The 72,089-nt window shown below is 39.3% G+C and overlaps 2 protein-coding genes across 4 annotated transcripts in view; both read left to right on the forward strand.

Moving 5' to 3' along the window:
• Nucleotides 1-6,765: 6,765 nt before the first annotated feature.
• On the forward strand, nucleotides 6,766-40,617 carry LOC141514017 (angiotensin-converting enzyme-like). The gene is made up of 25 exons (XM_074224439.1): nucleotides 6,766-7,020; nucleotides 8,074-8,241; nucleotides 8,368-8,461; nucleotides 9,856-9,999; nucleotides 11,573-11,764; nucleotides 12,200-12,297; nucleotides 12,999-13,171; nucleotides 13,567-13,790; nucleotides 14,386-14,530; nucleotides 15,942-16,040; nucleotides 16,306-16,428; nucleotides 17,171-17,382; nucleotides 18,054-18,190; nucleotides 20,427-20,585; nucleotides 20,776-20,863; nucleotides 27,895-28,038; nucleotides 28,222-28,413; nucleotides 29,207-29,304; nucleotides 29,663-29,835; nucleotides 32,092-32,315; nucleotides 32,733-32,877; nucleotides 33,193-33,291; nucleotides 37,492-37,614; nucleotides 38,184-38,371; nucleotides 39,234-40,617. Exons 1-25 carry the CDS (start codon nucleotides 6,766-6,768, stop codon nucleotides 39,437-39,439), a joined length of 3,903 nt encoding a protein of 1,300 aa, XP_074080540.1. The 3' UTR covers nucleotides 39,440-40,617.
• Nucleotides 40,618-60,929: 20,312 nt separating this feature from the next.
• The window catches only part of LOC141514018 (angiotensin-converting enzyme-like), a 23,155-nt gene continuing 11,995 nt past the window's right edge, over nucleotides 60,930-72,089 (forward strand). For 2 of the 3 annotated variants that reach the window (XM_074224440.1, XM_074224441.1), the window contains exons 1-9: nucleotides 60,930-61,079; nucleotides 61,576-61,748; nucleotides 62,692-62,850; nucleotides 63,432-63,519; nucleotides 64,275-64,418; nucleotides 67,158-67,349; nucleotides 68,648-68,745; nucleotides 69,258-69,430; nucleotides 71,520-71,743. In XM_074224440.1, the coding sequence (XP_074080541.1) occupies nucleotides 60,977-61,079; nucleotides 61,576-61,748; nucleotides 62,692-62,850; nucleotides 63,432-63,519; nucleotides 64,275-64,418; nucleotides 67,158-67,349; nucleotides 68,648-68,745; nucleotides 69,258-69,430; nucleotides 71,520-71,743 (1,354 nt within the window). In that variant the 5' untranslated portion in view covers nucleotides 60,930-60,976. The other variant, XM_074224442.1, reaches the window with a different exon arrangement.

Here is a 72,089-nt window from a genome sequence, read left to right on the forward strand (position 1 = left end):
CTAAAATCTAATGAAGGAAGGCAAAATGAAAAGAAGTTGAACAGTTGGCTTATATGGAATATAAGCTCAGACCTAGGGAGGAGACAAAAGGACTCTTTGGTCCTTATTCCTAAAAGTTTTACCTCTCAATGCAGCCCAAGATCACATTAGCCTTTTGGGCTACCATGTCATAATACTGATTCATTTTGAGCCCACTAAAACACCCAGATCTTTTTCAGACAAAATTTTTTTTAGGTTGTTTTTTTTTGCAAGGCAAATGGGGTTAAGTGGCTTGCCCAAGGCCACACAGCTAGGTAATTATTACATGTCTGGGACCGGATTTGAACCCAGGTACTCCTGACTCCAGGGCTGGTGCTTTATCCACTATGCCACCTAGCCACCCTTTTTCAGACAAAATTGCTGTCTAACTCTTCCTCCCTTCTATCTGTATTTATAAAGCTGGGTTTTCAAATTCAAGTATAGAACTTTATATTATCCTGACTTTCAACTAATTAGCTGCAGTCCGATGTTCTAACCTGTCAAAAAATTTGGATGGTCAGTCATCTGTCATCTATAATCAAATTTTATTTCATCTGCAAATTTGATAAACATGCCAGCTATACACTTATCCACTTCATTGATTAAAAATCTAAATCTTTTTTTTTTTTTTTTTTTTACTGGATATCCTTATCTTACTCAGGCTAGAAATGCAATAGTCCAATGCAGGCTCCATGAAAATATGTGTCAACACAGACACTTAAACCTGCTCCATTTTTTCAAACTCCTTACTCCCTCACTCCTTAGGCAGGCTGATAGCCCCCTTACTCCTGGAGGCTCAGCAAATTGGTTACCACATTGCAGACTACTGATCACCTTTAACTCAGAACTTTTAAACTCAAGAGATCTACCAGCCTCAGTCTTCCCAGCAGCAAGAACTAAAGGAATGTACCACCATGTCCAATCATTGATAAAAATAAAAAGTTAAAAACAAAAGCAGAAACACAAGAGGTACATTCAACTGAGACCTCCTGCCAAACTGACATTGAACTATTAATACCTCTTAATTAATAACTCTTCTAAATTAATAACTCTTCTTGATCTAGTCATTCAACCAATTCCAAACCCAAATATTTATGTTTAGTCCATACCTCTCCATCTATTCTACTAGAATGTTTACTATAAATGATTGCTAATAGATTAAGTGATAAATTGATTGATAAATGGTTGCAAATAGTGAACTTAATTCAAATGCTGTCTAGCTATGTGACCCTGGACAAGTCACTCTTATCTCTTTGGTCCCTTCTTCCTCTGAATCTATATTTAGCAGATACTTTTAAAACCTAGATAAACTGTATCAATAGATTTTTCTCATCTGACAATTTTGTAACCATGTCAAAAAAGGAAATATGATTGGTCTAGCAGAACTTGTCCTTGATGAAACTGTTCTGTGTAATCACTGCTTCCTTTTCTAGATATTCACTGGCCATCTCTTTATTATTTGTTCTAGAATTTTCCCACTTTTGATTCTAGCTTCTGATATAAACTATGAGAAGATTGGGCCCTTTACTTTTCTTAGACTCAGTTTCCTCATTTGTAAAATGGAGACAATATTTACCTAGAGTACTCCTCAAAGAGGGAGTGTCACGTGGATCAAATAGGAGTAATATGCAAAATACTTTATAAGTCTTAAAGCTCTATATCAAGGTCAGTTATTATCATTATTTAAGATTACTTAATTTGGGGGGGCAGCTAGGCAGCACAGTGGATAGAGCACCGGCCCTGGAATCAGGAGTACCTGAATTCAAATCCAACCTCAGACACTTAATAATTACCTAGCTGTGTGGCCTTGGGCAAGCCACTTAACCTCATTTGCCTTGCAAAAAACTAAAAAATAAAAGTTTACTTAATTTTTCTGATTTGACAGTTGGAGAAAATATGGCTCTGTTCATAAATATGAGAAAACTAGGATTAGAGTCAGAATCTAGGTCTTCTGACTCCCAGGCATGCCTTCCTTCTATTATGATACACTACAACTTGGGCATCCATTTCAAGAATAATAAATACATTCCTAATGGCAATGAGATGCATCATGTGATTATAGTGGAGAGTGGAATCTGAGGAACTGAATTCAAATGCCTCCTCAAATACTCTCTAGCTATGTGATCCTAGACAAGTCACTTCTTTCTCAGTTTCTTTTTCTGTAAAATGAGAGACTGGTACTTAGAGACCTTGTCATTCCCTTCATCCTCTATATCTATAAAACCAAGGTTCATTAAAACTAAAAAAACAGGGGCAACTATTTAGTGCAGTGGATAGAGCACCAGCCCTGGAATCAGGAGAACCTAAGTCAAATCTGGCCTCAGGTACATAGTAATTACATGGCTGTATGATCTTGGGCAAGTCACTTAATGCCATTGCCTTACAACAAACAAACAAACAAAACTAAAAAAACCAACTGCATGAGTACAGAATGAGGGAAATGTGGCTCAATTGCAACCCTGGTGAAAAATATTTGGACATTTTAGATGATCACAGGTTTAAATATCTGCTGGCTAATCAATAAGCAATTATTAAGTGGCTAAGCTTTGCCAGACACCAAGATAGGTTCTGGGAATATAAAGACAAAGAAAAAAGAGAATATCCAGACTCTCAAGAAGCTTGTGATAGGGGAAATAGGTAGATAGAAGGATGGATAGATGAGGTGTGTGTGTGTGTGTGTGTGTGTGTGTACATACATATAATATGTACATGTATATATGTATATATGAATTACATGTCTATAAGTAATTTACATTATAATGTTTATTATATACATGTGTTAGAGTGGTTTGCTCGTTCCTTTTTCAACTCATATTACAGATGAGGAAACTGATTCAAACAGGGTTAAATGACTTGCTTGGGGTTACATAGCTAGTAAATCTCTGAGGCCAAATTTAAACTCATAAAGAGTCTTCTTGAATACAGGTTTGCACCACTTAGCTATCCAAATTCAAATGTAGGCTACATTAATAGAGTATGCATGCAAATCATGGAGGGAAAATCATCTAGTCATACTCTGCCCTGATCAGTCTATAAGCAGAATATACTACTTAACATTCTCTAGTGGTTCTCTGTTGCCTCTAGTATAAAATACAAGCTACTCTGATTGGAATTTAAAGTCCTTCATGATCTGGCTTCACTCTACTATCATGGGGGTGGGGAGTTGTTCACAGACCAAATGATTTTCTTCCATCCCTGCCCAGTGGATAAAATCACAGAAAGCAAAGGAAGAGATGAAGTGTTAATGTATTAAATGAAGTGCAAAGATGGCAGTATTCCATTGACTGTCCAAAGATTGGTCATGCCTGGATGGTTCTTAAAAAGAAAGCTTGCCAGCTCTGAGAAACACTTAAAGACAGTACTTTACTTCTGGAGTAAAGTTCCTGCCCCTCTGCCAAAGGGTAGAAGTGACAGGGAGGGGTCTTATCTCTTCCCCTTTTAATCTATCACAGTATCTTACTAATTGACCGATAGGAAACAGAAAGGCAGATAGACAAACAAACAAAAATGGTCAAGGAATGAAGATCTTTTTTCAAGAAGAAAGAACTATGGATCCCAGAGAGAATTAGCATTGGCAATTAAGAGATGAGTCTCAGAAGGTGCAGATCCAAGGAACCCTAAGCTAAATTATATATCTGAGCAGGAAATAATGCAGGTGGAGGAGGAATCAAGATAAAACTTGAGTTGGAAGTGGTACTAGAATTGAGTGGTGAAGAATGCTAAGGATTCTGAGATGAAGAAAAAAGAAAGTACTTTTCAAATATGGAGCACAGTTTGGGAACAAAAACTGGAGATAGAATGTCATGTATGGATAAATGGCAAATAAGTCAAATTGGCTGGAAAATCAAATGTGTGAAGGGGAGTTCTGGAAAATAGGTCTGGAAAGGTAGACTAGAGAAGATTTAAGAAAGGCTTTGCAAGTAACACTTATAAACAGTCATTTTAAAATCCCTTTCAGATCCCTGATTCAAGTATGCATTTTGATACTTTTTTCTTGTGTTGTTTTCTATGTGCATCTTTACTTCCCCTCCTGCCTTTTTTCTGCTTTGCATGATTTCCTATAGGCTTTTCTACATTGCTATATAATCCAACTGTTTGTCATTCTTAAGCCATTATATCAACATACTAGAATCTTTAGCTTTTCACCATTTAGAAAGTCCTTTGTAGCACTAGATTCTATGAACTGCAAAGCATTTAGTGTGTTTCCAAGTTTTCCTTAAAACAAATAAACATTTGTATAGGCAGATCTTTTAAAATTATTTTTATTTCTTTGGAATAGATTCCTGTAGGTTCAAAAGCTTTGGTTACTTTATGACTCTTGTGGCTCATTGCCAAAAAGAAAGATCCAACCAATTTGCAATACTGCCAACAGCACACGTGTTAGTTATACCTATTTGACTCCGTGTGTTATTATAATTTTTTATTTATTTTTTAGCAATTTGATGGATACAAGCTACTTCACAATTTGTTTCCATTTGCTTTTCTTTTATTATTAAGGTTGGCTTTTTTTTCACATTTTTTTTACAATATCAGAAATTGAATTTTTCCTTTTTTCCTAGCAAGATTGGGCCCTAGTCCTTCATCTGTCATTGTGACTCACCTCAACCTCTACATCCCCCTATGATGCCTGAAACCCAGTTCAACTTCCTGACCCCTAAGCCTCAACAGTAGCAAATCAATATTGAAGGTTTGAGGAAGGGCAAAAGAGGAAACCATTAAGTGTTCATTCTCTAGTGGGCAGTTCCCTGCTCCCAATCCTCCTGGAGTTCAGAAAGGACTAGGAAACTTTGGGGCAGAAAGTAAGAGGGAAGCCAGAAGGAAGGAAACATGTTTGGCCTATATTCTTTCCCCATCATTTCCCAAATGAATTGAGACTGTTGTTCAATGATCACTTAAAAAAGTATTAACTATATGGCAGGCACTGTGCTGTGGGGGGAGGAAGAGAGGAAAGAGGAAGGGAGGGAGGGAAAGAGAGAGGAGAGAGAGAGAGAGAGAGAGAGAGAGAGAGAGAGAGAGAGTCATAGAGAGTAAAACAGGGTCCCTACCCCTAAAAAGCTTATCTGGGAAAATGAAGGGGAAGAAGCTTTATGAATTTTCCATTTCAAGAAAGGATACTTTACGGATACTGTACAAAAGAAATGTCCTTTGTTAGACTATGTATATTGATTTTTAGTTTAAAACATAAACATAAGACAAAAATAACTTGACATAGTGGATAGAGGGTCTTCTTTGGAGTCTAGAAGTCAAATCCTTCTACTCCTGACACTGGCCCTATGATTCTGGCCAAGTCACTTAATCTCTTAATATCCTGAGTCAGCTCTCAGTCTATAAATTGCAAATCAGTTACTGTTCTGAATTGGTAGAGGAAATTTCTTCACAGGGAATTGTCTACATCAATGAAATCACAGGTCCAAATCCATCCTCCTCCCCACACTTTCTGCTCCTCTCACCCCTATAGACAACATGGACAAATAAATGGAACATAAATCAAGACTAGCATAATGGAAAGTGCACTGGATTGGAAAGAAGATCTAGGCTAGAATTACAAAACTACTGCTTATAGAGAACCTTGACCAAGTCATTTCCCTTCCCAGGCTCAGTTTCCTAATGTGAACCCTGAGAAAGGTAGCTATTCTCAGCTCCTAAAATGCCCAACCCAACTGAAGTGCTTATAACTCTCCAAGAGCTCATCAGAACATGTGAGTGAGAGACTACTATGGCTGGGCTACAAAGAAAGTAACAGGAAGATTTCCTGGAAGAACTGACCATAAACTGGGCCTTGAAGGATTTGGGTCACTTGAATTCAACAAAGGTATTGATAGTGATGTTTGCCCTTCATTCTGAATGGAAACCATGACATCAGGGAAGTGATGCCATGATAAGGACATGAACTGAATTTTGAGTGAGGGGTGCTGTGCTCAGTCACTTTCTCCTCCAGATTCATCGGGATTCAGAGGCAAGATGTGGATCAGGATGACTGTGGATATGGTCTTGGATCAGTGAGCCAATCAGGGTGAAGTGACTTGCCCAAGGTCACACAGCTAGTAAGTGTCAAGCATCTGAAGGCTGGATTCAATCTCCTCTCCTCCTGACTCCAAGGACAGTGCTCTATCCACTGCACAACCAAGCAGCTCCAAGGGGGAAGAGGATAGAGTGCTGGTCTTGGAATCAGAAGAATCTGAGCTCAAATCTGGCCTCAGACACTTAACACTTTCCAGCCGTGTGATCTTGGGCAAGTCTCTTCACCCTGGTTGCTTCTCATCCATGGTTATCTCCAGTCATTCTGCTCCACATCTGGCCTCTGGACCCAGATGACTCTAGAGGAGATCTGTCATTACACGTTGTCTCGGAGGTTCTTCCCACTCCCCAGCCCTTCTACTCTGGAATAGAGAAATACAAGCAGTCAAACAGGTTCAGAGAAGAGAGTGTCTGTGGGCCAGTGTCTCATCTACGTCTAGATCTCACCTAGCATCCCGCCCCTCCCCTGATCCTTGCCTCCTCTCTCTCCTGGCCCTAGGCCCTGTGCAGGGGCGGGGCAGGAAAGGGGTCAGGCCTCCGCCGGGCCCCCTCATCCCGCCCTCCCTTGCTCTTCCCAAATCCAGCCGCGGCCGAGGGGGACTTTGGAGCCGGGTAGGAAGAGAGCAGGGCGGAGAGCTTGGCGGCCGGCTTTATAATCCGCCCAGTCACGGGAGAGGCCAGAGGGGCAGGAGCTCCAGCGCCGTCCGAAGCAGCGCGGCGGCTCGGACCATGGTCTTCCCGGCCCGGGGCTGCCCGGGGCGGCTCGTGCGGACGCTCGCCCCGCTGCTGCTGAGCGCTCTGCTTCTGCCGCCCGGCCAGGCCCTGCCCTCCGGGCTGCTGCCCGGGGACTTCGGCCCCGACGAGGCCGGGGCGAGAATCTTTGCCGACTCCTACAACTCTTCGGCGGAGACCGTCCTGTACCAGAGCACCGCTGCCAGCTGGGCATACAACGTCAACATCACCACCGAGAATGCCAAGCGGCAGGTGAAGGCTCGGGGCAGGGGAAGCAGAAGAGGGGAGAGGGTCCGCAGGAGGAGCCTGGGAGAGGGTCCGAGCAGCCCATCGCCGGACCGCACGCGGCGCTTTCGTGGGCCTGGGGCCCGGGCCCGGGTCCTATCCCGGGAGAGGATCCCAGGTTGCGTGCCCCCGCATGGCACACTCGGCCACCCTTGGGCTCCGGGCTCATCCCCGCCGGGCGCTTCTCGCGCAGGCTGCGAGCCTGTCCCTGGACCGGCCCGCTCGCTCCTCCCTGCCCTCCTGAACTCCCGGACCCGGGGCTCAGGGCCTGCAGAAGATAGCGGCCGGCAGGGAGAGCGAACCGAGGGGCTGGGAACCTCTAAGGAGTTGTCCAGGCATCCCGAGAGGGAACAGGGCAGGCGGTCCCCCCCCCCCCCCCCCCCCCCCGTGGAGTTCATCCTGCTTTTGCCAAGAGGAAGACCCGGGGAGTCTTCTGTCTTTCCCACTGACAGTCTCTCACTACTCAACTGTCTCTGTCTCAGCCTCTGTCCATCCCCCTACCTCTACCCCCTCCTCTCTTTTCTCCCTCCTTCTCTCCTCTTCCTCCTGCTCACATCTCCCTCTGCAACTTTCTTTTCCTCTTTCTCGTGCAGTGTATAGAGTGCTGGGTTTGGTATCAAAAAGCCTGGGTTCAAATGTTCTGTCTTGACGGGTCTTAAAGCATAAACTCCCTAAGGGTATTTTGCAAATCTTTAATTTGTTGAATCTCAGTTTCCTTATCTATCAAATGAGAATGTATTAGACAAGATCCCTTCCAGCTCTAAATCTGTGATCCTTGATCCCACCCTTCTCAGATCAGAACTAGTATACTGTTCTTAAACCTAGAAATCCTGGGATACCTTAATCCATTTCTTTCCTGGAGTGTTAGGCCAGGAAAATGTAACAGTCTCTACTAGGGAGTTGAACCAGGTTGACCTCTCAGGATTTTTAAAAACTTCTCTGTAGATTCCCCCCCCACACACACACACTATCCAACCCTTCTCCTCCATCCTCCATCCTTGGCCCTCCTACTCACTACAGGAGGAAGCAGACCTCCAGTCTCAGGAGTTTGATGAGGCGTGGGGTGTGAAGGCCAAAGCACTCTACGACTCCGTCTGGAAGAACTTCACTGATCCCATTCTTCAGAAAATCATCAGTTCTGTGCGGACCCTGGGCCCAGCCAATCTGCCCTTACCCCAGCGTCAGAAGGTGAGTATAGATAGAATGTAAAGATTGGGGAGAGGGGGGATCTTATGGGGTTGTGTGTGCCTTCTGATGGGAGGGGGAAAGAAATACTAGTCTGACTTATCAACTCCCTTCCCCCATCCTTGCCAGTACAATACCTTGCTGAGCAAAATGACCAGCATATATTCTTCAGCCAAGGTCTGCTTTCCCAACAAGACTGCCACCTGCTGGGCCCTGGAACCAGGTACCTGCTCCCCTCTGAGGACCCCCTCCCCCCAGCTGTAGTCTTGGCAGAGCCAACAGGAAAACTTAACTCCCTTGGGGCTACTTTCTCTGTGTGAGAACGGATGGTAATGGTAGGATGTATGGTCCTGAAGGGTGGAGACAGACACACGTCCAGTGGTCCTAAGAGGTTGTGGGCTAGGGGAGATATCGGTATGGGTAGTCATTAGTTCATCCCCTTTTCCATTCATCTCAGGCAGACTAACTCATCTTCCCTCCCACCTCTTTGTATGTCCTCCCCCCTCCTTTATATGTTCTCACCCATCTTTCCCGATCTTTCCCAGGGTCATCACAGTGGATGAATCCTTGTTTTCCCTCTCCAAGTTTTTGGCCCCTCAAATTCCCTTCCTTTAATAATTCCTATAGATTTGTCCCCATGGGGGCAGCTAGGTGGTGCAGTGGATGGAGTACTAGCTCTGGAGTCAGGAGGACCTGAGCTCAAACCAACCTCAGACACCTAATAATTACCTAGCTGTGTGACCTTGGGCAAGTCACTTAATCCCATTACTTTGCAAAAAAAAGATCTGTCCCCTTGATTTATTCACTTATCCTGATTAACCTTTTCCTTCCCCCTTAAATCAGTGTCCCTGCCATGGCATATCGCTTTCCATTTTCATAGTTATCCATATTCTCTGTCTCCTACATACTATATTTATATTTGCAATCTGATTTCTGAATAAATAATAAATCATTTCTAGCAACTATTACAGATTACACAGCCACAACAGTCCAATATAGGAAATGCAAATAAAATCTTCCTCCTTCCCCACCCCACCCCCATCTGTGATTTCATCAGTATAGAAGGAACTCCCTGTGAAGAGATTTTGCCAATAAGGATTGTCAATTTAGGGTCTTGGGAGGTACCTCCTAATGATTTATCAAAGTTTGCACAGATAATGTGTCTGGCATTATTGGAACCCAGATTTATTAGACTCTGAAGCCAGATCTCTATTCACCAAACCATGGAGCCTCTCATTCCTACTTTGCAGTTGAGGAAACTGAGGGCCAGAGAGGTGCAGCTTTGCCAGGATCACATACCTAGTGTTGGAGGGTTTCCAGTGTGCTTCAAGTCAGTTTCATACAGTGTCTACCTGCCTTTCTGTATGTTTTCTCTGTCTTTTGTTTCTTTGTTGCCCATCCTAAAGCAAAATTTAAGTTCCCCCAAGCATAGGAACCAAGTCTTTGTAGCCTGCTTTGTGTAGCATTCTTACAGCACCATTTGTACTTGGAAATATGTCAGTAGCAAAGGGGCTAGAAGAGATGTCAGCCCCATTACCTAAACTGGGGCTGCTAAGATGCTCTGAGCATTCAACCGTATTGGAGCAGCCTGTACCATCCAAATTATTTGTGTTTCAGAGCTTACAGAAATCATGGCCTCATCAAGAAGTTACTCTAAGCTGCTGTTTGCCTGGGAGGGCTGGCATAACGCTGTAGGGATTCCTCTGAAACCTGAATATCAAGCCTATGTCAATATCAGCAATGAAGCCTATAAGTTGGATGGTGAGTGTGTACTTTCCATCTTTCATAAGGTCCTCCTCTTCTTCACTCTTGTCTTCAATCCTCAAAGTAATGAACCTCTGGTAACCCTTGTGAAGTTATTTTTTGTCTCCTTCTACCATTAGGATCAGTGCCCCTGCTATGGCATATCTCTTGAGATGGTAGAGACAAAGAATTGTAATAAGTTACTCTTTGCCTCCTGGAGTTTACTCTCTAAAAAGGGATAACACACAAATACATGTAAAATAGTTAGATATAATACATATTCTGATGGTGAAATGAAAACTCTTAAATATTGTGATTCCTAAAGAAATCACTCAACTTCTTGCCCAGTTTAAATTTTTTTTCTTTTTTAATTAGCAGTGTATGTGTGAAGAAAGCTTTCTGTCTTTCTAACTGTAAAGAGAAATTGGTCCTCCCAGATCATGCTTATGTCATCCCATGAACCAATTCAGGGATAGAACCTCCCCTTTAGTCACCATCTGCTCCTCCCCTTTGCACCTGAAACTGGAGGTAATCTAAGACAGAGGATTTAAACAAAGGCCTCTGTTGCAGATTAAAATGTAATTGGGACTATCAAACAAAATACTGAACAAAAAAGAAATACAATAAAACATTGTTACATTTTAACAACTAAGTCAATATGTGGCTGCAAAGATCCTTGGGTATGGATTAACAGTTTCAGATTCTATTTCATTTGACATCTGTATTTTAAAGCACACACATATCTTAAACAACTCGACCTGCCTATAAAGAAAGAAATAATGCTTTTAACCCAAGATCCTTTCCAGATCTAAAATTCTATGATTCTGTCTATACTTGCACCATCTTCTATAGAATTCTCTTCCCCTTTTAGGAAGCTTATAAAACAAAAACTATTAATAAACTCACAATTATAAAATCTCTCATTATAATTTATAATAAAAGAAACTTATAATGTTTGACAAGAAGTACATCTTTGTATTCTGTAGATTCAAGTTAATCCTTCTCGTTTGCACTTAGGATATACAATTATAGGCATGAGTAGAAATCAGAAGCAAATAAAACCAAACCCATCCTTATCAAGATGAAATCTATTTTAAAGTATTATTTAAATGGGCAAGTAACTTAAAAAGCCAGAAAACTCTGTATTTAAGTATCTGTCCTTTAGCATAGAAAAATGAGAAGAAAAAAATGAAAAAGTAATTTACCATGATTTGGATTTATTAATAATGAGGTAGGTCCCTCACTCTTGTCACTTTTGTTCATTCTGCCCCTGATAGACAAAAGTTCTGGCCACCCTGGCTTAACACCCTTCTCCTACACCTCTGCTATTAGCAGAATCATTGTCCACCTCAAATTAGATGAGAAAATATCTGCAAAAAGAGTTTAGTGTCTAGAATATACTAGACTGTATATAAATACCTATTCCCTTCTTCCCTTTTTCCCTTTCTCCTTCCCTAGTCTCCCTCATGGAAACTAAAAACAATGAAACCATGAAAATATGAGGATTATGCATGTATCACCTGAGGTGGGGGTGGGTGGGAGTATCACCTGAGGCTGGAAGACCCTTGGACTGGAATTACTTTCTTGGCAGGCTTTGAGGACACAGGGGCATACTGGCGTTCTTGGTATGACTCACCTACATTCGTGCAAGACCTAGAACGACTGTATCAACAGTTGGAGCCACTGTACCTGAATCTGCATGCCTTTGTGCGGCGTGGCTTATACCGCCGTTATGGAGACAAGTACATCAATCTCCAGGGTCCCATCCCTGCTCATCTACTGGGTAAGGACCAGCTGCTTCCCACCTTCCATGTGGAATGTGGCCGGAAAAGATTTGGGTAGAGGAGAAAGAATGACATAGGCAGGCTGTCAAGGGTGGGCACAGTAGTTCTGGTGGGCAACTTCCATATAGTGTCCTCAGGATATTAAGGAAGGACCCAGCCCTATTCAGATAGGAAACTAGTATTTTCTATCTGAATACAGATTATCTTCCTGCCAGGTTGGAGAAACCTAGAATCTTCAGGGGAATATGGGTTTAGTCCCCAGATTCTGAGTTCCCTTCCATCTTCCAATTCCAACATGTCAGTTTACTCCACTCCCCTTCCCTGTACTCAGGATAGTCCTAACTTGGACAGCCATGATGCTTGCTGATCACAGGTAATATTGCCTACCCCTGGTAATGGGATGCAAGATTTTTTCTCTTTGCTTGTTTCTGCAGGAAATATGTGGGCACAGAGTTGGGAAAACGTCTATGACTTGGTGGTTCCCTTCCCAAACAAGCCCAACCTAGATGTCACCAGTACCATGGTACAGAAGGTAGGCATGCTTCTGAGAGATTGGAAGATGCTTGTCCTCTGGCTGACTCAGTTCAGTTCTTCCCAAACTGAGTGATCTAGGAGAGTATCTCCAGAGAGCTCTGTGGTCATGTGGGCAACAGGGCCAGGGTAAAAAGAGCAATTACTAAATGGGCAGAGGGGCAGGCCTGGGGGTAAGGTCTAAGGACAGAGAAATGGAGTTAGTTCAGAACAAATAAAAGAAAACAGGTAAGGGTTGTGAGGTCCTTCCTTAACTGGAGACCTAGGGAACAAAGTTCTTCTTGGTAAAATGCGGACAAGATTCTCATTTTGTAAACCCTGAGATTGGATTATTAGAGGTCTCTGCCCTCAGTGAGCATAGCTCCCCCACCTTTTTCTCCCTTTTCCAATTTGAGGATAGAAGAAAGCCTATGTTATTAGTGAATGTCTATTTGTCCAATAAATAAATTGGCCCTTTTGTTAGGGAAGCTGTAGTTGCAACAGAACTGAGCCCTGCCCTGTCCTTTGCTTCACTGCAGATACTCCTTAGGCTACCTCTTGATTGATGGAGACCCAGTTTTGTTATGGGAGTTGAAATCATGAAGGGAGATTAGAGAAAAGGATGGAGAGAAATCAGATTCTCTTTCTGTTCTGGGAATAGAAGTAGGAAATGCTGCTCCTGACCCCTGACTTTTGTTGCTCTCTCATCACCACCACCCTCAGGGCTGGAATGCCACATATATGTTCCAAGTCGCAGAAGAATTCTTCACATCCCTGGGATTACTGCCTATGCCACCTGAGTTCTGGGCGGAGTCCATGCTGGAGAAGCCCAATGATGGACGAGAGGTGGTCTGCCATGCCTCTGCCTGGGACTTCTACAACAGGAAAGATTTTAGGTGCACTTCCTCTCACAGTGTGGAGGGTTTCTTTGGCATTTGAGAGAAGTAAGAAGATCCCCTGGATGGATATACTAACCACCTCCTTCCTCCTGGGGTTAAATGCATAAAATTTAAATGCAAATTTAAATTTTTAAATTTAAATGCAAAACTCAATCTTTGAAATAGAACAGCTATTATAATATTTAAAATTCACGGGCCTCCTAAACATCTATCTATGGATCTTTGAGGGCCTATAGATCTCAGATTAAGAAGCCCATGGGCTAGAGGAATATTACATTTCATTTTTCTCTTTTTGATAAGTTTGTGGTCCTTATGTGGACCTCCCTTGTCAGCTTTGTTACCCAGTTCTTTCCTAACTAGCCTCTGCCATTATCTCCCTTCCTCTACCCCAGGATTAAGCAGTGCACGAGAGTGACCATGGACCAATTGTTCACTGTACATCATGAGATGGGCCATGTGCAATATTACCTACAATACAAAGATCTGCATGTTTCCCTGCGAGGTGGTGCGAACCCTGGCTTCCACGAGGCCATCGGGGATGTACTAGCCCTATCTGTCTCCACACCTGCTCATCTACACAAAATTGGCCTGCTGGAAAGTGTTACTAATGACAATGGTATGGGGGCAAACAGGGCAAACAGGATGACCAGAGTTCTCCATTCCTCCTTCTTCAATTATTCTGGCAACTGTTTTTCCTGCTTTCTCTACCCTACCCTCTACTCAAACCCCACCCACCCACCTTTATTCTCTTGCTATTACTAGCTTCAGAGGTCCTGGCAGGAAAAATAAATCTCGGAGAGAGCCAGATGTGAGCCTAGGAGAGGGAAGGACAATGGTCATCACATAGAACAGCCAAAGAGAGGGCTAGAATTGGAAAAAATGACCTAAAAAGGGGCACAGTAAAAAAGAACATTAAAGTTGGAATCTAAAGACCAACTCTGTCACTTAGGACCTATGTGACTTTGGGCAAATCATCTAATCTTTCTGATCCTTTTTGTTATTTATAAAATGTAACAATTAGATGGTGCCTAAAATCCTTTATAATAAATACTAGGATCCTTTCTCTACACTCTTCTCCTACTTCTTGAACTCAAATTCCTTCTCCTTTTCCCAAATCTCTTAACTCTTCCCTCCCTGGAAATCAACTACCTAGGATAAATCCTGTTCTTTTCTCCCTTCTCATCCTCACTTATCCTACAACTGTCTTTCAGAAAGTGACATCAATTACCTATTAAAGATGGCCCTGGAAAAGATTGCCTTCTTGCCCTTTGGCTACTTGGTGGATCAGTGGCGTTGGAGGGTCTTCAGTGGGCTCACAACTCCATCTCAGTACAACCAGGACTGGTGGTACCTTCGGTAAGCAAACACCTAGGGGAAATGATATATCTTTGCTGGGGAAGAAGCAAAGAAAAAGACACTCTAGGTAGCCAAGAAACCACCAATTTACCCCAATTGGTGCCCTTCCAGTGTCACCTCCCACCATGCTTCTTCCTTCTTATCTCTCTCCACCAGAAAACCTTTAATTTCTCATTGACATTGGCATAGTATATTAACTATAACTATAATTAATATAGTTATAGCATATTATAGTATACTATATATAGTATAGTGTATATATTTAACATAGTATATTAACAATTCAGGCCTGGATTCAAATTCTTCCTCTGTTTATCAGGTGTGGGACCCTAAACAGGTGACTGATTCAGTCTCTAAGTCTCAGTTTCTTCATCAACAAAATAAAAATATTCCTGACGTGAAGGGTAGTTGTGTGGTTCAAGGGAAGTAACCTATGCAAAGCCCTTGGCAGACTTTAAAGGTTTCTACACACTGTCCCAAAAGTCTTAGTTCTGTTTTAAGCCACTTAAGGCTTTTTGTTTGTTTCTTTGTTTTGCAAGGCAATGGAGTCAAGTGACTTGCCCAAGGTCACATAGCTAGGCAATTCTAAAGTGTCTGAGTTCAGTTTGAACTCAAGGCCTCCTTACTCCAGGATCAAGGCTCTATCCATGGCACCACCTAGCTGTCCTATTTAAGACTTTAAAGTGGAAGGCTATTAAAGTTTAAAGCTGCATTAAGACTTCTAGGACAATGCTGCTTAAAAATCAATCATTTGTTAGTAACCTAACCCCATCCTTCCATGATAGTAACTTATTTACAGAATGAAAGGGTTGATGCAGGTAACTTATTCCTTTAAATCCCATGATTTAGATTTACAGAGCTCTTTCTTCAAATTAGCACTGTGAGGTAGGTAACTTATTATCAGCACCCCCAATTTACAAAAAAGCAAACTAGCTCAGAGTTCAAATAACTGGCCTTTGGCTACATAGTAAAGTGTTAGAATTCAGTCTTCAGGCTGTTTCTATTATTATCATACTACCTCATTCAACCTTGTTTTTTTGCTACAAAAGCCAAAAAGTAATAATAATAAATAGCAGTAAATCATTTATCATACAGTGCTCTGAGGTTTGCAGAGTGCTTCACAAATATCTCATTGAATACTTATAACAACCCTGAGAGGGAGGTACTATTATTATACCCATTTTTCTCTTGAAGAAACTGAGGCAAAAGGAAGTGAGGTGACTTGCTCAGGGTCACACCATTAAGTATCTAAGGTCATATTTATTTGAAATTTTATCTTCCTGAATCCAGGATCAGTGTTCTGTGCACACTGGCATCACCTACCTGCCTTATACTAAGATTACCTCTGTTCAGACCTGTGTCTAAACTTCAATGCTCTTGGGTAATATCATTTTTTTTTCAAATCTTCTAGGACCAAATACCAGGGCATCTGCCCTCCCATTGCCCGAAATGAAACTCACTTCGATGCTGGGGCAAAGTACCATGTTCCAGCTATCACACCATACATCAGGTACAGCAATCTGGCTCCATCCTCTACCCCTCACCTCTCCTATTCCTATCATGTTTTCTAGATAATTGAGTTCCCATTGAACCCACTTCAGGGCTAAGATCTGGGAGGTTACAGAGACTAGGAACTGACCCCAGAATTCAAGAGGAGGGACACTGAGGGTCATGTTCTTCCTCTATTTCCCTGGGCTCTCCCTGAACCCTACTGTCTTAGTCTGTGACAGAGAGGGCTTGGGTTCTTCCAGTGACTCCAAGAAATGTGTCCACAGGTATTTTGTGAGTTTTGTCCTTCAGTTCCAGTTTCACAAAGCCCTGTGTGCCGAAGCAGGCTACACTGGTCCCCTGCACTACTGTGACATCTACCAGTCTAAACCGGCTGGTGACAAACTCAGGTAGGTTTTGAGGGGTGAAAGTCATGAAAAGGAAGAGGGAGAATAAAATGGATAGCATGGTACTCTATACAAGTGGAAAGAGGAAGGGCAGAACATGTTCTATATGTGGAGAGCCTACCTCTCTAGGCTGTAACCTATTAAGAACCATAAATAAACTGGCATAACCACTGTAGAAGGAAGGGAAGGGAAGAGAATAGGCATTAAGCTTATATTAATTATATATATATATATATTATTTAGAATTACATCAATTATTAATTTGTATTATATTATTATATGTTATATTTTAATATTGTTATTCTAAGAAAATAGTGTATATAAGGTTCTAGGCACTTTTCTAAGCCTGTTACAAATACAATCTCATTTGATTCTCAGTAACAATCCAGTGAGATAAGTGCTATTATTATCATCATCTTTATTTTACAATTGAGGAAATTGAGATAAATAGAAGTTGTGATTTGCTAGGGTCACACAGTTATTAGGTCAGATTTCAACTGAGAATTTTCTAGCTCCAGGCTCAGAACTCTGTCTGCTATATTATTTGGCTATACAGCTAGTGCTGAACAGATAATAGTTAATTTGTCTTCTCAGTTCTCTTAAATTAAAAAGCCCATAAATTTCTGTCTTTCTCTTGGTCTGACTCACGCAAGAATAACCAGAAATATAGAAAACCTCAATTTGAGAGACAAGGCAGATGAATTATGTTGGAGATCTTTCTTGAGTCCCTTGTGTCCATTTACAGGGAAGTGTTGCAAGCAGGAGCATCTCAGCCCTGGCAGGAAGTACTTAAGAAGCTGACAGGTTCAGAGACCATGGATGCAGGACCACTTCTTGAATACTTCAAGCCTCTCATCAGTTGGCTACAGGAACAAAACCAGATCAACAGCGAAGTCCTGGGCTGGCCTGATTTTGAGTGGCGTCCACCAGTGCCAGACAGTTATCCAGAGGGCATCGGTAATGTCTGCAGGAGAAAACAGAGCCAGATTATGAATTCCTTGTGCTAAAGTTCACTTCATTGTTAGCAAAAGTCTTTTGCTGGTCTGAATGGGGATGAGGTCTCCCATGGCATACATTTCAGACAACTCTTGAGTCCCTCAGAAGTGAATGGAATTGGAAAACTCCTTACCAGTTTCTTAGACCTTGGAGTTACTTCATTAGCTCTAAAATCTTTTCAGATTCCAAGCTGATCCATAGATTCTGAATTCTTAATGCCTAGATTCTGAGAAGTTGAACTATGAACTATGTTCTGATTGGCTGGGATGTTGGGTTGCTTGGCTCTGCTGATCATGGGTCAAGGTTGGGTGCTTCACTCCCATTCTTTTATTGTGAGCTTTTCAGTTTGGGGAAAAACTCCAAATCTAGGTGAGAGTCAGGCTTGGGAAAAAGGGAATTATTAAAGGAAAAGGAGGGAAAGGGGAAGCAATTAATTCATCGAATGGTCATTTATTATTTATTATGCTAGCAGGCACCCATGCTAAGCACAGTGGTTTCAAAGACAAAGAGGAAAGGAAAAGGAAAGAAACAGGATGAGAAAAGACAGGCAAAGGAAGAGTCTGGGGGTTGAAGAAGACTGAAGAGGAGTAATTTGAACCAGGATTGTGTCTTTCTCCTCTTCCTTTTAACAGACAAGTTGACTGATGAAGTAGAGGCTGAGAAATTCCTTGAGGAATATGAACGATTGGGGCAAGTCTTAACGACTGAATACGTAGAGGCCTCCTGGACTTACAACACAAACATCACTGATGAAAATAGCAAGATTATGGTAAAGCCTGCACAGACTCCTCTCCTAGCCCCATCTCTGGGGCTGCCTCCTCTCTATTCTTGAGCTATATCATGAATTTGTCTAAGGAAAAAGTCTTATTCCTTCCTTCATAGTTCCTCTTGCCCTCTTCCCCACTTCCCTTTCTGTCTTTACCACCTAGAATGCCTAAGAAACAGGAAAGGAAGCTGCTTGGTAAGGTGGAGGAGAGGTTTAGTAGTTGGGCTTCTCATTCTTATCCTGGTTTCATAATAAGGATAAATAGAGCTACAGTAGAACATTATAGTAGAACTAATTCAAAGTAAAGAGTAATGGGGCGGCTAGGTGGCGTAGTGGCTAAAGCACCGGCCCTGGAGTCAGGAGTACCTGGGTTCAAATCGGGTCTCAGACACTTAATAATTACCTACCTGTGTGGCCTTGGGCAAGCCACTTAACCCCATTTACCTTGCAAAAAAGTAAAGAGCATTAGAAGAAGATCAGAATTCACAATTTTAAATTACAGAATTTTGTTTTTTTAAAAAACAAATGCAATTTTGTTTAAGTCAGAGTAAATGATTTTCCTTTCAATGGGTAGAACTTGGGTCAACCCACCCTCTTTCCTCACCCTCCTTCTAGTACTGATCCAGCAGCAGGATAGGTCCCAGCTATCCAGGGGTATGGTGCTGGTAAATGCTTACCAACTCTCCAAAGGAAACAAAGAAAAATTTCTTACAACATACTTTTAAGATCAACAATGAAAAACAGATCAAACCTGATTTATAGCATTTGCCAATCTCCAAAGTAAAAATGCTCACATCAAAAACTTAACAATTTGGGGAGGTATTAGTTGGCTCCAGCACACTCCTTTTTAGTTGTTTTTTTTGGTTAGGTTTTTGCAAGGCAAATGGGGTTAAGTGGCTTGCCCAAGGCCACACACCTAGGTAATTATTAAATGTCTGAGACCGGATTTGAACCCAGGTACTCCTGACTCCAGGGCCGGTGCTTTATCCACTAGCGCCACCTAGCCGCCCCCTCAGCACACTCCTACTACCATTCAAGGACTATTACTTGATATTATTTGATGGTTATTATTTATATGAAAATGATGATATCAAGCTGGATTTAAATTATGGTTTTATTTAAGCAAATTTAAAATGTATAGAAATGGTTTGCTTGCCAGTGTTTATTTTCCTGGCCCAGATTGTATAGGGGTAGATTCTAGCCCAAAGAACCAAATGTTAATTACATTTAAAAATCCTGACTCTGTCGATGTTAACTTTTTTTTTAACATTGCATTTGCCCAGTTGTGACATCCTAGAGACTTCCTGTGTGCTCTTGGGCAGGTCATTTTCCCTCCTGGTTTCACTTTCCTCTTTCAGTTTCCATTGCAAAACTTTAAGATGATTCCCAAGATCCTGAGCAAGATCCAAGAGACTGATACCACATTGGACTAGACAATCTTTCTAGATGTTTCTAGCTCCGCCACAAATGATTTATATGTTTTCTGAAATTCCAAGTTTTTATAAATTAGAAGAGATAGTAAGGTCCTGTGGATTAAGTTTTGACTTCAAAGCCAGGAGTATATATAGTATATCCAGATTCAAAACCTGCTTCTGCTTCCTGCTAACTGTGTAATCCTTAATTTCCTAGTGCTCTAAGAAAACAAATTGCAGAGAAAGTGCTGGGCTAAGTTGGCAGAGAATTCCCTATGTCAATGAAATCACAGGTGCAGTCCTTATTCATAGGAGCAGATTTAGGGCTGGAAGAAACTTTAGAGGTTTATCTAATGTAAATTCCATAAATTTCAAGGTCACAAGCCTAATGAATAAAAGAATCAAAATTCATAACTAAGCTCTCCAGACACTCCATCCTGTGTCCTCTCCAATCTACCATTAGCTTTGAACAAATGAAGGTAGCAAATTTGCTAACATGCTCCTTCAGGTGCTGATCCTAAGCCTCTACCCTCAGGTTCCATCTATAGACTTTGATAGGAGATAGTCTTTCTATTGGAAGGCACATATTTGGGGTCTATGTATGGAGAACACAGTTCTCTGCCCTAGGATCTGCTTTCAGCAGTGTAACTAGAGTATATAAACAATGCAATTCAATGAAAAACCTTTGGTTTGCTGTGGTCATTTCCTTGCTTCCCCAAGAGAGGTTGGGACCAGAGAAGGGAATGAATTGTAGAACCTGAGACTTCTTTGCTTTTTGTGTATTTGGTCATTGGGAAAGCTCAATCCTTATGATTCTGCCCTCCTAGTTGAAAAAGAGCCTGGAGTTGTCTTCTCACTCACTACAATATGGCACTCGTGCCCGTCAGTTTGACACCAACAATTTCCAGAAGTCATCAGTGAAACGGCTCTTGGCAAAGATTCAAAATCTAGACCGGGCAGCCCTGCCTCCTACGGATTTGGATAAGGTATGATTATGACTGAGGATTAGGGGACCCCCATTGATTGAGAATACAAGATTAGGAGGGAGGAAAAGTTGCCTAGGGAGATAACTGAAAAGGGTTAAAGGTCTCTAGAGAGAAAGAGGCAGTGCCTGTGGCACTTTCTAGGCATTACCAATTCCCCACTCCCCACCCTCGACCTTGCTGCTTTTTCTAGTACAATAAGATACTGACGGAGATGGAATCAGCTTACAGTAAAGCTAAAGTGTGCCAAGAAAGTGGTTCCTGTCTACCGCTGGACCCTGGTGAGTATGGATATGTGTTTCTTAAGGAAACGGGTGGAGGAGGTGAGGAGGAGCAGGTAAAACTAGCTATGTTGGAGATAAGAGCCATGAGGCCCCTTCTCTTTTTCTTCTCATCAGGTCCCGAAGTTTGGTGTGGATGTAGATTGTTATCTTCTACTCTAGTTTTGTATAGTAGAAAGTGTGCTAGACTTGAATTGGGGTTACAGCTCTGAGCTGGAGGACCTTGGGCAAGTCATTTGAACCTGTTAGCTTTAAAGTGAGGATAAGGATCCTTACACTAAGTTGTCAAGAGGAAAGTGTTTTGTAAACTCTAAAGCATTTCCTTGAGATCTTCATCCCTGATCCTTTCCCTGACTCCTTCACTAAAACCAGTCTATCTCACCCTTTGCCTTATTTCATCATTAATTCAAACTATTTCTTTATTTCTACCCTCAGTATTCAGATATTCTAGGTATATTAATACTTCATTGGCTGTTCCTGCAGAGAATCCATCTCATTTGTATTTGACTCAGCCCATCTCTCTCCCTTTCACTTCCACACATGGCTTCTACTCTCTGTGACTCACAGCTCTTTCTTTTCCATTCTCCTTCAATGCCTGCTTCCATTCTAGTAGAAAAAGCACACCAATTCTCAGAAATTCTTGTAATTGAACTTTTTTTTTTTAAGAAAGATTTTGGGGCAGCTAGGTGGCATAGTGGATAAAGCACCAGCCTTGGAGTCAGGAATACCTGGGTTCAAATCCGGTCTCAGACACTTAATAATTACCTAGCTGTGTGGCCTTGGGAAAGCCACTTAACCCCATTTGCCTTGACAAAAACTAAAAAAAAAAAAAAAAAGATTTTATTTATTTTGAATTTTACAATTTTCCCCTTAATCTTGCTTCCCTCTCCCCACCCCCCACAGAACATAATCTGTTAGTCTTTACATTGTTTCCATGCTATACATTGATCTAAGTTAAATGTGATAAGAAAGAAATCATTTCCTTAAGGAAGAAAAGATAACTTTTTTTAAAAAATAAAAGTTAATAGTCTTTGGTCTTTGTTTAAACTCCACAGTTCTTTCTCTGGATACAGATGGTATTCTCCATTGCAGAAACCCCAAAATTGTACCTGATTGTTGCACTGATGGAATGAGGGAGTCCATCAAGGTTGACCATCACCCCCATGTTGCTGTTAGAGTGTACAGTATTTTTCTGCTTTTGCTCATCTCACTCAGCCTCAGTTCATACAAATCCTTCCAGGCTTCCCTGAATTTCCATCCCTCGTGTTTTGTACAATTGATGTTTTTATCCTTTTTCATATTCTCTTAAGGGTAAAGACCTAGTAGTGGTATTGCTGGACCAAAGGATATGCATATTTTTGTTGCCCTTTGGGCTTAGTTCCAAATTTCTCTCCATAAAGGCTGGATGAGTTCACAGCTCCACCAACAATGTAATTGTGTCCTAGATTTCCCACAACCCTTCCAACAATGATCATTGTCCTTTATGGTCATAATGGCCAGTCTGAGAGGTGTGAGGTGGTACCTTAGAGATGATTTAATTTGCATTTCTCTAGTAAGTAGTGATTTAGAGCAATTTTTCATATGACTATGGATCCCTTTGATCTCATCTGTAAATTACCTTTGTATATGCTTTGACCATTTGTCAATTGGGGAATGGCTTGGTTTTTTTTTTTTTTAATTTGACTCATTTCTCTATATATTTTAGAGATGAGTCCTTTGTCAGAAATACTAGTTGTAAAAATTGTTTCCCAAGTTACTACATTTCTTTTGATCTTGGTTACAAACTATTCCTTGATCTCTTAGTTTGCTTCTAAAATTGTTTTTTATGTCTAAGTCCTGTATCCATTTTGATCTTTTCTTGTTATAGGATGTGAGGTGTTGGTCTAATCTAAGTTTCTTCCATACTAACTTCCACATTTTCCAACAGTTTTTATCAAAGAGAGAGGTTTTATCCTTAATAGCTGAACTCTTTGTTTAACAAACAGCAGATTACTATAATCATTTCCTGCTATTGCACCTAGTCTATTCCACTGATCCATGACTCTATTTCTTAGCCAATACCAGATATTTTTGATGTCCGATGTTTTATAATATAATTTTAAAATTGGTAGGCCTAAGCCACCTTTGTAATTGAACTCTTAATAATAATAGTTAGTATTTACAAAGTACTATTACAACCATTATCTCCTTTAATCATCACCACAACCTTGGGAGGTTAGTGCTATTATTTACCCCCATTTTACAGATGATAAAATTATGATTTGTCCAGAGTCATATAGCTAGTTAGTATTTGAAATTAGATTTGAACTCAGTACTTCCTGACTCTAAACATCACTATCCACTACACTACCCAACTCTTTTCTTAGTATTCCAAATAACAAAAGCCTTTCCTATCCACCTTTCATTACAAACCCAATCAAATCCTCTTCTTCCAAGAGACTTCCATAGACTGGTAGACTTTTTTTTTTTACAAGGGCAATGGGGTTAAGTGACTTACCCAAGATCATACAGCTAAGTAATTATTAAGTGTCTGAAGTCAGATTTGAACTCAGGTTCTCCTGAATCCAGGGCCAGTGTTCTTCCCACTGTGCCACCTAGTCGCCCCTGGACTGGTAGATTAAAGAGACATTGCTCTCTGTTCAATCCTTGTCCACAGTGACTTTTACTGCCCAGTTTCTTCAAGAGAATAACAGTGAAGAGGAATGGGGATTGGGGAGGAAGAGGGGAGGAAAACAAACATGTCCTCTTCTTCTCCCTCCCCAGCCTGAATGAGGCTAGGCATGTAAGTGTATGTTTGTGTATGGGAGAAGATATACATATATTCACAGGATAGAATTTATGAAAAGGAGGGTAGCATCTAGAAATCATGAATCAATAATTCTGTTATATTTGCCTCATGCCTCATTTTAAGTGTTTTATTTTATCTGGGTTATCAAAAGTATGTGGAAAAACCTGGAGAAGGAAGATGATTAAAGAATAGAAACTGGGTCCCATGGGGGAAAGCTTATTGGTATAATAAAAATAGCTCACCTACATTTAAAAAGTTTACAAAACACTTAAAAAGCTTGTGACATAGGAAGGAAGGAAACAAGCAGTTATTCAACATCTAGTCTGTTCTAGGTACTTGATCCTCTCAGAAACTTGGAGGTTGTTGTTATTATGATCTCAATTTTATAATTGGGAAAATTGAGGCAGATATCGGTTAAGTGATTTTAAGAAAATTAAACATTCACTTTTTAAAAAATTTTGAGTTTCAAATTCTTTCCCTCCCTTCCACCCTTTCTCTATCTCTTGAGAAAGCAAGCAATGTATTATCAATTATACATTTAAGGTAATGCAAAATATATGTTATTAAAGAAACAGACAAAAAAAGTTAAAACCTATGCTTTAATCTGCACTCAGAGTTCATCAGTTCTCTTTCTGAAGGTACATAATATTTTTCATGAGCCCTTTGAAATTGTCTTGGATCATTTTCTTGATTGCAGTAGTCTATTACAGTTGTTCATCTTTACAATATTGTTGTTACTGTGCTTGTTATTCTTTTGGTTCAGTTCACTTTATATCAATTCAGATAAGTTTTCTTAATTTTTTCCTGAACTGTTCATAATTTATTTTTTTAATATTTCCATAGCCCTTTATTACATATAATTTTTATTACATGATCTGTAAAAGATGCATTTATTTCTGCCTTTTTGTATTTGATTGTGAGGTATTTATATCCTAAAACATAGTCAATTTTTGTGTAGGTGTCATGTACTGACAAAAAAAAGGTATAATCCTTTCTATCCCTATTCGTTTTTCTCCAGAAATTTATCATATCTAACTTTGCTAAAAATTCTGTTCACCATCTTGACTACTTTCTTGTTTATTTTATGATTAGATTTATCTAGTCCTGAAAGAAGGACCTTGAGATCTCCCATTAGTATAGTTTTGCTGTCTATTTCTTCCTGTAATTTACTTAGCTTCTCTAAGAATTGGGATGGTATACAATTTGCTGCAGATATGTTTAGTATTAATATTACTTTCATTGTCTATTGTTCCTTTTAGCAAGATGTAGTTTTCTTTCATCTATTTGCTTTTGCATTATCTAAGATCAGGATTGATACCCCCTGTATTTTTTTATTTCAGTTGAAACATAATATATTCTGCTCCAGCCTTGTACCTTTACCCTGTGTATCTTTCTGCTCCAAATGTCTTTCTTACACACAACATATTGTAGTATTGTGGTTTCTAATCCACTCTACTTTCCACTTTCATTTAATGGGAGAGTTCATCCCATTCACATTCACAGTTATGATTACTAACTGCATATTTCTGTATATGTCCTTCCATTCTCTTTTCCTCTCTCCTTTCACCTTGTCCTTTATTTCCAGTAATTGCTTTTTTTTAACTTTTTATTTTTATTTTTCTAACTACTTGTCATGAAAGCCTTTCAATCTTCATCTATCTGCATATTCATAAGTTACATATTTTTTCATCCCCTAGCTCCCCAGCGGGGGACAGTTTGGTAAAAGTTGTATATGTCTATTGTTTGCTTTTGAGCACTTCTATCAGCCCTCCTCCCTTTTCTTTCCCCTTTCCCCTCCTATTAAACTATAAGATAAGATCAATTTTTATGGTTCTTCATGCGATGTAATTTGCCCCATTCTGCTTCCCTCTTTTCTCTTCTAGTACAATCCTTTTTTTTATCTTTTTTTTAGATCATCACACCCTCTGTCTATGTATACCTCTTCTCCCTAATAGAGATACAGTTCACAAATATCTTCTTCTGAGTTAAAAATGTAAACAGCTTATCCTTATTGAATAACATAGCTTTTTTTCCTTTTCCTATTTACCTTTTCTGCTTTTCTTGAGTCTTGTATTTGAAGATTGAATTTTCTCTTCAGCTTTGATATTTTCATCAAGAATATCTCCTACTTCATTGAATATCCATCTTTTCTCCTGAAGCTTTTACTCAATTTTGCTATATAGTTGACTCTTTTTTAGGGAGTGGGGGTTTTGCAAGACATTGGGATTAAGTGACTTAGCCAAGGTCACACACTGCATAACCTAACTGCCTCTGGATAGTTGACTCTTGATTGTAAACCAAGTTCCTTTGTCTTCCAGAATATCATATTCCAAGTCCTCCAATACTTTAATGTAGAAGCTGCAGAGTTCTGTGTATTCTGGATTGTGACTCCTTGATAATTGAATTGTTTCTTTTGGTTACCTGTAGTATTTTCTCCTTGACCTGATAATTATGGAATTAGACTATAATATTCCTTGTAGTTTTCATTTTGGAATCTCTTTCAGGAGGTGATTGGTGAAGTCTTTCAATGACTAACTATTTTACCCTCTGGTTATAGGGTATCAAAATGACTTTCCTTCATAATTTCTTGAAAGTTGGTTTCTAGGCTCTTTTTTGATCATGGCTTTCAGATGGTCCAATAATTCTTATCTCTTCTGGCTCTATTTGCTTTTCCAATGAGATTTTTTACATTTTATTTTATTTTTTTTTCATTCTCTGGATTTTGTTTGACTGATGCTTGATTTCATTAGTCATTAGTTTTCCTTGTCCAAGTAAAATTCAGAAATTATTTCCTTCAGTTCACTTTTATAGTTCCTTTTTCATTTGACCAATTCCACTTTTTAAGGCATTTTTCTCCTCTTTGACTTTTCATACCTCTTTCCATTTGGACTACTCTGTTTTTAGTGTTTTTAAAGGTGTGTGTGTGTGTGTGTGTGTGTGTATGGGTATACGTGTCTTTATCAAACTGTTGACTAGTTTTTTTATGGTTTTTTGTTTTCATCACTCATTTCTGTTCCCAATTTTTCCTTTACCTCTCTTAATTGACTTTCAAAATCCTTTTTGAAGGGGTGGCTAGGTGTCACAGTGAATAGAGCACTGGCCCTGGAGTCAAGAGTACCTGAGTTCAAATCCAGCCTCAGACACTTAATAATTACCTAGCTGTGTGGCCTTGAGCAAGCCACTTAACTCCATTTGCCTTGCAAAAACCTAAAAAAAAAATATCCTTCTTGAGCTCTTCTATAGTTTGTGACAAATTCACATTTTTCTTGGAGGCTATTATTGCCCCATTTTTATATTTAAAAAACTGAGGCAAACAGAGTTTAAGCGACTTGCTGAAGAGGACTCAGTAAATGTTAAATGTCTTCCTAGCTATATTGCCTCAGTGTTCTCACCATTACAGCACTTAGCTGTCCAAGTCATTGACTTAAATTTGAGAGGTAAAGGTAAAGGTAGGAGTAAGACCAAGGCCTTATGGGAATTTCTCAGGTTTGGAGTCATAGTTTGTTTTTGAGCACTTCTATCAGCCCTCCTCCCTTTTCTTTCCCCTTTCCCCTCCTATTAAACTATAGCATAAGACAAATTTTTGTTTCTTCATGTGATGTAATTTGCCCCATTCTGTTTCCCTCTTTTCTCTTCTTCTGACTCTATGTTTTTCCCAATGAGATTATTTTTACATTTTCTTTTATTTTTTTCATTCTTTGGATTTTGTTTGACTGATTCTTGATTTCGCTAGTCATTAGTTTGTAGGAAATGTGATTAGGAACCAACAAGAGTAGAAGAAAAGGATTGCTGAAGATCTGAGGAAGGGAAAGGGGACCCAGCTAAAGACTTTCAGCATAAATTGAGTGAAATCAGTGTGGTTTTGCAACTTCTACTAACAATCAGCTCAAACAGTATCATCTTATCTTCAATTGTTATTTTAGGTTTTCCAATCACCTTCACATCTATTGTATTTGAATTCTCAGTGCTAGGAGGTAACCTGAGCAGATATCCTTATTTTACAAATGAGAAAAATCTCAGAAATGAAATATTTGACCTGAGATAATGTGCTAAATTAAAGAAGAGTTGGGGCAAAACTCCATTGTGCCATACTGCCTCTTCAATCCATTCCTATATTAACCTATTAAGGGCCATTCCAACTCTAGGATGTGTGTGTGTGTGTGTGTGTGTGTGTGTGTGTGTGTGTGTGTGTGTGTGTGTATGCACTTGGGTACCTCATGTTCAATTTATATTAAACACTCAGATTTGACGAACTTGATGGCCTCATCTCGGGACTATGACAACCTGCTATGGGCATGGAAGGGTTGGAGGGATATGGCAGGACGAGCTATCCTTCCCCACTTCCAGGAGTATGTGGAGCTTAGCAACAAAGCTGCTCAGCTCAATGGTGAGTATCCCTGCCCCATGCCTGATATCATTCCTACTTGGGAAGCCATAGATCTTAGGGGTTAGCCCCTGAGACCCTGAGGGCCTCTGAGGGAAGGAATAGGGACTTGGAGATAGGTCCTATGAATAAGATGAGCTGGGGAGCAGATCCTAGGTGATCAAGGGATTCTCGCATGTATCCCAGGCTTTGCTGATTCTGGAGCCTCTTGGAGAGCCAGTTATGAAACACCTTCCCTGGAGCAGGATCTGGAGCAACTCTACCAACAACTGCAGCCACTCTACCTGAACCTTCATGCCTATGTCCGTCGAGCTCTATATCGTCACTATGGAGCTAATCACATCAACCTTCAAGGGCCCATTCCTGCTCATCTGTTAGGTGAGAAAGAGACAAAAGATGGGGGTCAAAGTCCAGCAGCAGGGAGGAGAGGATGAAAGCTTGGACCTGGGAGATATGGAGTTAGTACTAGGTAATGAAGAAAAGGCAGAATGGAACCAGAGAGATGTGAGGAGCCTCTGAGGATACCAGGACAAACATTAGAATAGATGGTGGAGGAAAGTGAGAATAGGTGGCAGGGAGAAGAGAAGCTGCCAAGGAGATAGGAGAATTGGAAAACTTGAGTCTATGAGTTATATTATCAAGGCCTCTGTATCCCTAGTGACCTGATTCACCTTCAGGTCAGCCCTCCCTTCTTGAGTATTATAGTGATGGCTTTATTGGAAGCACAGATGGGGGAGGGGCAACATAAATTTTTTTCTATCGAATCAGCACACAGCTAATGAGTGTGGGAGACAGAGAACAAAAGGCCTGATTTATGTCTAACATTTTTCTTTTTCTTTTTAGATTTTTAATTGGTTTTACTTTCACTATTTATGAGGTTTTTAACTATTATCTATTCCATTTGTTTTTCACTTCATCTTCATTTCTGAATTATCCCAGAGCCCTCTTTTATCAAGAGCCATCCTCTGTAACATCCAAAGATGAAAGAGTAAAAAAATCCCTACACATCAGCTATGTTGACAGTATTCAATATTCCACATCCATAATCCTATACCTTTGTAAAGAAGGAAGAGAGCCAGCACTCTTTCTGAATTTATTCCAGGATGGTTCTTTCGCCTTGAGTGGTGAAAGGCATCTGTATTTAACCTCTTTCTCTCTCTTTTCTTTCCAGGCAACATGTGGGCTCAGACCTGGTCCAACATCTATGAATTGGTGGTGCCATATCCTTCTGCCCACCAGGTGGATGCCACTCCAGCTATGATAAACCAGGTCAGTGATCTGTCAACTTGATCTCTGCTCCTTACACAGCTCTTCTCCACCCTCTCACTCCCAATCTTGTGCCTTCTGATGTTTCTCTACTCTCAAATTCAAGGTCCTCAATGAGGGGAATCCAGTGGGGATGAAAGGTTTCTGGTGCTTAGAGAGGTCCTTTCCCACACTGGGTCCCTTCCACTACCCTGCACCCTAAACTTTGTCCCTTCTGTATTAGTAGTGTCCTGTGACCATGGGTAAATCACTTCCCTTCACTGGGACTCAGTTTATTTGAGAAATTGAACTTTGAAAACCACCAAAGTACCTTTCAGCTCTCCAGCTATGATCCTTTGATTCTTTGGACTTTTGATTTCAGGGTTGGACCGTCCGGAGAATGTTTGAAGAGGCAGATAAATTCTTCCAGTCCCTGGGTCTTATTCCCCTGCCCCCTGAGTTCTGGGAAAAGTCAATGCTGGAGAAGCCAAACGATGGACGAGAAGTTGTATGCCATGCTTCAGCCTGGGATTTTTATAATGGCAAAGACTTCAGGTGGGACAGAAAGGGATGATATCCTTTCAGATTCATTTGGAGAAGGGGAAAGGAAGTGATGATATTCCCTCCCTCCCCCTGCCCTTAATCAAAAATAAGGAGAAAATCTGTCTGGCTAGTTCTGAAAGTTAGGACACCATGTTGATGGTTTGATCAGTTCAGGTATAAGTATTAGTTAAATTCTTACTGTGCTCCAGTGTTAAGCACTTCACAAGTATCTCATTTGATTTTCACAATATCCCTGCGAGGTAAGTACTCTTATGATTCTCATTTTATAGTCGAAGAAATGGAGACGAGCAGAGTTAGTCAAGGAGTTAGTCAATATCTGAGTCTGGATTTGAATTCAGGTCTTTCTAACTCTTAAGTCCTTCTGACTCTGCTGTGCCAATAATTTGTATTACTCCATTCCAGGGCTACAAATTACATTTCTTCCATTAAAAAGTATGGTGCTGGAACAAAGTAAGATGAGCTGGGGAGCAGATGCTAGGTGATCAATAGATTCTCACATGTATCCTAGGCAAATACACAATAGCAGTACATGCCATTTCAGGAGAGCAGAAACTTGTGGTTAGTCTCTTGAACACACCACTACAAAGACATCAGGACTGTAGCCCCAAAGAAATGGAGTAGGGTAGATGAGGAATACTGTATGCTATTTAATATATGGAATTTCAGAGTTGGAAGGGACTTTAAATGTCACTTATAGTACAACTCTCTCATTTTTGCTGAGGTCACACAGGTAATAAGCAGCAAAGTCATTGTGATAGGATCAATATCTAACAGGATTTCCCTTCCAACAGGAGTTAGGCTACTTTTTTTCCTTGAAGTTAACCCTCCCCTTCTCCCCACCCCATTTGATAGGCATTAAGGAAGCTGTGACAAGGGAGAAGCTGCTTGATCCTTCTCCTACCTCCACTTTATCAGCTCCTCTTCCTCTCAATCGAGTTCCAGGAATAGCTTTTTAAAGGGAAACTAGCTTAACCCATGCTGGGATGGAGCAAGGAAGAACCTTGGCAACTGGGTAATGCAGTGGATAGAGTACTAAATCTAGAGTCAGGAACGCCTGAATTCTAATGAAACCTCAGCTAGCTGTATGGCCCTCACTTAATCTGCCTCCATGTCCTCTATATGGGTAGCATAATAATACCTATTTGGTAGGCTTCTTGAGGGGATCAAATGAAATAATATTTAAATTCCTTTCTTATCACGAGTAGGATTTAAACCCTTGGGTCTAATCCAAAACTTGCTGTTTGCTTTCCTTTTAATTTCACCTTTCTGATAATTTTTGTGGCTCAATTCTTTTAAGAGGGATAGAACAGGGCTCATTGTGCACCCTTAGGGAATCAGGAGAGAAGGTAGATAAAATCTTAACTCCATGTACCAAGTTGTTTATGCTCTCCCCTAAGGATAGTAGCAAAGGAGAAATAGACCTTGTCATATGAAACAAGAGGGATTCAAAGAATGAAAAAGGGAGCTCAGTAAGAGAATAGAAAACAATCTTCTGACTTGGATGGCTTAAACAGTGGTGTCAGCCTACAAGTAGAGCCTCAACCAAATTAAAATGTAATAAAGAAATATTTAAATAAAATGATAATAGAACATAGATAATATTAATGTTCTAAATCAGGATGCATATAGTCAAGAGATAATTATATACAATTTATTTTAATTTAAATTTTGAATTAAACTCCTATTTTGAGTTTAATATCTCTAACACAGAGGCAGTTAATTCATTCCACTTCCACAGAAGCCTCTTATAAAACCTCATCTAGGCACTATGAAGGGAGACAAAGGAAGGCTGTGATGCTGCTAATCTTTTCAGGGTTCAGTGAGATCAGAGGACATACTCATACCAAACAATTGAACAATATCACAGATGATATTGCATTTCATCTAATACCAAGGCCTTTATAGAAAGAGCAGATGGCAAATGTAGTGAGAGCAGTTAGGGAACTAAGTAATCTCTTCAGATGGTTCTACTTCCAGAATTCTCACTTTTGTAGTCTTATTTTCTTCCTTGATCTCTTTTTTAAAATTTTATTTTTTTCAATTACACATACAGGTAGTTTTCAACATTCTTGCTTTCTAATCATAATCATCATCATAATCTGGTATAACAGTAGAGAGGAGAAAGCCCTTTCCATGTATAGACTAAGAAATACTTTGTTGGTCTGTCCATTCCTCTTCCCTATCCCCATGCCTAAAGATCTCATTCTCCTATCTCCCCACCCCTTTTCTTTCTCTTTTTGCACATAGAATCAAACAATGCACAGTGGTGAATATGGAGGACCTCATCGTCATTCACCATGAGATGGGTCATGTGCAGTATTTCATGCAATACAAAGACCAACCTTTGACCTTCCGAGAGGGTGCCAACCCAGGTTTCCATGAGGCCATCGGAGATGTGCTGGCACTATCTGTCTCCACCCCCAAGCACTTACACAGTATTGGCCTGCTGGATAATGAGGGCGGGGACCATGGTAAGCTAAGGGGTGGGAACCCAAAGATGGAAGGAAAACTCAAAGATGGGCAGCAAAAGATTAAGGAGAGACTTGGAGGCCAGGGTGCAGGGGTGGAAACAAATATCAGATGAAAATAGGGAGCAGAATTGTCAAGAATTAACTAAGATCAGAAGCTGCTTATTCAGTAAGGAGTGAAAGGAGATAGCTTTCAAAGTCTTCTTTGGGAAATGTACATTTTTAATATAAAAAAATCCCACTAAACAAATGTGGCAATTGATGGTGTATAAGTCGAGCCATGTGTGTTATGTAGAAGCTCAAACCCTTCAGGAAACAGTGACACAATTTCCAGTTCTGTTGGGAAGGAGGCCATTAAGAATAAATTGGAGAAATTAGAAAGGGAAGGGGAGAGCTGATTACTTGTATCCTCTTTGCCAGAGAGTGACATCAACTATCTTATGAGTGTTGCACTGGATAAGATTGCCTTCATTCCTTTTGGTTACCTTATTGACCAATGGCGCTGGCGGGTGTTCGATGGGAGCATCAACAAGAAAGAATACAATCAGGAATGGTGGAACCTCAGGTCTGCATGAGCAAGTTGGTACTTATGTGTGTAGGGGCTATGAGATGAGATCAAGGTTCAGAGTCAGAACCTTTGGAATCAGCTACCCCTGGAGTCTGGGACTTGGGCAGCCTTGTGTCAGGACCCAGGGGCAATCTCAGGTGGTAGGTGTGGGATCTCCCCTTCTAAGCCAGTAGTGCCACTCAACTTTCAAATACATATATATATATATATATATATATATGTATGTATACTTTTCTCATAAACTCACACACCTTATTTACCAAGACAACAGGATGGCATCCACTCCCCACAACTCTTTTCTCTTTTTCACAGGCTAAAGTACCAGGGTCTGTGTCCACCAGTACCCAGGACACAAGAAGACTTTGACCCAGGTGCCAAGTACCACATACCTGGAAATGTGCCCTATCTCAGGTAAAGAAAGAAAGGACCCAGGTCTGCCTGGGAACAGAAGGGTGCTATTAACAGGAGTTATTGGGGAGAAGTTAATGCATATGAGTGTGTGTAAAAAGAGATGACAATGCTCAAACAATCAACAAGCATGAATTACATACCTACTGTATGCTGAGCACTGTGATAGGTGCTAAAAATACAAAGGTGAGACAGTTTTTTTCAATAAGAAATTTATATTTACTAGGGGGGGTAAAACAATACTTTGGAGAGCAGCCACCAGAAAAAGTAAGCTTGGTCTAGGTTAGGGTATCTTTTTTAGGTTTTTGCAAGACAAACAGGGTTAAGTGGCTTGCCCAAGGCCACACAGCTAGGTAATTATTAAGTGTCTGAGACCAAATTTGAACCCAGGTACTCCTGACTCCAGGGCCGGTGCTTTATCCACTATGCCACCTAGCCACCCTATAGGTTAGGGGATCTTAACATTTTTTTTTTTATATCATGTAAAACCTTAAAAAACCTATGGCTCTTTATCAGAAGATTTTAAACTACAGACTAAAAATACTTAGCATTACAAAGGAAGTCAATTATATTGAAACAGCAAAGCATTAAATACCAAATTTGTAGGCTTTCTCATTCCACCCCTGACAGTTGATCTGTGGAACCATAGATTGGCATAGTGATGGTAATATTGATTGAATTATTGTTTCCATTTCCCCCTGCTCTCTGCTCTTCTGGGTAGAACCAGACCACATATCCCACCCAACACAATGGTCTTCAGGGATGCTATATCTGTTCCCCTGGTTGTGATGGACCAGGACTGGGGTCTGATTTGAAAATCCTTGATTGCTGGTGTTTGTGCTGACCTGAAATTACCCTGCTCAGAGCATTGGCAGGTTGGGGGTCCAATTTCAAGATCTGGAACTGGTTTCCTTGGCATAACTCCTTTTCTTCAGTTCTGCCAACTGCCAGACCTTCACACCCCTAGCTGGCATTCCTGAAAGGACTCCCTCCCCATTTCTTCGGGCTTCTGGCTGTCTTCTTTTTGTGCAGTTCTGGACCAAATAAAGGGGTTTGCTTCTGTTTTACTTTTGGTTTTGATTTCCTTTATCAATGGATTTTATTTTAAATATATTCTGGCTGAATGCTAGGGCTTTTCTACATTCACATTCTCATCTTAACTGGAAGTCTTTGGTTATAAGCTTGTGTTTTTATTCTATGAGATATAAAGGGAGGGGGGCTTTGATTTACCCTCTAGCTTACTAGATGTAATAACAGAATTCTTGGAGTGATATATATTAACAAGGTGATGACTGCTGGGAAAATTCCTTTTATGAGGTGTGAACAGGTCCTTGAATGGATTAAAAGGAACAGCTTCATTGCTCAACAAAACAATTAGTCCTGTATGCTTGGGGACTTAAATTAGCTAAGAGCTGGGGACTTGAAGTCTTAGGAGTACTTGATAGAGATCCTGAAAGAAATTGGGGGAAGGAGTTCTTTTCTGTCCCTCCTCCATTAGGCATAGTATGTAGCAATGGAAAAAAACACCTGATTCAACAGTTCTAGAATTTTTCTGATTTGAGAGAATTCAAGGTGAAGCAGACACATTCCAGATAGATATGGATACCAAAAGGGTGTTAACTCAAGGAAGAAAGCAGCTTCAAAAACTGAGACCTCTGGCAGCAAAGAGAGTCATTTATGGAAATGGACAGACCCTGAAAATTCAGTTGAGCAACTTATCTATATAGCAGAGATGTTCCAAGTGATAGGAAGTTCCAAAGAAAGACATGATGATTCTGTGAAGAAAGACTTTACAAGCCTTGCAGAGTCAGGAGATGTGAGTTGCCAAATGCCAAACATTGCTGTCTCACTACCATTCATTGTACTGTAAATTTGGTCCTACTTTTGCCATGCTTGCTGTATGTGTATGTAGGAGAGTGTGCCCTAGGTTTGTGAGGACAATGTTTTATAGATTTTTTTAAAAACTATACTATTTTATCAAAGTCTTAGAGTTAATTATATGTACTGGTTTACTATGTACATCAATGGGGGATTGTGCATATATGCTCTTCTCTCCTCTTAAGAGTCTACTTAGTCCCTGAAGTTTATTTTGAGTTATGTGTTAATCCTGTTTTATTTGTTATTTTATTCTGTTATTTGTTATTTGTTCTGTTAATTTTTTTCTGCTTCTGAAGTTTTGTATTCCAATTCTGTCATTCTCCTTTTCAGAGGAACTACTGTTTTATAACATGTCTGCCTTGTGTTCTAAGTTCTCTAAGCCCCGGTTAGACTTGATGTGACTTAAGAGATCTAGATTCTATTGTTATTTCTTTGAGATTTTTATTTAATTCTTTGTATGTTCTGAATCATTCCAGAAGTTCAAAGGATTGGATTCGTCCTTTGTTGCAAAGTGCTTTTACACTGAAGTGACTATTTTTTTCAAATGTTTGTAGATTTAACCTCCCCATATATGTATTTTCCATCTTTCTAAATCACTCTGCTGATTATTCTATGGTATTATTGCAGTAAATTGGTTATTTTCACCAATTGTTTCCCTTCTGTAGGCTCAATATTGCTGTATCTATCTCTTAGTACTTGTTACCTGTTACCTGTTCTCTTAGACTACTGTGACCCTCAGGAGGTGACAGTGTCAAGTGGTCACCAACTCTAGTAGGGTCTATTCTTTAACATTCCTAGACCTAATTTTTTTCAGTAGTCACTTCCTCTCTGAGGCTTTGCTTGGCATCTACAATAACCCTAAGAGGTCAGACAAGAGAGTTATTTAGGATGTTGAGGAATGACTTATGTATAATTTGTTTGCTTTTTGTGTTTTTAAAGTATATACAAACATCAATTGATTCCAAAAGCCATTGCATTTATCTGTTCTCTGAATCTCTGTTCTCTTCAGCAAGTTTCTTTACAGAAGAAAACAAAACAACACCCAACTTTTCTTACTTTTTTGCATTGCTATAATTACCCTTTTCCTTGCTCCCAATTCTCTCCTCTCAAAAACAAAATATAGGCGACAGCTAAGTGGCACAGTTCATAGAGCATCACTCCTGGAGTCAGGAGGTCCTGAGTTCATATATGGCTTCAGATAATTGACACTGAATAGCTGTGTGGCTTTGGGCAAGTTGCTTAACCCTGATTTCCTTGTCTGCAATTACAAAAAGCACTAGAATGATTTTGCAGTATGATATAAAACAGACCTACAAATTGTCCATGTCTGAATATGTATATCACTAGTCCATTATCTTTCTATTCAGAAAATGTTTCATCCTCTATCCTCTAATTGTGATGAATGAATTGCCTTGTTCAGAGTTCTTAAATCTTTCAATGGATTTTTCTTCTACAGTAACTTTACTGTCATTGTATAAATTCTTCTCACTTCCCCTGCATCAATTCATACAACTATTCTAAGATTCAGGTGAATCTGTTCCTTTCATCAATTAGTACACAATAATATTTCCCTACATTCATACAATTTGTTCCACTATTTCCTGAATGATAAGCATTTCTTTAATTTCCAATTCTTTGCTGAAACAAAATGTTCTGGGAATGTTTATTATTTATTTATTTTATGGGGGGGTGTTGCAAAGCAATGGGGTTAAGTGACTAATCCAAGGTCACACAGCTAGGTAATTAAGTGTCTGAGGCTGGAATTGAACTTAGGTGCTCTATCCACTGCACCTTTTATCTACCCCCTCTAAGAATGTTTTCACACATTTTGGATTCTTTTCCTCTTTGGTATATATGTCTGGTTATATTTGGGGGTAAACAGATATGCTGACTTTAGTAACTTTTGACTTTATTCTATATTCTAGTATGGTTATATATTCATGTGATCTTTTTCATAGCCACTTGGTACTTAACCCTATTTATGGTATGAGATGTTGGACTAAATCTAATTTCTAACTAAATGCTTTTCCCAGAAGTTTTTATATACATTAGATTCTAAATCTTGTGTTCCTAATCTGTCCCAAAAATTTTGGTTTTTTTTAAATAATTGCCAAATGGTTTTTAATGATTATTACTTTGTAATATAATTTGAGATATAGAATTGATAGGTACCCTTTTTCCATTATTTCCCTTAAGATTCTTGGTTTGTTTTTTTTTAACTCCAACTGCATTCTTTTTTCTAGTTCTATGAAGTAAAGTTTAAATTAAGAAGAGCTTTTGGACCACCTGGTTTGGTTTTACCCTTGATTTGTCTTCTCTTTCCAGATACTTTGTCAGTTTTGTGATTCAATTCCAGTTTCACGAGGCCCTGTGCCGAGCCGCTGGCCACACAGGCCCACTGCACAAGTGTGATATCTATCAATCAAAGGAGGCAGGGAAGCTCTTGGCGTGAGTTAATTTGTCCTTTGGCTTAAATTCAATCCTCTAATCCAGCTGCCTGCCACAGAGTCAGCAGCCTTTGAGAAGAGAGCCCGCTGGAGATAATGGATATAGACCTGGAAGATTAGCTTCCTTCCTGATCTGCCCACCCACTCATACCTAAACCAAGTCTGCTATGTGTCTTGGTATCTCTCTGTACAAGATAAAGACAATGATTCCTTTTCTGATTCTGGGCAGGAGAAAATAAAGGATCCTTGGGGCCAGATGCTCTCTAAAAAACTGTCCTTTAAAGACAAGTCTAATTCTTTAGAGAATTACTTTAATTCCTTTGCTTATTAATTTTCTTCATTATCAGAGTCAAAGCTGGTTGGCTATCCTAAATCTTATTTAAATATGTTAGAATATGCTTAATCTGTAAAATTATCCAGTTCTAAATATGATCATGTAGAATCAAGATAGTTACTTCTCAATGGGAAATCTAACCTAGAGGAAGAGAGCACTGTATAGGGATTGTAGCCACAGGGCAGAGGGATTAACTATCTATTTCTCTCTTTTCATCTTTCTCAAACTCTATGTAGGGATGCTCTGAAACTTGGAGCCAGTAAGCCCTGGCCAGAAGCTATGATGCTACTTACAGGGCAACCCAACATGTCAGCCACAGCTATTATGAACTTCTTCCAACCCCTGCTGGACTGGCTCGTGGTCAAGAACAAGGAACAGGAAAACATTCTGGGCTGGCCTCAGTATGACTGGACTCCATATTCTGGTACAGCTCCCATCTTTACCCCTCCTCCATCTCAATTCCTTCATCCCACCCAAGATTAATAGAGTTTTCTACATCTAGACACAGTAAATGCAGAGCAAGAAGTTCTCTGTTACAAATTGATTCCAGCTCCTATCTGCTATCAGAGTATCAGATACACTCCATTTGGGTGTAAGCAGGTGCCCTATCTGTCCTACTCCCCTAGGCAATGCCTTTTGGTCAGAACCTAACCACTAAGTTTCTAGGACTGTGTTGCTCAATGAGGCAAAGTCTCTTTGGATCAATACAATGAAAGAGTTGAATTTTACAGAATGGAAAACTGGAGATCTAGAGATTGGAAAGTTATATGGATAATGAGCAGCAGAACTGAAATTTTAATCCAGATTGTCACCTGTATCCAGTCTTTTCATTCTCCCATGTTGCTTACTGCCTTTGTGCTTCATTATCCACCACTTCCCCATCCATCCTTCCCACCACTAGATTAATTTCCTAAAACCTTTCTCCTCTCTATCAATCCTTATCTTCCTTCAAGGTTCAGTTTGGATACCACTTTGTCCATGAAAATTTCCCTGATATTTTTAACTCCCATTTTTAAGGAGACATATTATTGATAAAATAAGGGAGTTATTTTAAATATTTCCTCCATTTCTAACTTTCTGTGACATAAGTCCCAGAGCTTACGAGTTCCTCATGTGGGCATTGGCAAAGAACCTGCATCAGGGAAGTGATCAAGGACATGACTCTAGATTTGAGGGGGAGATGACCAGGAGCCCCATTCTTTTTTCCTTTCTCTGTTACCCACATATGTACCCCATTCTATCATCTTCCCACCCTCCTCATGTGTTTTTCTTCCATATCACCCTAGGTGCCTCCAATGTCCCCCAGAATGACAAAGTCTCCTTCTTGGGAATGAAGCTGGAGCCTGGGCAAGTTGCAGCAGGGCAGTGGGTACTGCTTTCCCTAGGTCTGGTGTTTCTTGTGGCTATACTTGGCTTGACCTATAAGGTATATGGCCTCAAACGTCGACAGGAGTCTTATTTTGGCTCTGAGGTAGAGCTGAGACACTCCTGAAACTGAGCTGGAATTGAAAGGAAATGGAAAATCATGTGGAAAGAAGAGGGGAAGATGGTGGAAGGGAGAAGTGAAAGACAAGCTGAGGATAAAGCTTTGACTATTAAGAACTGAGGCAACTCAGTGCACTGGACTCTGGACCTCATTCTGTTTCTACTCTGCCCCATCTCCCATCTTATTCTTTACCATTCTCCTCCTCTTCTTTCTTCCTTCTCCGTTTCTTCTCTTCCTGTTTTCCTTTTTTTCTTTTGGTTTTCCTAAATTAAACTTTCCTAACTATGCAAGATGCTATAGGACCACTCCATCTCAATAGGCAAAGTACCTCTCCAAACACTTCTTCCATGTCTGAAGAAGGATAGAGTTGAAATTGGGAGAGAGAGCTAATTTATTTTCTCATGACCTATTAAGGAAATCTCTTGATATGAGGTCAGGTATGATATGCTTGGTAGGAGTTAACTAGCCTTTCTCCCTTCAAAGAATTTCACCACCAAGCACCTACATGAATAAAATTAAAGGTTCTATTTAATTTTCCTAAACTGTACCATTCCCCAATCCCTAACCCCTCTTGTCCCTAAAATGGGGGGCAAGTAAGCACTAATTTGGGAGATTGGGACTTGTAATACCTGAAGGCAGCAAGAACCTGGCTCCAATCTTCTTTTTATAGCCTGTTTTCCCAAGCATCCTCCCTCAATTCTGAATTGTCCTCTTTCAGAGGGAAGTACTTAAGAGAAGAGAGTCTTCCAACCATCCCCATCTACATGCATGTTGCATTGAATTCACGTTCCCTCTGGTTGGCCTTCTCTCCAAACTGTCTTATCTCTCTGTTGTAAAAGCAGAAGAAAAATGGGGGACTTCCTTATTCCCTAGGACCAAAATCCCCAGTCAGATACTGTCTACCAAGAAGTATCATTCATCCTGGCAGAGAGAATTTGGGTACCTATCTGGGTCAAACAGAATAGGGGAGGTTCTTAGATACAGACTTTCTGAAAGTCACAACTAGGTCTTGGGGCCTGTTTGTCTAGGAATGTTAGAGGTGGTTAAAAAATAGAACACTGACAGTATTTTGTGGCCTTCAGTAACATAGAAGCTACTGAGTTGAGCAGCTAACTAGCCAGAAAAAGTTATTAAAACAGGGAGATACAAGCTAAAAGCTTCCACCCCACCCAGGCAGCCATACAGGTGATCTTTTCATTAGCCTAGCCTTGCCACCATCCATAGCTATCTCTCTTCCCAGCAGTGACCATATGATGTCATTGTAATTTTTGCCACAACCCCCTCAACTGAGATTGAGGGAAAGTATTGTGCTCCTTGCCCAGGATATAAAAAAATAGTTGAGTGAGTCTCTGCTTTCTGTTGAAATTAAGTGTTTGGCAAAGTCACTGTCCTATTCTGAAAAGTGCCTGTAATGTGACTAGTTGAATTTGAACTAGTGAACTAGTTGGGAATTTACATACTTTGTATACCCTTCCTGGAATGTCCCCCATTGACCTCAAGTCCCTGCCCCTCATTCCCTTGGGGCTCAATCTAACCCACTATTCAATCCAACCCAGACCTATGACCTAGGTAGGGTAGGGGATGGGGTTGGGGGCTGGTCTCAGGGTCTACTTGAGGAGGGTGTCATCATCTCCTGACTCCTTTGGGGAAGGAGATTCTTCTAGGAGAGGGAGGCAGTCCAAGATGTGAATGCAACTGAAAAGTAAAATTGATCTGACTTTCAGGCATCAATTACTGTTTCAATCCCTGGGTTATGTAGTGAGCAGAGCACCCTGCCAAGATATGGGGGGCACAGGAGGCATCAAGTTCAGATGGAGTTTATTGTCTACTTCAGTCATATTATAGTTCAGTCCAAAATGTCTGAGATTTACTCAAGGCTTTTAAAACAAGTGCCAGAGGGGTGGATAGGTGGTAAAGTGGATAGAGCACTGGCCCTGGAGTCAGGAGAACCTGAATTCAAATCTGACCTCAGACACTTAATAATTACCTAGCTGTGTGGCCTTGGGCAAGCCACTTAACCCCATTGCCTTGCAAAAAATAAAAATAAAAAAATAAAACAAATGCCAGGGATTTTACTTACCTCTTGTCTGTGACTTCATTCCTATTTCCATTCCTCAATCCCAGAAGTATGTTTAACCCTATAAATGATTCCTGAAGTACTTATTCTTTATTCAGCTCCAGCTGAAGCAATTCTCAGGCAAGTTTGTGTTGAAAAATGTCATTTTCTTTACTCCTCACCCTTGAATAAATGAAGAATAAATTATTTAAATACTATTTTCCAAGTCTCATGCTATTCACCAGGCATACAAATACAAAGGCAAAAGTATTCCCTTCCCTCAGATTAAATTCTAACATGAGAAATGACAGACATTTTGGCTTTGTAAGTTACAGAACTAAGAAGCAGATGGAAAAGATGGACACAATCATTCTAGAAGCAATGATAGAATTGGCATGATTATGGTTCGTGTATTGATGGCAGGTATGATTGACATTTTTTGACAATAAAATGGCCTAGGAAGTGATGGGAAGCATGGCTAGAGCTAGGCCTAGATGGTTAAGCAGCCATAAATGAAAACAGTGGGCCCCACAGCAGAGTTTCTGGGGATATTCCTCCAGATAGTCCATCCAAGGCAGTCGGCAATTGATGAGATGATAGTTAAGGAGTGAAATGGGCCATCACCTTTCATTGTCCACATACTACTGCCTGGGCACTCTGGAGATTAATCATTTCTGTTTTCAAGATCCAGTCAATGACTTGATCAGGTTTCTAAGATTTTCCCATTGGGCTTGCAAGTATTTTGAAGGTAAAAGTCTTTGTATTCCATTCTGATTGTGTTCAGAATCTAAATTTTGCAATAAATATATTTAAAACACCCAAGTCAATGCCTTGTTTTCTTCTACTTAGAGTTATCCAAATAAGTGTTGACAGATACAGAGCTCTGGGCAGCCTTCATTTTCCATTTCTATTCCAGTGAACTTGACTCTATATAACTATAAAATTTGCTTCAGCTTTCCCATCCACTACCAGGCCATGAGTCCAGTACCTCCTACTACTTTTTAGGTTTACAATGGATGACTGACACTGATGAAAAACTAAATAAATTGCTTTTTTTTGTTGTTAAAAATTAGACTTTAGGGCAGCTAGGTGGTGTAGTGGATAAAGCACAGGCCCTGGAGTCAGGAGTATCTGGGTTCAAATCCGGTCTCAGACACTTAATAATTACCTAGCTGTGTGGCCTTAGGCAAGCCACTTAACCCCATTTGCCTTACAAAAACCTAAAAAAAAATTTAGACTTTATACACTTGGATCTTGCCATCAGTCCAAGGTAAACCATTTGCATGGTCATAGTGAAACTCCCTTCCCTGCTTGCAATCTATTGGCATTCCATCTTGCCCTCTGCCTTGCAATCCCCAAACCTGTTCATCATGACCACATATCCTTCAATTGCTTAGTTCTTTCCAAGTCCATTACCTTTTTACTCTCTTTTTCCATCTTGATTCCTTGGTGAACCAGTTCAATTCTACATTATCCTTTCTCTTTTCTTTATCATCCATTTCATTATGGTGAAACTCATGACTCCTTGGGATTTTCTTGGCAAGGATAATGGAGTGGTTTGCTATTTCCTTCTCCAGCTCATTTTTCAGAGGAGAAAACTGAGGCAAACACATTAAGTAGCTTGCCCAGAGTCATTTGGGTATTAAGTGTCTAAGGCCACAGAGTTCTTCCTGACTCCAGGCTCAGCGCTCTATCCACTGTACCACCTAGCTTTCCTCTTACCTATTGTCAAGCTAGCCTTTACAAATCTCAGCCCTATATTAACCCTATAATTAACTGCCTTAATTCCTCCATTTGAACAAAGCTATGCTGACAATCCTGTACAAATCTGTTATATAATATTGACTGGGCCCTAATTCCAGCAAGGCAATCATTTTATACCTTCCCAATTGATTTACTTTCCCACTCACCAGAGCAGTTTTTCCAACTTTTCATCCCTCTTCAAAATTCTCATCAATAACCATACTTCCTTATATTTCCTGAAGCCCATCAACCAGATTGGCCTGGAGAATGAGGATCAAATTTTCAAGCCACAGTAATTCTTAAAGTCCATTGACTTTAAGTTGCAGCAGGTTTAAAATTTCAGTGGAATACCCAAATTTATAAAATTAAAGAGTGGTTAGTGATCTACAGATAGAGGAAATTTCAGGGATCTTCCTTTACAGATAAGGAAACTTAAGTATCTTGTCAAAAATCCTGTAGGTTTTGAACCCAGGCCCTCTGACTACAAAGCTTTCCACTGTATAATTCTGTATTATACTGTCTCTTAATTAAACTACATTTAATAAAAATCAGGTTCATTCATTTAACAAGCATTGACACTTGTCTGCTATTATAAGCTTATTCACTATAAGCAGAACTTAAATGTAATTTATATTCATATATATTATATATGTATATACATATCCTTCTGTATTCTCATTTAGAAATATGAACATCTTATGTTCAGACAAGAGAAGTAGTAAGTGATGGAGACATACCAGAATTCCACTTCAGAGGGAGTCACTTGGTCTCTCTATAGAATCTTGTCATGAGCACTGGTATGAGACATACTGAGATGTTTGAGAGTCTGGTTGGTGATTTGTCCCTGGAAGGTTTGATGCTTGTATTATTGAATACTCAATAAAGATTAAATTCTAGCACTGATAAGTACAGGTCTTGTAAATTATGCTAGGTGTTACAATATCCTCCTCTCTTTTCTAGCTCCCCCTTAAATATAATCTTCCCTCATTAGAATATAAGCTCTTTTGCGGGGGGCAAGATGGCAGCAGGAGAAGAGCCTCTCTTAGGAGTTCTCTCCAAAATATTTCAAAAGCCTTAAAATTATCACTCTAATTAAATTTTCGGTAGACAGAACCCACAGAACGATCCAGTGAGGCAATTCTCCAGTCCAAGGTAACCTGGAAAATAATGGGAAGGCTCTGTTCCATGGGGCTGGAGGGGTGGCAGTGCACCAGTGCTTCAGCCTTCTGGGAACAGTCCCAAGGCACCTGGGTCCTAGCAGCAGAAACAGTTTTCTGACCTGCCACCCCCAGGGAGCACTAAGCACCACTTGGAAGGTCAGCAGGGAGACCTCTGCCAGAGCAAGTGTGAAGCCCAGGCCAGAATGACTCTCCTCAGCATAGCCATGGCCATCAGCTCAGCCCAGATCCCAGGAAACAGAAGCAGGCCTGTGGAGCTGCCCAGCAGGAGCCGCCCAGCAGCTGTTCCCTGAGCGCTCAGCCCACAGAAGGTAACAGTGTGGAGGGAGACTGCCAAGGTCTGCCCTCTGTCCCTGGGACAGGACTCTGGGGCTTTGACCATATTTAGACCCTGGTCACAGTCTAGGGCCCCAGAGGGATGAGCTAATGGTCATTTAACAGACCAGGAGAGCAGTCAGAGCTTCACATACTGAAGTCCTTGTGGGGGTGTCCCAGTAATGCTCAAAAGCTCAGGAAGCACCCCAAAACTAAGCACAGGCTGGGGAAATGAATAAACAGGGGGGAAAAAAGAACCTGTCCATAGACAATTACTTTGGTCCTATGGAAGACCAAAATACACAATCTGAAGTTGAGAAAGTCCAAGCTTCTGCATCAAATGACTCCAAGAGGTGTGGCTAGGTAGCACAGTGGATAAAGCACCGGCCCTGGAGTCAGGAGTACCTGGGTTCAAATCCGGTCTCAGACACTTAATTACCTATCTGTGTGGCCTTGGGCAAGCCACTTAACCCCATTTGCCTTGCAAACCCCCCCCCCAAAAAAAAGAACCCAAGAAATATAGAAGTTGGTCTCCGGCTATGACAGAGTTCAAAAAAGATTTTGAAAATCAAGTAAGGGAGGTAGAAGAAAAATTGGGAAAAGAAATGAGAGAAATGCAGGAAAAACATGAAAATGAAATCAGCAGCTTAGTCAAAGAGATAAAAAAAATGCTGAAAAAAATAACATTAAAAACCAGTTTAGATCAAATGTATAAAACAGTTCAAAAAGTTATTGAGGAGAAGAATGCTTTAAAAAGCAGAATTGGCTAGATAGAAAAGGAAATTAGAAAGATCTCTGAGAAAAATAAATCCTTCAGATGTAAAATGGAAGTAAAGGAAGCTGATGACTTTGTGAGAAATCAAGACAAAAATAATTCAACACCAAAAGAATGAAAAACTAGAAGAAAATGTGAACTATCTCATTGAAAAAACAACTGAGGGGGGCAGCTAGGTGGTACAGTGGATAGAGCACCAGCCCTGGAGTCAGGAGTACCTGAGTTCAAATCTGGCCTCAGACACATAATAATTACCTAGCTGTGTGGCCTTGGGCAAGCCACTTAACCCCATTGCCTTGCAAAAACTAAACAAAAACAAACAAAAAAAAATAAACCTGATCTGAAAAACAGATCCAAAAAAGATAATTTAAAAATTATTGAGCTACCTGAAAGTCATCATCAGGAAACAAGTCTTTACTTCATTTTAAAAGAATTTCTACAGAAAAATTTCCCCTGATATCCTAGAAGAAGAGGGTAAAATAGAAATTGAGAGAATCTGCCAATCTCCCCCGGAAAGAGAGCCAAAAAAAAAAAAACCTCACCCCCAGGAATATTATAGCCAAGTTCTAGAACTCCCAAGTCAAAGAGAAAATATTACAAGCAGCTAGAAGGACACAATTCAAATATTGTGGAACTACAGTCAGGATTAACCCAGGACTTAGCAGCATCTACATTAAGGGCTCGCAGGACTTGGAATATAATATTCTGAAACACAAAAGAGCTTGGAATGCAACCAAGAATCAACTACCCAGAAAAACTGAACATCCTCTTCCAGGGGAAAAGATAGACTTTCTTTCTTTTTTTAAGTTTTAATTAATTAATTAATTAATTCTTATTTTGTACAGATAATTTTTTATACATTACTAAAATATTCTTTTTTAAGAGTAAACATAGTACCCCCTCCCCTCAAAAAAATGTAGACCCACATGAGCAATAATGTAAAGGGGAGAGAAAAAATTTAAATTTAAATTTAAAAAATAATAATTATAATTGTAGGTATGGACAGGTGGCACAGTGGACAGAGCACTGGCCCAGGAGCCAGGAGCACCTGAGCCCAAATCCAGCCCCAGACACTCAACAATCACTTAGCTGTGTGACCCCATGCATGCCACTCCAACCCCATTGCCCTGCAAAAACCAAAAAAAAAAAAAAAAGACCCAAAATAAAATAAAATAGTAATAATAATAATAGTAAGGGTGGCCGGGTGGCAGACAGAGCACTGTCCCTTGAGCCAGGAGCGCCCAGGTCCAAATCTGGCCTCAGACATCCAACAATCACCCAGCTGTGCAGCCCCAGGCAGGCCACCCAGCCCCATTTACCCTGCAACTCCCCCCCAAAAAAATAATAATAATAATAAATATGCTTCAGTCTGTGTTCCAACACCACCAGCTCTGTCGCAGGTGGATCACATTCTTTATAAGTCCATCACAAAAGTTACTTCCATATTTGTGCACCATTGTCTTTGTTGATCACAACTCCCTCCATTCATACTTCTCCACTACCATGTGCTATATTTTCTCTCTCCTTTCACTCTGTCTCTGCTGTAGGGTAGCTACTTTCAATGAGATGGGGGAATTTCAAATGTTCCTGTTGAAATGACCAGAGCTGAACAGAAAGTTTGATCTTCAAGTACAGGAATCAGGTGAAGCATAGAGAAGGGTAAATTATGAGGGACTTAATGATTATGTATTCCTGCATGGAAAGATGATACTGATAATACTCATATGTACCTTCTCATTGGATAGAGCAGGTAGAAGGAGCTTTTATAGATGAGGCACAGGGGAGAGCTGAATTTGAAGCTATAATATATTGTAAAAATGGAGTCAACGGCTAAAAGGAAAATGTAATGGGAGTAAGAGAAAGGAGAGGTGGAATAGGCTAAGATATTTCATATAATAAGATTTTTTTATTACAATGAGCTATTGCAATGATGTGGAAGGGGGGAAGGCGAGAGGGAATGAGAGAGCTTTCATTCTCATTGGAAATGGCTCAGAGAGGAAACAGTATACAAGCTCAATAGGGTATAAACATCTAGAAGAAAAAAGAGAGAAGGGAGACCTGGGAGGGGAGGGGAGATGTGGATGATAGAAGAGAGGGTAGATCATAGGAGAGGATAGAGGATAGCCAGATATAACACATTTTCTTTTTTTACTTTTTGCAAGGTGGTGGGATTAGATGGCCTGTTCAGGACCACAGGGCCAGGTGGTTGCTGGGTCTCTGGGGTAGGATGTGGGCTTAGGGCCTCTTGGCCCCAGGGTCAGTGCTCTGTCCACTGTGCCACTCAGTTGCCCCACGGAACATTTTAGAAGAGGGACAAAGTGAAAGGAGAAAGAAAATATAATATATGGTGGTGGGGAGGAATGGATGGATCAGCAACAGCAACTGTGGAAAAATATGGAAGTAACTTCTATGATGGACTTATGATAAAGAATGTGATCCACCTAAGACAGAGCTGATGGCGTCAGAACACAGACTGAAACACATTTTTTTCCTCTTTCTTTTACTTTATTTCTCATGAGGTTTTATATTTTTGTGGGGGGAGGGGGGTATTATGTTTACTCTTGAACAAGAATATTTTAATAATGTGTAAATAAATTAAAGATTTTTTTTTCTTTTTTTTAGGTTTTTACAAGGCAGTGGGGTTAAGTGGCTTGCCCAAGGCCACACAGCTAGGTAATTATTAAGTGTCTGAGGCCAGACTTGAACTCAGGTACTCCTGACTCCAGGGCTGGTGCTCTATCCACTGCGCAACCTAGCCACCCCAAGAAAAATTTTTTAAAAAGAATATAAGCTCAGGGGCAGCTAGGTGGCACAGTGGATAAAGCACCAGCCCTGGAGTCAGGAGTACCTGGGTTCAAATCCGGCCTCAGACACTTAATAATTACCTAGCTGTGTGGCCTTGGGTAAGCCACTTAACCCCATTGCCTTGCAAAATCCTAAAAAAAAAAAAAGAATATAAGCTCTTTGAGGAAAAGAATTGTCTTGCTACCTTGTATTTGTGTTATATGAAAAAAATATTAATGTAGCAATACAATCTGTGGTTTAATCTATTAAAAACAATTTTATTTAATTTAACATTAATGTAGTGCCTAATATGTGCTGGGCAGTTTTACAAATATTAACTCATCAGAGTTTTTCCACTAAACAATTTTGAATGAAACCTCTAAATGGATCCTAAAACAACCAAAAAAACCCAATACAGGGGCGGCTAGGTGGTACAGTGGATAGAGCACCAGCCCTGGAGTCAGGAGTACATGAGTTCAAATCTGGCCTTAGACATTTAATAATTACCTAGCTGTATGGGCTTGGGCAAGCTACTTAGCCCCATTTGCCCTGCAACAAACAAACAAACAAACAAACAAATCCAATACAGTGAAGAGAAATAGGGGTAGCTATGTGGTCCAGTGAATAGAGCACCACCCCTGGAATCAAGAGGACCTGAGTACAAATTTGGCTTCTGAGCCTTGATACTTACTATGTGATCTTGAACCAGTCACTTAATGCCATTGCCTCCCCAAAACAAGCAAAAAAGTGAAACAACTTTTCAATGTGATATCTTAGAGAAACCAGCGAGAAGCTTTTAGTCACAGCACAGCTAAGGTCACAGCACAGTTCTGCCAGCAGTACTGCCAACTTGGAGAGCAAGATTTCAACCCTGGGAAGCTGGTGGGCTGTTGGGTTACCCTAGCACAGAGAGAAAACTGGGAATACCAGAAACATCAGAATGGAAAGTCAAATATTAGAACATGAGCTCCCAGCAAAAAAAAGCTTGACACCCTATATCAAAGGAACAGAGCTCAACTGACAAAATGATCAGAAAAAAACAAACAAAAAATGTGAACCATTTACAGCTATTGTTCTAGGGTTGATAAAAAAAAAACCACCATCTTAGAAGAGGAAAGCAGTGACAAAATGCTCTAAGGAGCTGATGAACTCGTCTCAATTACAAAAAGACCTCTTGGAAGAACTCAAAAAAGATTTTAAAAACCAAAGAATAGAGGAAAGAAAAGGAGAAAAGAATGAGAGTCATGAAGATAAATTATGAAAATTTAAGTGAAAAAATAATATTAAAAGCAAAATTTACCAGTGGAGAAAAGAATGAGAGTTATGAAGAAGAATTATGAAAAATTAAGTGAAGAAAATAATATTAAAAGTAAAACTGACCAATTGGAAAAGGAAACAAAAACACTAACTGAAGAAAATAAAATATTAAAAACTAGATTTGAATAAATGGAGATGAATGATTCTGTGAGACACCAAGATTCCATCAAACATCAAAAGGCTGAAAAAATAAAAGAAAATGTAAAGTACCTCTTAGGAAAAATGATCAATCTGGAAAATAGATCCAGAAAAGATAATTTACAAATTACTGGTCTACCTCAAAGCCACAATTAGAAAAAGCATCTGGCCAGTTATCATGCCAGAAATTATCATAGAAAACTGTCCTAATATCTTGCAACAAAAAGATAAAATGGTCCTAGAAAGATCATCCCCAGAAAGAGATTCCAAAATTAAAAACTTCAAGGAATATTGTAGCCAAGTTTCAGAATTCTCAGCTACAGGAAAAAATATTCCAGCTAAAAATCTGTAATTTAAATGTCAGGGAATCACAGTTAGGAATATGTAGCACATACCGATTTCAATATTAAAGGACTGGAGGACCTGTTATGATATTCCATAGGACAAAGGAGTTTATATTATGACTAAGAAGCAACTTACTCTGCAAAACTCAGCATATTCTTTCAGAGGGAAAGATGGCTTTTCAATGAAATAGAGGACTTTCAAACTTACCTGATAAAAAGATCAGAATTGAACAGAAAATATGATCTTCAAATACAAACTGAAGAAAAGTGTTAAAAGATCAATGGAAGTGGGAGGATGAGGAAATGTTAGTTATCTCTTGAGAACTGTATTTTTCTTAGGACAATTGAAAAGAACATATTTAGACAAAGGGTATACATATAAATTGACTTCGTTATAATTAAACATTTAGCTCTTGAGTGATTGTGCTTTTACATGATACTTTTTAAATCATGAGGATTATATTTCTATAGAGATTACTTATAAAGAAGGTATGTTATAAATTAATTATGATTTGATGATCTTTATGGTTCTTGAGAATTATATTTCTAATGGGACAGTTAAGGGGAATGTACTCAGAGGCTGTGGGTATGAAGTGACTGTGAGGTAATCTTGCTTCTCAATCAACCTTGAGAACTGTACTTTTATCAGATCAGATAAAAGGAAAATATCTGGATAGAGGTTTTGGGTACAAGATAGGTTTAAAACCATCGATGCATGAAAAGAAGGATTATACTAGGAAAAGGAATAGCATTAAAGGATAAGTAACATCATATGAAGAGTCACAAAGATCTAATGAAGTAGAGGGAAAGAAGGGAGGGTGTGAGTACAGAGTCAATATTATCATCAACAGATTTAACCCAAAGACTGAATAAATACATTCCCAATTGTTTTTAAAAATCTACCCTACAAGGAAATGAGGGAGGGGAGGGGAGATAGAGAAAGAAAGGAGAAAAGGGGACTGATAAAAAGGGAAGATAAAAGTAAAGGCAAAGGTAAAGGTACATAAAATTTAAAAAGAAAAATGAAGTAGGAAAGGGAAAAGGAAAGGGAAAAGTTAATAGAAAGAAAGGTGGATCAAGAGGCATCAATCAGAAGCATAACATTGGTGAGGGATAATGGGAAAGGAAAGAAAAGTACAAAATGGGGAAGATAGCATGAAGGGAAATACAGTCAGAAATCATAACTGTTAATGTGAATGGGATGTCTTTTCTTTCTCATGGTTTTTTCCCCCTTAGTTCTAATTCCTTTCACAGTATCATTAATAGGAAAGTGTTAAACATAAGTGTACATGTACAACTTTTACAAGATTGTTCTCCACTATGTGTAGTGGGGAGGAAGAGCATTTGGTAGAAAAATGTGGAATTCATAAACTTGCAAATGGATGGATATTGAAAACTACCTTTGTATGTAAATAGAAAAATGAAATTAAAATTAAAAACCCCAGGCTCAAGGAAACCACTAGCTTCAGTCTCCCTCTAGTAGGGATCACAGATAATCATCACTGCTTCTACCTCAAGCACTCTCCTTAGACAACCTTGTGATAGACAGAGTACTATTTTACTGTTGAAGAAATTCAGAAGGGTTAAAGAGCTTGCCCAGAGTACACAGATAGTGTGAGAGGAAGGATTGAAATCCAGAATTACTGTCTCAAAATATAACCTCTAGCTTTCTCACAGGTACTTAAAAACCACAATCAGAACTTGAAACCAGCTCTTGACTTGCAATCTTGTGTTCTTTGTAATATCATTACCCTCTTTAGAGACAAATTTGAATAACTATATGAGGAATAATATAAGAAATTATACAAGAGATTTGGACCTTTGAAGTCTTCAAGGCTGATCAACAAATAAAACTATCTGTATTTCATCTTAGATGAAATCTCTACTCTGTCCAGAGCATTAACTATCCAAATCCAAAGCATTAACTATTTCTTTTAGGGTTTTTTTTTGCAAGTCAAATGGGGTTAAGTGGCTTGCCCAAGGCCACACGGCTAGGTAATTATTAAATGTCTTAGGTCCGATTTGAACTCAGGTACTCCTGACTTCAGGGCCAGTGGTCTATCTACCACTCCACCTAGCTGCCCTGCATTAACTATTTCTATACTAGACTTTGCAGCATCTACAAATTAATAAACTTGCCACTTGAACTTTCATGCAATATCAGGAACCATGAATAAATGCCTGGGACATTTCACTGGAAACTTCATCTCAAGTTGACATCCAATTGTTAATGAGTACTTCTCAGAAGCAGCTATTTAACTAGTTCCGATCCATCTAATTGCATTATTGTCTATCTCACATTGTCTATCCTTTCCAAAATGATAGCATTAGTATTCTTTGTTAAATGATTTACTAAAGGGGCAGCTAGGTGGCACGGTGGACAGAGCACCGGCCTTGGAGTCAGGAGTACCTGGGTTCAAATCCCACCTCAGACACTTAATAAATACCTAGCCGTGGGGCCTTGGGCAAGCCACTTAATCCCATTGCCTTGAAAAATCTAAAAAAAAAAAAAGATTTACTAAAATCTAGGTAAATTCTATTTATGGCATTCCCCCTGATTTTTCAATCTCTTATTAACATTGTCAAAAATGGAAATAAAAATCCTTTGCCATGACCAATTCTTGAAGAAATCCTGTTAGCTGTTTGTGATCATTCTTTCCTTTTCTAAGTCCACAAACTATCATTTTTACGCTTTAGAAGTTTCCTGGGAATAGAAACCAAAGTCACTGACCCATGGTTTTCAGACTCCACTTTCTTCCTTATTTAGAAAATTGAAGTATTTGTTCTTTTCCTATCCTGCTGAGACTCCTCCCAGTCTCCATGGTCTTTGTATTTTTTTTTCTCCTGTATTTAATGGACACCAAGTAAAATGGACATTTTGATAATCACAGTAGAATAGAAAAAAAGGATTATTCATGAAATTGTGATCATTAGAGAAATGCCAATGAAAGGAATTCTAAAATCCACTTACACCAATCAGACTAGCAAAAATGATAAAAAAGGAAAATGTAGGAGGGGCTATGGGAAAACAAGGACATTTGTGGATCTTTATTATGAACAACTTGCTTTTCTTTCAAAGACAACTAGTTAATTGACTTGCCCAGGGTCATATAGTTAGCTCAGGTTCTCCTGACTCCAGTGCCAATTGCTCTATCCACTTTACCACCTAGCTGCCCCTTGCTTTTCTTTTAAAATATATTACAACATACATAAAGCATAAACTCATTGTGTATCTTTCAAAGCTTTTCCACTTATCTGTGTTTCTTTCTCACTGTCCTTATATTATCTTCTACACATGACTCCATTATTTTTATCTGAGTTTTTGACTGTCCTTACCCTCTACTCCTTCCCATACAAGTGGCAAAAATAACAAGCAAAGCCCTTGCAACCAATATGCATAGTCAGGTAAAACAAAGCACTGGATATTTCTGAAAATCTATTCTTTTTCTGCATCCTGAGTCCATCCACCTCTCTTTAAGGAGGCAAATGCTATGCTTCATCTTGTCTTTTGGATCAGGGTTGTTCATTGCTTTGATCAGAGATCTTGAACTTTTCAAAGTTTCTTTTCTTTTTAATGTTGCTATTGTATAAATGTTCTCCTGATTCTGCTCACTTTACTTTCATTTATTCATGCTCTCCATGATTTTGGAATTTTTAAATGGTTTATTATTCTTATTTCTCAAGTAACAAATGCTTTTTAAATTAATCTGTCCCTCTAACTGCCCTCCTCCCCAAAATGAGCAAATTGTTTAAGTAGTTTTTTTAATCTGAAAAATAAATCCCTTAATAGCTTCATAGTCTGGCACAATAAATTCCCCATTAATCATTTCCAAAAGAGGTAAATGTTCATGTTTCATTTTCATTCTTTTGAACTCATTTATCATTGTTTAAGCATCGTTCTAAAGTCTTTCAAAGCTGTTTTTCTCTCTAACATTATCGTTGTATAAATTGTTCTGTTTCTGCTCAATTTCCTCTGCATTGCTTCATAAAGGCCTTGACAGTTTCCTGTGAAATTGTCCATTTCATCATTTTTTAATGGTACAATAGTATTCCATTACATTCATATATCAGAATTTGTTTAGCCATTTCCCAATGGAGAACACCCCCTTAGTTTCTCATTTGAAGCCACCATGAGAAGGGGGAAAAACATAAATATTTTTACACATATAGATTCTCTTCTTCTTTCTTTGATTTCTTTAGGGGTATAGACTTAGTAAAGGTATAGTTGGATCAAAGAGAATATATAATTTGATAACCTACTGGGAACAGTTCCAAATTGGTTTCCAAAATGATTGGATCAGGTCACAGTTCCACTGGAAACTGGTCATTAGAGAAATTCAAATGAAAGGCATTCTGAAGTCCACTTAAACCTATCAGACTAGCAAAAAATGATAAAAGAGGAAAATGTAGGAGGGGCTATGGGAAAACAGAGACACTAGAGTGCACTGTTTAGAGAGGAGTAGAGAGCAGCAGTACAAGAAGGGCAACAGTCTAATTGGGGAAGTGGAGATTCTCCAGTGGGTGCTATAAATGAAAATGAAAATTGAAGGTTTTCATTTTCTGGAGCTCTCTGCCAGTCATGATGGAGCATCTATTCTAATTCCTAAGAAAGGATGCATATCTTGAACAGACTGGAGCTATTGTCTGTTATTGCTCCTTGAAATTATCAAAAGGTCAGAAAGATTAAATTTCTGTTCCCTTTCCCCCTACACTTGCAGGGAGCCCGCATTTCCTACATAGTTTAAACTTTCTTTAAACTTATTAAGAATCTCTTTAAAACTACCTGTACTTCTGTGTTGTTAGGGTGTGCGTGCATGTGTGTGTGTGTGTGTGTGTGTGTGTGTGTGTGTGTGTGTGTGTGTATGTTTGTATAAAACTCTAATTATCTATAACTACCCTGATTCAAATCTATATTCTACAGATATGTGCTGGAACTAGTTCAAACTGGCTTTCAAGAGTCAGTCATTAAATTTTCAGTGTGAGCATTTACTTTAGGAATTGAAAATACTAAAAGTCAGGGCTTGATTTATTGTTTTGTTGATTTCTGGACTTGACAAAATTAAGGAGAAAATGTTAATAGTGAAGATTAGATTTAAAAGTGTGTCCTTAAACTTTTTTTTCCAGAAGGTTAGTTAAACATTCACCATCACATCCCTGTTTGTATATTAATTGCATATGCAGTGACTGCAATAAAGGATGCCAGTGGATGGTTTGGAATATACTTAAATAGGACAGAGGTGTGACTCTTCATATTAAATAACTGAGGATTCATCATGCCTCTGAGGAGAATGATATCTGAAATTGTAACTGTGAGAGAATTTCATAATTTTTTATTTTTTTATTAATAATGTTTAGGGGTTCCTATTCTAAACTACTGAAATGTGTAAATAGACTAGGGTAGTATGGCAGACAGTAAAAATAAAATTTTTAAAGGAGGAATATTTTTAAAATTCTTGGAGTCAGAAAGTCAGTGGAATGAGGGTCAAAACGGAAGTATGTGTCGATTAAGGGGGTTTCCAAGTCCTTGATGTCAGCTTAGGGAAGAGTAGGGAAGGGGTGAATAAGATCACATTCCTAAAGTGGAGGTGAGGAGGAAAAAGCAAGGTTGGAAAGGTATGATAGTTGAGAAGGGACTTAAATGCCAAACAGAGGAGTTTGCATCTGGTCCTCGAGATAATAAACTGGAGTTTATTGAATATGGCAGTGATATGGTCATATCTGAACTGTAGAAAAATCACTTTGCAGGTGTGTAGAAAATGTTTTGAAACAATCATTGTGGCCAATTAGAAGGCTATTGCAATGTCCAGGGAAAAGGTTATAAGGACCTAAGGTCATGGAAATGTGAATAAAAGGAAGACAGGTACAAGAAATGTTTCAGGATAGAAATAAGATTTGGTGACTGATTGGATATATAGAGTGATTAAGAGTGAGAAGTTGATGATATCAGGATCACAAACTGGGAAACTGAAAGGATTATGATTCCCTAGGGGAAAAGATAATGAGTTAAGTTTATAGTATGTTGAGTTGGAGATGCCCACGGGATATCCAATTCATAGTGAATGGCTAGAGTTCAAGAGAGAGAATGGGCTGGATACATAAAGCTGAGAGTTATCAGCAGAGATAATTATTAAAACCACAAGATTTAATGAAGTCATGGGGTGTATAAAAAGACATTCAAGGCAACATGCAATTACATTCTGCAGGGGAGTTATCTGAGATGTCCAGTGGCAAACTTGATTAGCTTTAAGTTAGGATTTGAGAGCAGTTACTACAAGAGCCAAGTGTAGAAAGTTTTCCTTTGACTTGCCTGCCAAGATCTGGAAAGTAATGAGATAATCTATTCCCTCCAAATGTTATTCTGAAAGCAGGATGCCAGAGAGTGCTCCCCTGAAAAAATCATTCAAGTGAAAATATGAAAACTTAGCTTTAGAAGATGGACTGAGGGAAGGCATCAAGATCCAGACCTTCAAGAATCTGCTGGAGTCAGTCACTAGAATGCTTTACCATTCACTTTTGATTTAGTTTAGCAAATGTAATCCAGTCTATAATGAAGGATTCTTTGGGAGCAGCTAGGAGTCACAATGGTTGGAGTACTTGGTCTGGAGTCAGGAAGACTTGAATTCAAATGTAGCCTCAGACATTCGTTAGCTGTTTGACCTTGGAGAAGTCACTTCACCTCTGTTTATTTCAGTTATCTCTATTATAGCATCTACCTCTCAGGGTTGTTATAATCAAATGAAATAATTATAAAGTACTTAACACAGTGTCTGCCATATTGTAAGTGATATAGATGTTGATGATTAATTATTAACATTTTATTATTTGAGAGATTAGAATTTCAATGAGATAAGAGTTTAACATTAGTCAAAATAAACTATGAATTATTATTAGAATTCAGACCCTTAGTACAGATCCAGAATGAAGCACCAAGAAGGAAAGCCAGGGCTTGATCCTGGTCCCATCTATACAGAGTAGTTCAGTTTGAGCTCAGAATGCCATCTAGTGTTTTACTCAGAGATTGTATGCTGAGTAGATTTCCCAGGGTAGTCTCCATCTTTGTGCCAATGAAAAAGCAAATCTTCTGTGAATGAGATATTTTTTCCATTGTTTTTATTTCAAGTGAATTTCCTCATGTGAAAATATATATAGCCCACTTACTCAGGAGCCAGTTCAAATCAACATCAGACAATTACTAATAGTGTGACCCCAGGCAAGTCAATTAACCTTTGACTCAGTTTCCTCAAATGCAAAATGAACATAATAATATCACCTACTTCCCAGTGTTGTGACAATCTTGAGATAATATTTGTGAATCCCTAGGCAACTAATAAATGATTCTTCCCTTGCATTTCTATTTCTATTATTCTTGAGCTTTCCCATGGTACAGATTGGTAGACTTAGAGAGATACTTTTTCAACTTAAAATCATTGAGTTTAGATTTGTAAAACTCTTGACATTTATTTATTTACTTATTTTTAACCAAATATTACATCCCTGTCCAAGAACCCATCATCATTATATGTTAAATCCTGGGCCAGAAATTTAAATTCTTTTCTCAGTTACCAACTTCTTTTTTTAAATAATATTTTATTTCTCCCTAGTTCCAAGTTTTCTTTCTCCTTTTCTCTCCCCAAGACAGTAAGTAATTTGATATGTTATACATGTTCAATCATGCAAAGCATATTGTTGGGGGGCAGCTAGGTGGTGCAGTGGATAAAGCACCAGTCCTAAAATCGGGTAGACTTGAGTTCAAATTCAGCTTCAAACACTAATTGCCTAGCTATGTGACCTTGGGCAAGTCACTTAATCCCATTGCTTTAAATAAATAAAATAAAAAACATATTGTCATATTAGTTATGTCATGACAGAATAAACAGACTCAAAGGGAAAAAGCCATAAAAAATATAGAAAGTGAAAAATAGTATGCTTTGATCTGCATTCAGACTTTTAACAGTTCTTTTTTTTTCTTTTATGAGTTCTTTCTGTGAAGATAGATAGCATTTTTCACCATGAATCTTTTGGAATTATCTTGGTTCATTGTATTGCTGAGAATAACTAAGTCCCTCACAGTTGATCATCTTATAGTATGTCTTACTGTGTACAATGTTTTCCTGTCAAATACCATCTCCTTAGCCATCTCTTTACTTAATAGATCTTGTTTTTTCTTTTAAAACTCCTTTCAAGGAGTAGCAGTGACAAAAATATTTCCCCATTAAGGAGACTGACTCATCCTCATAGATAAAAGCTAAATACAATTTATAGAGACACATACGAACAAGGGACTTGATGATTATGCCACTGAATAATAGATTTTCTCATTATACCTTCTTACATGTACCACAGACTGAGATAGTCACAACTTGCCCCAACTCACCACAGTTCTATGTACTCTGATCATCAGTCAAGGACACATCTGATGACAGAGCCTGAGAACTGTTCTGTTGAATCTCTTTAGTATGTTGGTCTCTGACACATGAGGTCAGTGATACTTCTATTTCCCTCCTTCCCCTCCATATTTGTATTTTCCCACACCTACATAAGGCACCATACTTTAATATTTAATACATGTTTGCTGAATTGAATTGTAATCATCATTATTAGACAATGTCTTTTAGAATCTAAGAAGAGACTTCTGAGGTCAAAGAATCCAATCTGAAACCAAGCAAAAATCCCCCTCAGTCTCCCTGCCAATAGGTCATCTAGCTTTTATTATAAGATCTTCAGAGATAGAGATCTGCTTGAGACAATACATTCCACTTGATTAGCACTATTTGTCAGAAAGTTTTTCCTTATATTAGGTCAATCTACCTTTCTGCAGCAACATTGCTCTTTGAGGTCAAATAGATTAAGCTCAATTCCTCTTCCAACATGACAGACTCTCAAATATTAAAAAAAAAAAAATAAGAACTAACATTTATATAGCCTTTTTGAAAGATTTTATTTATTTTGAGTTTTACAATTTTCACCCTAATCTTGCTTCCCTCCCCCCACAAAAGGCAGTCTGTTAGTCTTTACATTGTTTCTATGGTATACATTGATCTAAGTTGAATGTGATGAGAGAGAAATCATATCCTTAAGGAAGAAAAATGAAGTCTAAGAGGTAGCAAAATTACATAATAAGATAATGGGTTTTTTTTAAAAGGTCTTTGGTTCAAACTCCACAGTTCTTTCTCTGGATACAGATGGTATTCTCCATTGCAGAGATCCCAAAATTGTGCCTGATTGTTGCAATGATGGAATGAGCAAGTCCATTAAGGTTGATCATGTTGCTGTTAGGGTGTACAATGTTTTTCTGGTTCTGCTCATCTGGCTCAGCCTCATTTCATGCAAGTCCTTCCAGGTTTCCCTGAATTCCCATCCCTCCTGGTTTCTAATGGAACAATAGTGTTCCATCACATACATATACCACAGTTTATTAAGCCATTCCCCAATTGATGCACATTCATTTAATTTCCAATTCTTTGCCACTACAAAGACGGCTGCTATGAATATTTTTGTACAAATGATGTTTTTACCCTTTTTCATCATCTCTTCAGGGTACAGAACCAGTAGTGGTATTGCTAGATCAAAGGGTATGTACATTTTTGTTGCCCTTTGGGCATAATTCCAAATTGCTCTCCAGAAAGGTTAGATAAGTTCACAGCTCCACCAATATTGTATTAGTGTCCCAGATTTCCCACATCCCTTCCAACATTGATCATTGTCCTTTCTGTTCATAATGGCCATTCTGAGAGGTGTGAGGTGGTACCTCAGAGAAGCTTTAATTTGCATTTCTCTAATAAGTAATGATTTAGAGCAATTTTTTATATGACTATGGATCACTTTGATTTCATCTGTAAATTGCCTTTGCATATCCTTTGACCATTTGTCAATTGGGGAATGGCTTGGTTTTTTTTTTAAATTTAACTCTCTATATATTCTAGAAATGTGTCCTTTGTCAGAAATACTAGTTGTAAAAGTTGTTTCCCAATTTACTACATTTCTTTTGATCTTGGTTACAGTGGTTTTGTCTGTGCAAAAGCTTTTTAATGTCATCAAAATTATCGTTTGTTTTTAATGATGTTCCCCATCTCTTCCTTGGTCATAAACTGCTTCACTTTTCACAGATCTGACAGGTAAACTACTCCTTGATCTTCTAGTTTGCTTATAATATTGTTTTATATGTCTAAATCCTGTATCCATTTTGGTCTTATCTTGGTATAGGGTGTGAGGTGTTGATCTAATCCAAGTTTCTTCCAATTTTCCCAACAGTTTTTTATCAAAGAGAGAGTTTATATATAGCCTTTTAAAGTTTGCAAAGTGCTGTATAACTATTATCTTAATCAGTCCCCACAGCAGTTCTGTGAGGTAGGTACTGTTATTATCCCCCCTTTACAGATGAAGGTTCTGAGGTTAAGAGAGAGTAATTTGTTCAAGTTCACATAAATTAATAACTGAGGCAGTATTTGAACTCAGGTCTTCTTGACTTCAAGTTCAATACTCTAAAGATAGCTTTTTTGCCCTCTGACCCAATTTTCTCTCATCCAGATTAAACAACTCCAATTCTTTGAAACTTCCCATGGGGCTGGAATGGATGACAAAAGAAATCTAAAGGTAATGGGACACCAATGTGTAGCTTATCACCTCCCAAATTCCTGACATAGTTCTGACTCCAGAACTTCTCTTATTCCCTGGGAATCTGAACAGGGATAAGACATATGACTGACTTTGGCCATTTCTTGGAGCCTGTTTCTGTACTGATCCCAACACAAGCAAGGAACTGTCTCAGATATTCTTTGTGTGAGTTCCAAGTTCTTCACTGATATGCTTCACTGATATGGTTGTGAGGTCACATTGATAGGGTATGTTCTAATTGGTCAGGAGGCATGCAGCTTCTCAGAGTGTCCTTTGGTTATGGGCAGTCATTGGATTATTCCCCTTGGATCTTCCATTCTTCTATTTTGCTATTATGGACAGTCCATCTTACTGCACAGATTGGGGAGAACTGAGAATTCAAGTAGGAATAAGGACCAGGAGGGTTGTATAGAGAGGGTAGAAGGGAAGGTCAGAGGAAGAAGGAAGATCAGATCCCCAGAGGCAATGTGGTGTAATGGAAAGAGCACCAGACCAGAAGTTGGCACTGCCACTAACATGGTGACTAACTTTAGGCAAGCTCATTTCCTGGGACTCAATTTCTGTCTTTGTAAAATAAATAGCTAGGTTGGTTCAGTGGATAGAGTATAAGGCCTGGGGTCAGAAAGACCTATCTTCCTTAGTTACAATCTGGCCTTGGATACTAACTAGCTGTGCAACCTTGGGCAAGTCACTTAGCCCTGTTTGCTTCAGTTTCTTCACCTGTATTCTTTGGCCACTGCAGTATATTTGCCAAGAAAGTCCCAAATGGTTCAAGAAGAGTTGAACATGACTGAACAACAACAAAATAAGGAGATTGGACTAGACAACCTCAAAGGACCCTTCCTGTTCTGATTTATGAATCTATCATTCTTTCCTAGAAAATTATAACAAAAGTTATTCCACCGTCCTCAAAAAAGATTCAGAAAGTGAGTTAAAGGCAATTAAATTCTTGGATGAGTATGATAAGACAGCCCAAGCTGTGTGGAATGAGTACATGGAGGCTGTTTGGAAGTACAGCACCAATATCACCGAGCATAACTGCAGGAGGATGGTGGGTGCCTTTAACTCTGCCCTCCTCCCCCCACCTTTTCCCTCTCTCCTCAAACTCCCAGGGATTTGTCCTATATTTTTATCCTTAATACCAATGTCCCAGTGAATTTTTGGGAACCTTACACCACTTATCCAGAGTGTGAGAGAATGGAAATAGCCCCAAATCCCCTAGAATTATTCCCCATTAGGTTTTTTCTTATCCAGGCTTAAATGCCCCATCCCCTCCAGTTCTTTGAGATTTTCTATGGGGCTGGGTTGGATAAAAAGAAAAATCTAAAGGCAATGGGACACAGATTCGGGGCTTATTACCTCCCAAGCTCCCAGATTTTTTGAAAGTCTAGTGTAGCAGAGTACACTTGTTTAGGAAGATGTGGGTTCAAATTTGATCACCCTCAGAATAACTGTGTAACTTGGGACTTAATATCCATGGACTTCAATATTGTAAACTGAAGGATCTCTAACAACTCTGAATCTGTCTTCCAAGTGCCCTTTTATTGTCTTCTCAGGTTTTCTAGGAAGGGACAGAGTATCCTTGGTGATGTGGTCCCTGAGTCAGGATTAAATGATCTATTAAGAGCAGAGTTGAAAGTTCTCAGTGCCTCTCCTCTCCAGGCTCTGGACCTGTACCTTTTTCCTACCTGCCTGTGCATCCTGCATCTGAGTTCCCAGTTCCTTTTTCTTACCCAGACCAGATTATTCCTAGTTTGGCATTCTCCCAAAGCTGTGAATCTGGACACTGAAAGAGTTTTCTGCCTGGAGAAAACTAGTAGAAGCAAGGATTGGGGTAGAGGAAGAAAGAGGATGAAGTGTCTCTAAAACTAAATTTGGACACTGTGTTTTTTTCCCCATGACCCCTTAACTCCCTTTAAAAGCTCCCAGGGAGCTTCCCTTTCTTCTCTATCATGAGTCATTCTATGACCTCCTCTTTCTTGGACTCTCCCCAGCTGAAAAAGAGTCTCCTGTTGGCTCAGCATACATCATATTATGGTAAAAAAGCTCGCCACTTTAACACTACCAACTTTGTGAACCCACTGCTGGAGCGCATCCTAAGGAAGCTGAGGGATATGAAGAGGGCCAGTCTACCCAAGAATGACCTTAAAGAGGTGATAGGTTCAGACCAAAGACCATTTTCACCAAATGTTTTCTGGGCTCTTATGGGGCTCAGACTCTCATGATCCCTCCCTGCCCAATAAAAAAAAAAATGAAGAGGGCTTAGGGAAACATCTGTTGATGACTGACTCTTTGGAAACAGACAGATTGAGGGAGTCAGAATGGAAGGTCTAGGAAACTGGGAACCCATAGAAAGTCAAGAAAGCCATAGGCTTATGAAGAGTGATTTCATTTGTTATTTATTCAGGCTGGTTTCCTGAATATGGGATAAGAAGGAATAAATATGCAAGTGACATCTCTTAGTACTTTCAATTGTCACTGGGGTGGGGGTGTGGAGGTAGCAAAAATTTGATATTTGTAGGAAACTGTGCCCTTCCTATGAACTTTGGGTCTTGGGGGTGACATAAGACAGAAGATAGATTTGATTAATAGTGCATTCTTCTTGATGGAACATAAGGAAAGATTGAGAATTGGCAGAATAGGAGAGATATATTTGAGGGTGGGGGTGTGAGATGGGGGTGAAGAGTAAAATCATGCTTGTGGGGTAACATATATCCTATTCTTCCCATTCCAGTACAATGAACTTCTAACAACTATGGAGAAAATCTACAATTTGGCTGATGTGTGTTTAGAAGAGGGACCTTGCATTCCCCTAGAGCCTGGTGAGCCTAGAAACAAAGGTGCAACTCTCCTGCCCTCCACTAGGTCCTTTTCAATGCACACTCTTCCATCTTCTTACTCTGCTGGATAAGGAAAGTCTACACTGCCTGGGAGATGTCACTGGTCCTACCTTCAACCCTTATCAGGGTCTAGAAAAAGGAAAGGGGTAGGAAGAGGGCATTATTAATAGAAAACCCAAGTAACCATGACATGATTGGGACTGGAGAGAAAAAAACCCTAGAGACCTTCATCCTTGCCCTCTGGTTCTTAAACATATTTGCATTATGGATTCCTTTGGCAGACTAGTGAAACATATGAATTCCTCAGAATAATGTTTTTAAATGCATAAAAATCATAGTATTACAAAGGTTAATGAAAGTAATTTTCTTATACGAGTTCAATGACCTTCTGAAATCAACAATTGAGGATTCCATGGACTCCAGATTAAGACCCCCTGCTCTAGAGTGTACATTTGCTTGGCACTTTTATTAAGTCTTTATGAGGCTTCTAATCTTTGCCCTCATCTTATGTGAGTCTAGAGGGAGACTGTGAGACTACAGAAATTATATGGAGACTAAAGAATAGGGCACAGCAAAGAAGAAATGGGAATGAAGAGTATGGGGCCATTTCTTCCCAAAAGATTTTGCAGAGAAGGGTTAGTGTTTTTGGGGTGGGAAGAGGACTTGGAAAATGGTAGCAAGGGTCTAGGAATGTAAAAACTGGATATCAGTCATGATTTCTTCTTCTCTGAACTCAGACCTTACAGATATAATGTCCTTTTCTCGGAATTATGATAAACTACTTTGGGCCTGGCAAAGTTGGCGGGATTCTGTGGGCCGGCAGCTCCGTCCCCTCTTCAGTCGCTATGTGGAGCTCAGCAACAAGGCTGCTAGGCTCAATGGTAAGACAAATGGGACCCTGAATCCCTCATAGTTCTCCAGTGGCTTCTTGGATTCAATAATCCCCTAAATCTCCTCAGAAATTTCTAGTTCATTGAAGATCAAAACACCTCAATGGCTCCTGGCTCATGGAGGACACTGATCCCATAAAAGGGGAAAGAAAGTTTGGAGGTATGTTCTAGAAGAGGGTGGGCCTGACTATAGGGGGAAAGAACCCCAGGGAGAGAATTCTAAGTAAACTAATTTCCTTTCCCCAGGTCCTAGAGTTGGGATAGGAGATAAAATAAGGACTATAATATATATATGCAACTTGTTACTTTTCAAAGCTTTTTCCCATTGCTTTTTTTTACGGGCTTTTTTTTTGAAAGGCAAATGGGGCTAAGTGGCTTGCCCAAGGCCACACAGCTAGGTAATTATTAAGTGTCTGAGACCGGATGGATTTGAACCCAGGTACTCCTGACTCCAGGGCTGGTGCTTTATCCACTCTGCCTCCTAGCTGCCCCTTTCCCATTGCTTTTCAGTTGTTCAATCGAGTCCAACTCTTCATGACCCCACAAACCATAGCACTCCAGCTTTTCTAGCCATTATCTCTTGAAATCTGTCCAAGTTCGCGTTTGTTATTTCCATAACATAATTCTTCATCTCATCCTTTGCCATTCTCTTTTTCTTTTGCTTTCAATCTTTCCCAACATCAGGGTCTTTTCCAATAAGTCCAAAGTATTTAAACCTCAGCTTCAATATTTGACCTTCCAGTTGAAGTATTGATGGTTTGATCTCCTAACTATTCAAGGGAGTCTCAAAAGTCTTCTCCAGCACCAAAATTTGAAAGTAAATTCTGTGTTCAACTGTCCTTATAGTTCAATTTTCCCAGACGTATATTGCCACTGGAAAATCATAGCTTTGACTATTTCAGAGTTTTGTTGGCAAAATAATGTCTCTGCTTTTTAGTATGCTGTCCAGATTTGTCATAGCTCTCCTTTCAAGGAGCAAGCTTCTTTTAATATCATGGCTGCAGTCACCATCTGCAGTGACCTTTGAGCTGAAGAATATAAAATCTGACACTGCCTCCATTTCTTCTCCCTCTAGTCGTTAGGAAGTTATAGCACCAGTTGCCAAGACTTTTTCCCCAAAAACGTTAAGCTTCAAGTCAGCTTTTATACTCTCCTCTTTCACCCTCTTCAAGAGGCTTTTTAATTCCTCTTCACTTTCTTCCATCAGAGTAGAATCGTGAATATCTGAGATCATGAATATTTCTCCCAATAACCTTAATTCTAGTTTTCGATTCATCCAGCCTGGTAGTTCACATGATATATTCTGAATATAAGTTAAATAAGATGACATATACAGCCTTTTTGTACTCCATTTCCAATTTGAAACCAATCAATTGTTCCATGTTTGGTTCTAACTGTTACTTCTTGGCCTGTATACAGAGGAGACAAATAAGATAATCTTTTACTCTCTTCTCTTTGAGGACCTGTAAAATTTTGTGGTGATCCAAACTAGCAAAAGATTGAATGTTGTCAGTGAACAGATTAAAAAAAAAAACAAACTCCCTTACTTGCACCATAAACCAGAGGATGTTGGCAGTTTGTCTAGTTCTCTGTCTCTGAAAACTAGCCTTTTCTTATGATAATCTTTGTTTCACATATTGCTGAAGCTTTCTTTGCAGAATCTTAAGCATAACCTTGCTGGCCCATGAAATGAGTGCAATTATTGGGTAATTTGAATATTGCCCTTCTTTAGGATTGTAACATAATCTCATTTTTTCCAATCTAGTTGTGCTTTCCAAATTTGTTGATATACTGAGTGCAGCACTTAAATAGCATCATCTTTTAGGGTTTTAAATAACTCAGCTGGAATTTTTTCACCTCTAATACCTTTATTGTTAGCAATAATTAAGGTCCACTTGACTTCATTCTTTAGGATGTCTGGCTCTAGATCAATAACCATACTATTCTTAGTCATTGGTTACTGATGATGTTAAAATATTTCTTGTATAATTCTTTTGTGCATAGTAAATTGCTTCAGCTTCTGCTAAATCCCTTTTTTTTTGTTTTTTATCTTGCCCATTTTTGTATGAACTTTCCCTTAATATCTCTAATTTTCTTGAAGGCATCTCTTGTCTTTCCCATTCTATTTTTTTTATTCTGTTTCTTTGCATTACTCATTTAAGAAAGGCATCCTCATCTTTCTTCCTATCCTTTGGATTTCTGCATTCAGTTTGGGTATATCTTTCCCTCTTTCCTTTCTCTCTTGCTTTCCTTTTCTCCTCAGCTATTTATAAAGTCACATTGGACAGACATTTTGCTTTCTTGCTATTCTTTTTCTTCATGATTTTTTTTGTTGCTGCCTCTGTACAATATTGTGAACTTTTGTCCCTAGTTCTTCAGATTCTAACTACTAGACCTAATCCCTTAAATCCATCCATCACCTCCACTTTATATTCATAGGGGATGCTATTTAGGTTATATCTAAGTATTTTCCCCACCCATTACCTAATTTGATCTTTTCAACAATCCTGTGAAGTCATGAGGGCAGTTGCAAGAGATGAAATAACTTGACCAAAGGTTATGCAGTTAACAATGGTAGAATTATAATCTAATTCTTCTGACTCCTAATGCTGTACTCTTCAAAGATCACTAGAGAACTCTGAAGCTAGGGAGATAGATGGGAGGGGTTCTAGAGAAAATAGTTGACCTGACCTGAGCTTCCTTTTTCTTTTTCCATCTTTTCCATTCCAGGACACAAGGATACTGGGGACTCATGGAGAGCAATATATGAGTCACCCACCTTAGAGACAGACCTTGAGCATCTCTTCCATGAAGTAAAGCCACTCTACTTAAACCTACATGCTTATGTGCGTCGAGCTCTTTACCATTTCTATGGGTCTCAAAACATTAACCTAAGAGGGCCCATTCCTGCCCATCTATTGGGTAAGTTAAGGGTAGGAGAAAGGCAAATCTAAACAGAGAGCTAGGGGAATTTGAGAAAAGCAGGAGCGTTTCCAGGATATAAGGATGGAGAGTTAAGGGAACAAGGATCTAAACCTGATGAAGAAGTGGAGGTTATCAGAGAGAAGATAGTGTGGGCATAGTGGAAAGAACACTGGATTTAATATCAGTCATTCTGGGTTTAAAATCTGACTCCACTACTTACTGCATTTGTGACCTTGGGCAGGTCAGTTCTCTGTACCTGTTTCCTCATCTTTAATGAGGGAACTGGACTTGATCAAAGGTTCTGGCATAAACCTTTTTTTTGTCTCATGGATCCCTCTAGGAGTCTGGTGAAGCTTATGAACCCCTTCTTAGAATGATGTTTTTAAACACATAAAATAAAATACATAGGAATCCAAATGAAACAAAATGTATTGAAATATAGATATGAAAATAAATTTTAAAACAATAGTCCCCCCCCAAAAAAAAACAATAGTCCCTAAGTTAGACTCTAAGGTTCCTTCTCTGATATTCTCTGATCCTGCATCAAGGTATTAGGGATCAGAAACGGTGATGAGGAAGGTCAGAAAGACTAGGAAATTGAGGGGATATCCTTCATTTGGGGTATGACTGAACAATTCGTCTTATATGATTGTGATGGAATAGTAATGTACTATAAGAAACCTTGACTTAACATGAACTGATTCAAAGTGAAATAAACATAGCCAGGAGAAGAATGTACATGGTTACAGAAAAATTGTTAGAAGATCAACTGTGAATAACTAAGCAATACAACGATCCAAGACAATTCCAAAGACTTATTGATAAAAAATGCTGTCAACCTCCAGAGGAAAAAACTGACAGAGTCTGGATGCAGATCAAGCATACTTTTTTATTTAACTGTATTTTTCTTGGGTGTTTTGTTTTTGTTTTTGGTTTTTTTGGTCTGTGTTTTCTTCCACCATGTGGCTAATATGGAAATGTGTTGCTTGTCTTCTCAATAAGGGGAGATGAGACATAGAAACAATTTGGAACTCCAAATTTAAAAAAAAAAACAAATGTTAAAAATTATTTTTGCATATAATTGAGAAAAATAAAATATTTAAAAGGAAAATAAAGAAAGATCAGGTAGGAGTGACCAGAAGGATCAGATAGCAATGGGGGTGAGAAGGGACCTTGTGCTTCTTTTCTTTCCCTGATAGCAAATAAAAGCACATTTCTCTCCTTCTTCCTTTCTCCTTCCTCCTTTCTCCTCCTCTCCTTCTCTCCTCCTTTGACCCTCCTGCTATTCTTTCTAGGGAATATGTGGGCTCAGTCCTGGACCAATATCATTGACCTAGTCATACCTTTTCATTCAGCCACCAAAATAAATGCCACCATACTCATGAGAAACCAGGTCAGTATTTAATATGATTCTCTCTCCACTGTTTTGATCTCCAACTCTATTACACTACCTTTCACACTCCCCCGTTTCTATTCTGCCCCAGTAAATGGAGGAAGGATGAGTTCCCTGTTGCCATGGCAAGTTGGAGTGGGAGTAACCCATAAGGGTAGTTAGGTGGCACATTGGATAAATCACTGGGCTTGGAGTGAGGAAGATGAAAGTTTGAATCCAGCCTCAGACATTTGCCACTTACTAGCTGTGTGACTTTGGGCAAGTCACTTAACCTTGATTGCCTCTCCTCCAGGGCTGTCTCCAGTCATCCTGATTCATATCTGGTCACTGGACTCAGATGATTCCAGAGGAAAAAAACGAGGTTGATAAACCAGCAAATTCTACCCCCCCACACACTCAAAACCAATTCATGTGCTTGTCATGACATCACCTCCCTGATGTCATGGTCCTCTTCAAGAATGAAGAGCAAACAACACCAAACAGTAATCCATATTCCCCTCTTGGCTTTGTAGCTTTGGACACCCTTTAAGATGTTTGAGGAGGCTGACAAATTCTTCCAGTCTCTGGGGTTGCTCCCTGTTCTCCCTGAATTCTGGACCAAATCAATACTGGAGAAGCCATGGGATGGAAGAGATATGGTGTGTCGAGCCTCTGCCTGGGACTTCTACAATGGCAAGGACTTCAGGTGCTCATGAAAGAGGGTGATATTTAGAATCCATTGAAAAGTGATATATGTGACAGCCTGGTTCTGACATCAGAAAAATCTTTATTTCTCTGTCTTTTTATTTCTTTCTCTCTTTCTCACTCCTCTCTCTGTCTTTTTCTCCCTCTATCTCTCTCCTATCTTCCTATCTGTCTTTTTTATTTTTTTCTCTTTCTCTTTCTCTCTCTTCTCCTTTCTGCCTCTGCATCTGTTTTTCTGTATTTCTGTCTGTCTCTCATCTTTTTGATAATTGAATTCAATCATCTAAGTCAGAAATAGGGAACATCTTTCCTTCCAAGGGTCATTTGGCTATTTATAACATTTGTGGAGCATAAAAATTGTCAACTCAAAAAATTAGCATGATACATTTTATTTGATCAAAAATTTGCTTAATTCACCCTAAAAGTTCTGATATTTATCAGATTTCAAGTCCTACCTGAAGTTACCAAGGCCAGACCAAATGATTTAGTGGGCCTGCTGGCCAGACTGATCTAGGAAATGAAAGGTTGTTTAAACTCAAAAGTCTACCAAAAAGGATTGTAAAAAATTTATCTTTGTATGTAATTGAAAAAAATAAAATAAAATTATATTCAAAAAAAAAAGAAAGAAAAGAAAGGCAGTTTAGTGCAAGGACAAAAACACTGGGCTTATAGTCAAAAGATCTTGGCTTTTGTTCACCCTGTGATCTTAAACAAGTCACTTCCCTTTTTGAAACCTCAGTTCCCCATCTATAACATAAAAAATAGACTAAATAAACTCTACTAATCCTTCTACTATCCCTAATAGTCTATAATTAGATCACATTAGGGACACAGAACCCCATTCTTATTTAGTTATCCAAACTAACATTTTAGAATCATGACAGTTGAGAAGTTTTTCTCTCTGAAGAATAATGGAAATCTCTCCTGCTAAATAAGACATCATTTCCTTTTGTTAAGGCAGTGTGATTCCTGGCGGAACTAACTAATTGATATTCCTCTCATAAAACTCTTCCATAGATTAAATGAATACAAGAAACACTTTTTTAAAGCATTAACTGTGCAGAGCCCAGTAGAGAATTCAAGAAGTGTAAGATAGGATTACAGTCAGTTTTAGGAACTAAGATATAAGGGCATGGAAGTCTATGCCACAATAGTTAATGAAAAATGACATTCATATAAGAGGCAGTACAAGAACAATGAATAGTCAAATGAGTTATATTGGCAATAAATACCATGAGTTTAGAAGCAATATAAATGCCTCGAGATTAGAGGAGGAAGAAATTTCTGAGTTGGGAGTATTCATGGGAGACTTCGTGGAGGAGGGGAGACGAGTTGGATCTTAAAAGATGGGTAAAACTCAAGTCCTGGGTGTCATAGTAGATTCTGAAATTAGGAATATTCATCTCCCTGAATTCAAAACTGGCCTCAAGACATTCAACAGCTGTGTGACCTTGGGCAAGTTACTTAATACTGTCTCAGTTTTCTCATCTATAAAGTGAGCCTGAGAAGGAAATGGCCAGCTACTCCAGTATCTTTGCCAAGAAAATCCCAAATGGAGTCACAAAAAATCAAAAACTAATGAACAAAAAAATGGTTCTTGGGGCAGTAAGGTAGTGCAGTGGATAGAGTGCTTGGGCTTGGTGGCAGGAAGACATTTATTAGCTGGATAACCCTGGGCAAATCACTTCATCCTATTTGCCTCAGTTTCCTCTTCTGTAAAATGAGCTAGAGAAGGAAATGACAAATCACTCCAGTATCTTTGCCAAGAAAATCCCAAATGGGGTAACAAAGAGTTAGACTTGACTGAAAATGATTCAAAAATAAGGTCTTAAAGGAAACAATGAAGTTATCCACTTAAATTCAGGACTTAGAGCTGAAAGACACTTCAAAATCATTTAGCTGAGTCCTTCACTAGGAAACAATTTATTCAATTTACTCAGGTGGTAAAAATCAAAGTCAGGATTCCAACCCAGGTCTTATGATAGTTTCTCTTACATAGTCTAATCAATTCTAGTCATTTTACCTATTCCACCTAAACTTTTCCTCAATTAAACCTTTACTTTCCTCTTGCCCTTTATTTTTTGCTTTAGGGTAAAGCAGTGCACTATGGTGGACATGGAAGATCTGATGTCCACCTTCCATGAGATGGGTCATATCCAATATTTCATGCAGTACAAGAATCTGCCGTTATTACTCAGAGAGGGTGCCAACCCAGCCTTCCATGAGGCTATGGGGGATGTGTTATCTCTCTCTGTCTCCACCTCCAATTACCTGCACAACTCAGAGCTGCTGATCACTGAAGCTGAGGACTATGGTGACTGGAATTTGTGGGTGGGATGGCTCCTCAGAAGGAGGCCTGAAAAGGGAGACTTGTGGGAAATGGAGGTGCTAGATTTTGTGTAAGAAGGAAGATGGGCTCAAAATGTTTATTGGAGGAAACTAGGTGGGGAAAGGAAGATCAATCAGTCAATTAAATTCCTACTATGTGCAGGCACTGTGCTAACTATTGGGGACACAAAAGGAGGCAAAAGACAATCCCTACCCTCAAGGAATTTACAACCTAATGGAGAGAAATAACATGAAAACAGATGCATACCTATATACATACATACATACACATACATAGGGCAGCAAGGTGGCACAATGAATAGAGCACTGGT

Source organism: Macrotis lagotis, chromosome 2 (genome assembly GCF_037893015.1).
Source record: "Macrotis lagotis isolate mMagLag1 chromosome 2, bilby.v1.9.chrom.fasta, whole genome shotgun sequence".
Taxonomy (NCBI): Eukaryota; Metazoa; Chordata; class Mammalia; order Peramelemorphia; family Peramelidae; genus Macrotis; species Macrotis lagotis.

Coding starts and splice junctions, on each gene's coding strand:
- LOC141514017 (XM_074224439.1), top strand. CDS start 6,766: ATGGTCTTCCCGGCCCGGGGCTGCCCGGGGCGGCTCGTGCGGACGCTC. Junction 10,000..11,572: donor TGAAGCCTATAAGTTGGATG/GTGAGTGTGTAC, acceptor CTTTCTTGGCAG/GCTTTGAGGACACAGGGGCA. Junction 11,765..12,199: donor CATCCCTGCTCATCTACTGG/GTAAGGACCAGC, acceptor TTGTTTCTGCAG/GAAATATGTGGGCACAGAGT.